General features: G+C 44.5%; 6 protein-coding genes across 7 annotated transcripts; 5 read left to right on the forward strand and 1 right to left on the reverse strand.

The window, feature by feature from the left end:
* Nucleotides 1-16,833: 16,833 nt before the first annotated feature.
* LOC126876323 (uncharacterized) lies at nucleotides 16,834-17,483 on the reverse strand. The gene is made up of 2 exons (XM_050639162.1): nucleotides 17,426-17,483; nucleotides 16,834-17,182 (listed from the first exon to the last, which is right to left on the reverse strand). The coding sequence occupies exons 1-2, from the start codon at nucleotides 17,467-17,469 to the stop codon at nucleotides 16,834-16,836; spliced, it is 393 nt and encodes a 130-aa protein (XP_050495119.1). The 5' UTR covers nucleotides 17,470-17,483.
* Nucleotides 17,484-18,885: 1,402 nt separating this feature from the next.
* LOC126876325 (uncharacterized) lies at nucleotides 18,886-20,494 on the forward strand. 2 transcript variants are annotated; one of them, XR_007694061.1, is made up of 2 exons: nucleotides 18,886-19,018; nucleotides 20,020-20,078. XR_007694061.1 is itself a non-coding variant. In XM_050639165.1 (2 exons), exons 1-2 carry the CDS (start codon nucleotides 19,465-19,467, stop codon nucleotides 20,389-20,391), a joined length of 378 nt encoding a protein of 125 aa, XP_050495122.1. In that variant the 5' UTR covers nucleotides 19,419-19,464; the 3' UTR covers nucleotides 20,392-20,494. The 2 variants fall into 2 exon arrangements, 1 of the variants encoding a protein (XP_050495122.1); XM_050639165.1 differs by lacking the exon at nucleotides 18,886-19,018 and adding an exon at nucleotides 19,419-19,470 and having other exon boundaries at nucleotides 20,020-20,494.
* A 20,211-nt stretch (nucleotides 20,495-40,705) lies between these two features.
* LOC126876299 (uncharacterized) lies at nucleotides 40,706-43,387 on the forward strand. The gene has a single exon (XM_050639137.1). The coding sequence runs from the start codon at nucleotides 40,706-40,708 to the stop codon at nucleotides 43,385-43,387; it is 2,682 nt and encodes an 893-aa protein (XP_050495094.1).
* An 87-nt stretch (nucleotides 43,388-43,474) lies between these two features.
* LOC126876300 (uncharacterized) lies at nucleotides 43,475-44,509 on the forward strand. The gene has a single exon (XM_050639139.1). It carries the CDS (start codon nucleotides 43,475-43,477, stop codon nucleotides 44,507-44,509), a length of 1,035 nt encoding a protein of 344 aa, XP_050495096.1.
* A 12,977-nt stretch (nucleotides 44,510-57,486) lies between these two features.
* LOC126876301 (uncharacterized) lies at nucleotides 57,487-61,899 on the forward strand. Its single transcript, XM_050639140.1, has 2 exons — nucleotides 57,487-58,609; nucleotides 59,147-61,899. The coding sequence occupies exons 1-2, from the start codon at nucleotides 57,487-57,489 to the stop codon at nucleotides 61,897-61,899; spliced, it is 3,876 nt and encodes a 1,291-aa protein (XP_050495097.1).
* Nucleotides 61,900-61,986: 87 nt separating this feature from the next.
* LOC126876302 (uncharacterized) lies at nucleotides 61,987-63,021 on the forward strand. Its single transcript, XM_050639141.1, has one exon. It carries the CDS (start codon nucleotides 61,987-61,989, stop codon nucleotides 63,019-63,021), a length of 1,035 nt encoding a protein of 344 aa, XP_050495098.1.
* The last annotated feature ends 9,068 nt before the right edge of the window (nucleotides 63,022-72,089 follow it).

Here is a 72,089-nt window from a genome sequence, read left to right on the forward strand (position 1 = left end):
GAAATTAATTATGGTGGAGGAATCAACGAAGAAAAGTTATTTTGCTAATTATTATACGAATGAATATTCAAAATGTCGCTCAACGACTACTAAACTATTTAATTAACACTAACCTCACCACCCCTAGTCAAATGACTGGTTTAAATATCTAATTTAAAATTGTACATTTATCGTTTTATCTTTTGTTCATTTAGCTTTACGTGAATTTTTATATTCTCCGATTAATTGATTTCTCAACTTTTAAAACCAGTTATTTGACCGGGCCTGGTGAGATTAGTGTCAAAAGCCAGCCTGAAATTTTCTTTAATTTCTGATCTTCGGTTGATTTTCAGTATTTTGCCTTCACTTTTCACCAAAAATTAGATGTGACAAACGAAATGCAATGTAAGACCTGCTAACGTTTAGGTCATGTTGCTTCTAATTGCAACGGACTGTCGCAGCGTTAAATTCAAAGATGAATTACGATCCAGATGCAAGTATTTATCCAGATTTCTGTATCGAAGAAAGTAAGGATAACACAAATCAACCTTGTTGCGTTTCGTGTAAAAATTCTGATCATCCTGTTCATATCAAGATTACTCTCAACGCTTATTGTTAGTGCTAAAAAAGCGATGACAAAAGAGAATTTGGAATATTAACGAAGAGCGAAACAAATAAACAACAACAAGTAACAAGAAACAAGTAACTCAAAAATTACTTGCAGTAAAATTCCATCGAATAGTAAACTAGATAATTGTCCTAACCTCTGTATTCCCTTATTTCATCGCGATATATCTGATGGCTAAATATGAAAAGAGATTCCGTGAGTCGAAACGCGCCATAACTGACGCGACGATATTAGCGTATATAGCGATATTAGCGGTAGCGTTCGACTTTGCTGTCGTATTTCACCTTGTCATTATGAACAAACAGCACACTGAGGAACGTGTAATGAAAGATATTCACGCGTTGCGGGAAATGCATAAGCGATAATGAGCTTTGTAGAAATAATCAATTAATTAATATTCACTAAATACTAACACGCACGTGCACTTTCTGGGAACGCTTCACTATCCGCCGTAGATATTGCAGGTTCGGGCGGCCATGCGAGCAAGATTCGTTTCTTTAATTATAGCGGAGTTATTATAACACTCGCGATGACGTTATTTTGTGAAGCGGTAATACGCGTAATAAATTTACTATTAAGACGCGCACGTGTGTAGAACTGACACCATTTACGTGATGGGTAACGTTAGGACGCATGCGCTAGCGGGTCGCGACGAACATATGTGGTGGTTCGCCTCGTCGATGCGGCATCGTTTAAGAGTATGTACGGTCGGCTCGGTGTAAGTTCCTATTATGAAGGAATAAAGTCGGGTCGACATGATCTCCAGGGCTGAGCTGAAAGGGTTCATACAAGCCTTGGCGGGTGCAGCGCAGATGTTAAATGTTTCAGTCAAAAAATTTCAGTTGGATAAAGATAAGGATGAGGGGATTAGGGAGATAGGAAATTTGATTAAAGGCATCCTGTCTTCCTTGGAACAATGTGGAGAGCAGAAGGCTAGAAGGAGAAAGAGAAGAAGAGAGCCTATTGAGATAGAAAGAAGGGTAGAGAGGACAGAAAGAATGAAAGAAGCGATGATGACTAAAGGCGGATAGCCTAAAAGGAAAGTGGTATCGCCGGCTGAAACAATGAGAGTAGTGGAACTTAAGAGGCCCCGAAGAGGAGAGGCCACATACGCCGAGGCGTGTGGGAGGAAAATCAGGAAGGTAAGGAGTGAACAGGATTATAGTGAGGATTCTGAAGGTTGGATGAGGATAGAAAGAAGGAAAAGGGAGAGGAGGGCTCCCTTAGATCAAGCTATCCCTATGGTGCGTCCGGGTAACAACCGGCAGGTTGTTATCGAAGAGAGAGGCGTACCAAGGAATAGGAGATGGAAGGAAGCCATTCTAGATAAAGTTGAAGAAGGCTGTGAATGGCTTCAAGTTTATAGGAAAATAATGGCAGCTAGGAGCACCTTGGAAGGAGCTATGGGGGTGCGTAAAACGAGAGCCGGCCATATATTCATTGAATTCGACAGGTCGGTGGCGGTGAACGAGGTGGCGGTCAAGTTAAGAGCCGCTCTGAGTGACAATACGGAGGTGGCTGCTCTCGCCAACAGAGCAACCTTACAGACCAGGAATATCGATCCCTTTACCAGCAAGGAGAAGGTCGACGCTTCCGATTACGCCATAGGAGCGGTACTTCAACAGCGCGTCAACGATACTTGGCAGCCCCTAGGTTTCATGACGAAATCGCTATCCCCCGCGCAACGAAAGTAGAACGCATACGATCGAGAATTACTCGCGATGTACACCGCGGTGAAACGATTCAGGCACGCTGTCGAAGGGAGAGATTTCGCGATTTATACTGATCACAAACCCCTACGCGTACGTATACGCGTATATAAACGTATACGCGTTTGATCAAAATCCCGACAAGTGTTCGCCGAGACAGTTTGGACACTTAGACTACGTAGGACAATTTACGACCGATATCCGACACATTAAAGGGGTAGACAATAACGTAGCCGATACTCTACCACGAATAGAAGCGATCGGGAAATCCGTCCATCATCAAACGTTAGCCGCAGCGCAAGAAGACGATACCGAGCTACGCGAAATCACTGAGTCCGGCTCTAGCGCGCTGCAATTGACAAAAATACGATTTCCCGATCAGGATGTCGGAATTTATTGCGATCTCACGAACGAAACCTCGCGACCGTACGTACCGGAACCGTTAAGTCGCGCCGTATTTCAGTCGTTACATAGACTTTCCCATCCGGGAATACGCGCTACGCAAAAATTGGTGACAACACGTTTCGTCTGGCCGTCCATTAATAAAGATTGTCGAACTTGGACGCGACAGTGTATACCATGTCAACGTTGCAAAGTCACCAGGCACGTATCATAGCATGTCGGAACGTTCAAAACGTTAGAAGGCCGGTTCCAACACATACACTAGACATTATCGTCATGCCATATTCACAAGGTTATCGATATTGTCCAAAGTGTATCGATCGTTTCTCGCGTTGGCCCGAAGCCACTCCCATCGTCGATATGGAAGCGCCAACCGTTGCTTCGGCTCTCCTTTCCACTTGGATAGCTCGGATGGTAGAGCGCCTACACAGACAATTGAAAGCGGCGATAAAGTGTCTCGACACGAGCAACTGGATCGACATTTTACCCATTATATTATTAAGCATTCGAACCGCGATAAAAGAGGACTTAAACACAACGGCAGCCGAAATGATTTACGGCACCGGCATACGATTGCCGGCGAAATTTTTCATAGCAACCGAGCAGCAGGCCAACTCGGAGTACGCGAACCGGCTTAAAGAAGGGATGGGGAAGGTCAGGCCGCATCCGGTCACGCATCATGGCGAAAAGAAAATTTTCGTTTTCTTAGAATTAGAAACCGTATGTTTTCTTATGTCATGACGCGATAGGGGGCCCTTTCCAGCCGCCGTATGACGGAACGTTTGAAGTCATAAAAAGAGGCGAAAAAATTACACCGCCGAAATTAATAATCGCGACGTAACGGTTTCCACAGACCGTCTAAAACCGGCGTTTGTAGTATAAGGAAAAATCGCCGTATCTCTTGACATACTAATTCCGGTAGATCAGGCGAACGCGAACGACGAAAACAGCGCAAGCAGCGATCGAATCGCGGAAGAAAACTCCAGGAATAGGTATGTTGCGCGGTCCGGACGTAGGGTCCGCTTTACCGATCAGTTCCCGGCAGGTTTCGGTTAGACGTCGTAAATTGTCGGATCGAGTGTATCGATAATTAAAAAAAAGAAGAAAATAACGATGACAAATAGAAACTCTGTAAATATTTCAAAAGTTTAACTTAATAAAAACGTTATCACTGGTAGGGGGTGATGTAGCGGCACATGAGTCAGAACACAATTTAAATGATGTTGTTGTTTTGCCTCGGAGTATCAAGACCGTTAGGTTCCAAGTAATGTAAGAACAAATAATATCCGGGCAAAACAATGTCGCCGCTTCGTGCAACCGTCAAACGTAGAAGAATTCGATTTTCCGGTTCTCTCCCGATCAGCATAAATAAACGGACGCAACCGAAAAGAATTTAATTATCTAGAGTTATCAACCAGTTATCTATCGAATATTTATTAGCGATCTTACTTTGCGACTTATACACTGTACGGGCGTCTTAGCGATTATGGTTTGCATACATATTTATTCAATTATTTTAAATATATTCGACAATTTCAACAACGAGCAATCTCGTCTAATACATTTCACGATCAAACATTGTCTACAAAAGTCATCTACAACAATATTTCTGAAGTGCGATCGACAATACACATAAAAGAAATGCCAAAAGCAAGAAGGAATCGTAGAGGTAGAGGCTATACCAGCAGGAAACGTGCAAAACGTTGACTAAACGTTTCCCGAAATTAGAAGAGAAGAAGAAAAAATTAGAAAAAATTAGGAATACCTTAAAATTAGGAAACCACAGAACAAACAGAAATTAGTTTTATCCATCGAACTCACCTATACCCGAACGCGATCTAGGGCTGCATTGCCAATAGTTTAGGAAAGCGATAATTATTCTCGTTTTATAAACTACATAGAGAGTTAAGACCAGAATTTTGATAATAAATATATAAGTAAATAAAATCGAATAAATTACCAGTTACGAGACATTGAAATTATTTATTTATTCCTAGAAAACTTTAATCCTTCCCGCGCAAGTACTCTCCTACCCACAGCAGCTAAGCTGAAACGTGGAGTTTATTTACCAGTCGTATTAATACAATAGTTAATGCTACTCCTACAGTCATATCAACGAATTAGAATATCAAGAATATGACAGTTTGAAAATTAAAAATAGCGTTGCACTTTAGAAAGGCGCGACAAGTTTTCAATCTATTCCATTCAGTCGTTAGCCTTGGTTCGAAAATAACGAACGAGAGTCGAACTAATTGAAATAGTTTAACGACTATTTCTTGTGGCAGCAACTACAGTTTTGATTCAAGCGTCAATTTGAGGAAGCTAGGGCCCGAAATCGAGAATAATAAGTAACGGTTACGAATACCGAAGATCAAAACCGGATCGTAACAGTAAATAATGATTAGGAAAGATAACGAATAAATGGAACTTGTTAATAATAATAATAATAACAAGAATAAGTTTCCTTAAATATCATAAAATGCATTTACCTTAAATTTCTGGCAACGAAAATTCTTGAATTTGATACAAAATGATAGCCAATAAAATGAATGAAACAAAAGCTTTGAAAAACAACTAATATTAACAGGAATGGGAATAAGGGAAGGATTGCATATACAAGGATGCGTAAGAGTGCACTTAGAAAAATCAAAATAATTGAAAATATAATTAGAACGCGGGAAGAAGATATCGCCCGAAAATTGTATATTATTTATGTAGTATCGGGAAGAAGGGCCCAAGAAACGTCGAGCTAACTACAGACAATGTCGCGAGAGCCGAGGCGCTGTCGGCTCCATCGATGTATTACCGGGTCCTTCAGGTAAATAGGTAAATAGTCGAAAGGACCTACGTGACCCTGGCTACGAGCGTCTGTAGAACACGTGTGCGGTGGGCCCAGCAATAGACAATAGAATGCGGCAACGGGCAGAGCGTTAGTCGAAAAGCAGCGTGCGAGTCGAAAAGCAGCGTGCGAGTCGAAAAGCAGCGTGCGAGTCGAAAAGCAGCGTGCGAGTCGAAAAGCAGAGGTTGCGAGTGGCGTTGCCGAGAGAGTGTGGATTGCGCTGTTTTCTGTGCGTTTGGCGTGAATAGTTCAGGTTGAACAACAATCGTCTTTTTCTGTCTGATTAACATCTCTATTGTCCACTCTTTGTAAACACATTATATCACGATATTACATTTATTTAGTAAAAATGTTATTTATTTCTATTACATATGTCTATGGAAGATTCAGAGGCCAATTAGCGTAAATCCTACTTTCTCTGAAAAGGACTTACGTAGCTCCAAAAATAATTTATTCTTAAAAATTTTAATTAATAAATCAATTAACTCGCTACTTTCATGCATATATAGTAGATTACGGTATTAACCACGAAATTACTAAGCACAATTATTCCGAGCATAAGCACAAACAATGAGAATCATTTCGAAGTCGTGACAAGTCTAAGCATTATCGTTTGTTATGTAAAAAATAATTGCACACTGCTTAACTGAATTAAGCAAAAAAAGATGAAAATACACGTATTTCCAGGAAATTGCCCTTTTTCTGCTAGTGAATTCCAATATTTATCTAATGAGCAAAATTTATTCGATTGCGATAATGGCGAACGAGACGAAAATTTAAAAAAGAAAACTGTCACAAGAAAACTCTGCTGGATGATTTTCCATTTTATAAGATTAACGGTTCATCGATCAATGTTTTCCAAAACTCATTGTACAGGAGTACTTTTATGTTTTTTCTTTGTTATAATCATTTTTAAACTTCATGATTCATGGCATACTTAAACTTTGGAGTTGAAAGCTATATTTTACAAAAGGATTAAATAGAGAATTACTTCCTTTACAGATTTACAAAAAATTTTGTACGATGATCCGGACTATGCCAATATTTCCGTTTGGCACTGTATTAACATAAGCGAACAGCCTAACTTCCAGTCGGCTTGACAAAAATCGAACGACTAGCGCAAACAACTAGCGATCGCTTATTTTTCATAGCTCGGAATATAGTTATGGACATTAAGACGAAATTGTTACCGGAGAAAATACAAAAGTTATGTAGTTCAATACGACAAGATTTCTACAGGTTTTCTACATGTTATGTATATAGAAACGAAAAATGTAATAAAAATGAAAAGCCACCTAAAATAAGAAGGTTAAATATATTTGTGTTCACTTACCTTTATATGAAGAATAGTTTCCTGTCCGGTTACTGCATTACCCTATCTATTATTGAACAAATTTTTAGGTTACAATTATTTACACAAAGCTACTACGCGTGCGAATGTCTTTTTATTTTATCAACCTTTATGTATAAAAACTCTATCCACGTTAAATCAATCCCTTTTTATAGAAACTTAATATAGAAAGTTAATTTTCTAGATAGAAAAATTAAAACTTTCGGTAAATTCATGTACAACGCGCACTCTACTGCGTACCGGATACGAATGACGAGTGAACGTTATCGAATTCTACGGCGACCGTTTAGATAGTGACGAGGACGGATTAATATTGCTCAGTAATTGGTTAAGCTTTGAGCCTATGGGCGATATCTGTACGCGATTACTGCGCAAGTACCATTTCATGACATGCTCCACCTCTCCCCCTCCTTCGCCCGCCGCTCACTCAGCCCCACAAGAAGTAAAAATAGGCCACCGATCTGTCCTGTTTTGCGACCAAATTTTCAGGACGGAAAAAGAAAGAAAAGACAATATCGTGTAAAAGTACGGTTTTTAAACGGCTTAAATTAAATTACAAACTGTAATGTTAAAAATGTAAACCCAACACAAAATATGGTATGGCTACGTCGTACCGTCGCGTAACGGCACTTTTACCAGAACCACTTTCAAACAGTTCTGCCCGAGCAGCCGAGCTAAACGGGCGTGTGCAACAGTGCTCCGGAGAAAGTGCGGCAAGTGGGGAAGAGAAAACTACGAACGGCTACGCCTATAGCCAAACGGCGGAAACCCGTGTCCTATATCAAGAAGCCTTAAAATAGCAGCCTGGAACTCTAACGGCCTACAACAAAGGGCCCTAGAAACTAAAACATTCCTGTCCAGCAGTAACACCGATATACTACTCGTCTCAGAAACACACCTCACAATAAAAAGCTACATAAAAATACCGCACTACACCATATACGACACCAAGCATCCCTCAGGGAAAGTACACGGAGGGACGGCAGTAGTAATAAAAAACGACATTAAACATCACCTACACAGCAAGGTCAGTAAGGAACATATACAAGCAACCACCGTTACCGTACAGACTAACAGCAACCAACTGCAGTTGTCAGCAGTATACGTACCGCCGCGACACAAAATCATAACGCAAATGTGGGAAGACTACTTCCGACACTTAGGTGACAAGTATATTGCAGCGGGAGACTATAACTCAAAGCACACGCTATGGGGATCAAGAATCACCACACCTCGAGGCAGAACCCTGGAAAAATACATCAGAAATAATAACCTCAATATATTATCCACAGGAAGACCGACATACTGGCCGACAGACCTGAGCAAAATACCTGACCTGCTAGACTTTGCAGTTACAAAGGGACTAAACGCAAATAAACTAAGCATAGCATCCAGCCTCGAGCTTAGCTCCGAACATACGCCCATAATAATTTCATACAGAAACAAACCAATACTTTACAGCAGCACAGAGAAGCTATGCAATAAAACCACCAAATGGCAAATATTCAAAGAAATAATAGAGAGCAAAATCAGCTGCAACATCCCACTGAAAACACCTGAACACATCGATCAAGCAGTAACAACACTCACAGAAACTATCCAAGAAGCAGCAAGGGCAACCACTATACCTGAAACAACCAACAGACAAACAAAAACAGTTCCACTAGACATCCTCGAAAAAATTAGAGAAAAAAGAAAAGCGAAAGCAAAATGGCAAAAACACAGAACAAAAGAAAACAAAAAACACCTAAACAAACTCACAAAATAAATAAAGAACAAAATAAAAGAGCACAACAACAACGAGTTCACAAAGTTCATCGAGTCACTATCTGCTCACGAAAACAACAATTACTCCCTATGGAAAGTCACCAAAAAATAAAGAAGACAACAAAAATGGTACCAACAATCAGAAGAGCAGACAACACATGGGCAAGAAGCAACGAAGAGCAAGCTGAAGAATTTTCCAACCACCTAGGCAACACATTCACCCCACACATCATCAACAATAGCAACCACAATAGTCATATGGACGCGGATGCGCTAACTACTAGTACACCAACTGACAATCACCATACCCAAAGCAACAGCACAAGAAATCAGAAACATAATTGAGAAAACAAAAAACAATAAAGCACCAGGAATCGACCTAATTAACGGCAAAATCTTGAAAAACCTTCCGCCAAAAGCGATAAGACAAACCACAATAATAGTAAACGCAATACTAAGAATACAATACTTTCCAAAAGCTTGGAAACTGGCAAAAATCATAATGATACCCAAACCAGGCAAGGACCCACACGAAACCATGTCCTACAGACCAATCTCACTACTTCCGGTGTTCTCTAAGATAGTAGAGAAAATAATCTACGACCGGATAAAACCAATAATAGAGAAGAACCATCTAATACCGGATCACCAATTCGGATTCAGAAACAAACACTCCATAATAAAACAAACGCAAAGACTCGTCAATGAAATCCTACAGGCGCTGGAAACAAAACAATACTGCACGGCACTCTTTATGGACATCGAAAAAGCATTCGATAAAATAAACCACACTAGCCTACTACAATCAATCAGGAAACAGTTCTCGGGGCAGATATATCAACTAATCAAATCATACCTAAGCAGCAGAAGCTTCATAGTAAAAATCAAAAAGACACACTCGGAAGCTAAAGAAATCAAGGCAGGAGTTCCGCAAGGAAGCGTATACACGGCCAACATACCAACAACTAACAATAGCAAAATACTGACATTCGCGGATGACACAGCTGTACTAGTCAGGCACACTAACCCTGCAACAGCAGTTACATTACTACAAGAACACATCACAAAAATAGAAAAGTGGCTTCAAGCGAAACAAATCAAAGCAAACCCCGATAAATGCAAACATATTACATTCACACTGCGAAAACAGAAACCACCAAACATTGAACTAAACGGCACACACAGAATACAAACAAGGCAAGTCAAATACCTAGGACTCCACTTACATACACGACTCACATGGAAACAGCATATTACAGCAACAATAGACAAAATACAGATGGCAAGGAGACAAATGTACTGGCTAACAAGTCGAAAATCCAAACTAAGCATAGAAAACAAACTAAAAATATATAAAATGGTCATAAAACCAATCTGGACGTACGGAATAACACTATGGGGAACAGCAGCAATGAGCCATATAATCAAAATAGAGGCATCGCAATCTAAAATACTCAGAACAATAGTAAACGCGCCATGGTACGTTAGAAACGAGGACATTCGGAAAGACCTGGGAATATCAACGGTCAAGGAGGAGATCAACAAAAGTGCAAGAAGGTACGGAGAAAGAATAGCAACGCACCTAAACCGGCTGGCAGCGGAAACGGTCGACACATCAAGCATAAAAAGAAGATTAAAAAGGAAACACCCAACCGATCTCGCAGAGGACATAACCCAACAAACACGATGGTAGTACCCCGCTGGGGGTAGCCACCCACATGTTATATTAGTATACAGCTACAACATTTTACCAAATGTCCTACTGGACAAATTGTAAAATCCAAATAAATAAATAAAAAAGAAACTTCCAAATAGAAATTCGTTGTTTATTGTGAATACACATATGTAATTTATATTTTTCTTAGGCAATAAACATTATATATATGTAAATTCTATAGAATTTAGAATATCAACCGACGGTTTGACTTTCACTGTGTTTACTGGGAGTCGGTCGAACGATATGAATAGAGGAGGACGGGGACTTGGGATAGAAAATAAAACAGGACTTGGAGAAGCGAAGATTGAACAAAGAAAAAAGCAAGTTAAGAGCCAGAAGGAGAAAGAGAAGACTTAGACAATCGATTGTTGAGTTTTCACAAATCGATCGCCTGATTTCCGAAAATATTACAACATTCCATATATATGTCGGAGATGAAAGAACACCGGAGCCTTTGGAATTTTGGATAATCCCGCAACATTGTAACCTAGAGTCTACTATAGCTGTAATTGAACAATTGTAGTTATTCAATCCGATTGTAATTGTTCGAGAGTTGTGATAATGAGCTTGGGCTCGAGGCGACAGTCAGTCGCCGAACGTAGCCGCGGTCACGGGATGAACGCTTTGTCTAACAAAGGCATGGAATAATTCTGTAGCTCTCCTTAAAAAGGAAATAGTTGTAACACTCGTCAGTAAACATTCCAACGGTCTCTGTCCCGTAGCTCGCCACACGCAGACCCTATTCTTCGAGTAAGATGATTGCCAGATGTCGATGCGTCTCCGCAGTACATGTTCAGCTAGCTCGAGGGCCCGTTATAAATCTTAAGATTTAATCAACTAAAGTCCTTCAAACAGGCAAACAGTCTTTGTCCCAACTACGGGAAAATAGGGGAGACCTATTTTTCAACGAGCGGCGTCTCCCACTAGCAACTTTCCCTCGAGGATGGCTAACATATTTTTCTAACCACCGATATGGAGATTGACCAATTAGCAGCAACGCCAATTTCCCTTACTTTCTGAACGAAGGCTTTTCTCGACGAATCCGATGATCTCGTGTCCTTAGACACACCCCATTATAGTTTTCCTCTGTGGCATCATCGGGACGGGAAGGTCATTCCCGTTCGCGATCTCATCGATGAAAAAGAGTAACCCCTTACGACCGGTGAATATTACGCGTCCGACTTAGATTTTGTGAGTACGTTCATCTATCATCCCGTCGACCGCGGATTCGTTATTGAACCTAGGATGATTGTCATTAGTTTCTCGAGTATCTAATTACCACGGTTACTTGTCCGGTTCTATGATAATTGTATTTGCACTAGCCAATGTCTTCTCTATTGCATAATGACGACGTGTAATCCAAACGAAGATTCGTTTCACGCCCCTAACCCTAATTGTAATGTAAACCCGACATATATATATGTCGGAGATGAAACGAAAACCAGAGCCTTCCCTTTGCAATTTTGGGAAAATCTTCTAATGCTTTAGCCTAGATTTTATCATAGCTGTAATTAAGCAATTGTTGTCATTTGTAATTGTTCGATATTTGTGATAGCGAAAGTGGGTTCGAGGTAACAACTGGTCGCCGAACGTAGCCACGGTCACGGGATAAACGTTTTGCCTGACGAAGGTGTGGATCGGTTGTATTGTTCTCCCTAGAAATCACATAGAATTGTACTTTAAAGATGTCGATATAATGGGACACACGTATTAGGAATCAATCTCCAAACAGAAACTGCCTAGTAACGGCGTTTGGATCTTTCTCGATGTTTCGAAAGAGTATACAACAAACTTTTGACAGAAATTGCCTAGCAACAACGATTGGAACCTTCTCGATGTCTCCAGCGAGCATATAACAAACAAATGCATTCGTATAGCGAAAAAGATTTTCATCAGATATACATTCGTGTGATCGCCTTGGAAAGTGATACATCGAGCAATTTACCGAGTGTCTCAGCAATCGTATTTTTGTGTTTAAAAATTATTCTACGCATAGAAAAGAGTTGTCCCGTTGACCGTGGATTCGTTTGAACCCAGGAACATTGTTAATAGTGTTAATTAAATTCATTATTCGTAAAACCTATAAATTGTTAATCTCAATATTCGTTAAATTTATTATTAGTAAAACATATTATTCGTTACTCTTATTATTCGTTAAACTTATTATTCTTTAATCTAATCGTTAGTTAAACTTATCGTTTGTTAATCTTATCATTCATTAAACTCAATATTCATAATATTTTGTAAAATCTTGTATATTCGCGTAAATATAATCTCTGTTGTGTAAAACGATGACCAATTCAATCGAAGAATCGTTGTTACGCCGGGCGACTCTCTGCCTGGCCCAGGTCACACACCGCGGGTCAGACGGACACCAGATGTCCGCTCTACCGTACGGCGTACCCTCAATAGCCTTAAGCACCCGTCATACACTCGAGTCACTTGCCTGCTAAGGTCCTTCGGACCCAACAAATGTCTTTTCTAAATCAGTTTCCAAAGACTATTGTTTACTACGGCTTGACACGGGAAAGTTAGCTTTTCTCACGTACGATGCTTCCTACCAGCAACTTTCTATCGAGGGCGGTTAAGGCCCTTCCTAGTCCTCCAACCTTCGTTTGTCCAATCCGAGGCAATGTATACTGGCCTCACCTCCTGACCTAAAATGTCATGAACAAATCCGATGATCCCGTGCGCTAGACACACCCATCACTAGCTTTCCTCCGACACAGCATCGTCACTCAACTTCGCTTCTTCTACATCGTTGGAAAAGTCAACTACTAAGTAGTAACGCTAATGCCTATCGGGGCAGTCTAAGCATAACACGAGAGTCGGTCTCGGTATTGTCGAGCATACATTTCCTCTGCTAAATATCTTATAGTGCTACGTCCACTAATACATTAAATCCAATTATAAGAGCCCTGCTCTAACGTACATATCTATCTTATCTTCGTGCGATAAGTGATTATCTCTCTATCTATGCTCATCAGTGTAATCTAAGTGTTGGAAATATATAATTAATTATTCTGTGAATCATAGTGTTATACAAACTCAATCACCCCTATTATCTCAACGGAAATCAGGGGATCGATCAAGTCGTGGTGTCGATTGTTATAATCGTAACGGGAATTTACGACTCCCGTTGACGTCTCTCCTAGCGACTACGTCTCCCCGCGATTGGTCGAACAAACAATCGTTACGCTCCTTAAATTCTAATTTTAACCCGATTAAATTTCGGGTTTACATTAGAATTACAGTTAGGAGCGTGACACGAATCTTCATTTGGATTACACATTGTCGTTATGCAATAGAGAAGACATTGACTGGTGCAAATGTGATTACCATAGAACCGGACATGTAACCGTGGTAATTAGATACTCGAGAGACTAATGACAATGATCCTAGGTTCAATAACGAATCCGCGGACAACGGGACGGTAGTCGTACGCACTCGCAAAAATCTAAGTCGGATTCTGCGTTAATATTCGCTGACCGTAAGGAGTTAATCCTTTTTGTCGATGAGACCGCAAGAGAGAATGACTTCCCGCCCCGGTGATACCCCATAGGAAAACAAAGACGGGGTGTGTCTAAGGACACGAGATCATCGGATTCGTCGGGGACATCCTACGTTCGGAATGTAAGAGAAATTGACATTGCTGCTAATTGGCCAATCTCCATATCGGTAGTTAGAAAAGGATGCTAGCTGCCCTTGAGGGAGGGTTGCTAGTGGGAGACGTCGTTCGTGGAAAAATAGGTCTCTCCTGTCTTCCCGTAACTGGGACAAAGACTGTGTATCTGTTGAAGAATTTTAGGTAACTAGATATTAGTGTTTATGACGGTCCTCGGGCTAGCCGATCACGTACTGTGGAGACGCGTCGACATCTGGTAAACATCCTGCCCGGAGAATAGGATCTGCGTGTGGCAAGCTACGGGACAGAAACCGTTGGAATGTTTACTGCCAAGTGCCGCTACGAATCTTTCTTTTAAGGAGAGCTATAGGATTACTCAATGCCTTTGTTAAATGGAGAGTTCGTCCCGTTGACCGCGGCCACGTTCGCCGACTAATTGTCGAATTGAGCCCAAGCTCATTGTCACAAGACTTAAACAAATACAATTGGTTAGAATGACGGCAAATCGTTTAGTTACAACTGTAGATTTTAATTACAATGTTTCTATGGATTTTCCCGAGGTTTCAGAGGGAAGGCACCGGTGTCATCTTATCTCCGACAAGTATAATTTTATAACGTATTACGTTAGATAGAATAACGTAATAACGTATTACGTTATATAGTATAACGTTATAACGATTTACATTATATAGAGTAACGTTATAACACATGACGTTCAGCAGAATAACGTTACGACGTATTACGATATATAGAATAACGTAATAACGTATTACGTTATATGGTATAACGTTATAACGTATTACGTTATATGGTATAACATTATACCGTATTACGTTATATACTGTAACGTTATAACGTATGACGTTACATAGAATAACGTTATAACGTATTACGTTACATGGTATAACGTTATAACGTATTACGTTATATAGTAAAACGTTATACCGTATTACGTTATATAGTGTAACGTTATAACGGATGACGTTACATAGAATAACGTTCTAACGTTTTACATTGTATAGTATAACGTTATAACGTATTACGTAATATACTATAACGTTATATGCTTTAACTTTATGACGTATTACGTTTTATAGTATAAAGTTATAACGTATTACGTTATATAGTAAAACTTTATAACGTATTACGTTTTATAGTATAAAGTTATAACGTATTACGTTATATGGTATAACGTTATACCGTATTACGTTATATAGTGTAACGTTATAACGGATGACGTTACATAGAATAACGTTATAAGGTATTACGTTACATGGTATAACGTTATAACGTATTAAGTTATATAGTATAACGTTATAACGTATTACGTTATATGGTATAACGTTATACCGTATTACGTTATATAGTGTAACGTTATAACGGATGACGTTACATAGAATAACGTTATAACGTATTACGTTATATGGTATAACGTTATAACGTATTGCGTTTTATAGTATAACGTTATAACATATTACGTTATATGGTATAACGTTATACCGTATTACGTTATATAGTGTAACGTTATAACGGATGACGTTACATAGAATAACGTTCTAACGTTTTACATTGTATAGTATAACGTTATAACGTATTACGTAATATACTACAACGTTATATGCTTTAACTTTATGACGTATTACGTTTTATAGTATAAAGTTATAACGTATTACGTTATATAGTAAAACTTTATAACGTATTACGTTTTATAGTATAAAGTTATAACGTATTACGTTATATGATATAACGTTATAACGTATTACATTATATAGTGTAACGTTATAACGTATGGCGTTACATAGTATAACGTTATAACGTATTACGTTATATAGTATAACGTACTAGCGTATTACATTATATAGCGTGACGTTATAACGTATGACGTTACATAGAATAACGCTATAACGTACTACGTTATATGGCATAACGTTATAACGTATTACGTTATATAGTATAACGTTATATGGTATAACGTTATAACATATTACGTTTTATAGTGTAAAGTTATAACCCATTACGTTATATACTATAACGTTATAACGTATTACGTTATATGGTATAACGTTATAACGTATTACGTTTTAAAGTTTAAAGGTATAACGTATTACATTATATAGTATAACGTTATATGGAATAACGTTATAACATATTACGTTTTATAGTGTAAAGTTGTAACGTATTACGTTATACAGTATAACGTTATACCGTACTACGTTATATAGCATAACGTTATAATGTATTACTTTATATAGTATAACTTTATAACGTATGACGTTACTTAGAATAACGTTATAACGTATTACGTCATATGGTATAACGTTATAACGTATTGTATTTTATAGAATAACGTTATAACGTATTACATTATATGGTATAACGTTATAACGTATTACGTTATATAGTATAACGTGATAACGTATTCCGTTATATAGTATAACGTTATAACGTGTTACGTTAGGTAGTATAACGTTATAACGTATTACGGTATATAGAATAACGTAATGACGTATTACGTTATATAGTATAACGTTATAACGTATTCCGTTATATAGTATAACGTTATAACGAATTACGTTAGGTAGTGTAGCATTATAACGTATTACGTTATATAGTATAACTTTATAACGTATTACGTTTTATAGTATAAAGCTATAACGTATTACGTTATATAGTATAACGTAATAACGTATTACGTTATATAGCATAACTTTATGACGTATTACGTTAGATAGAATAACGTAATAACGTATTATGTTTTATGGTATGACGTTATAACGTATTACGTTATATGGTATAACGTTATAACGTATTACGTTTTATAGAATAACGTTATAACGTATTACGTTGGGTAGTTTGGACGAAAAACTTACATCCGGCGGAAGCGGTGCCGCACCGGAAACGATCTCTCTCACGCTGCTGAAATCGTAATTTGGCACCATTGGATGCTTCGCAAGACCAACTAAAACTGGAGGGACCAATGGTATATGCGTAATTCTGTATTTTTCTACGGAACTGAGTAACGTTTCTAACTCGAAATTTCCCATTATGTACACAGCTGCACCGCAACTTATTGCCGTATTCATCATTCCGAACGCATAACCGTGAAATAATGGCAAGAAAACTAGTATTCGGTCTCCACGTCGAATATCCATTGATCCTGGGGCACTTCGATTATGAACAAAATGCAATTGAATCGAATATTTATAATTTCAACTAGAATGATAAGAGTTAAGATGCACAACAATAGAGAAAATATTATATAGTTGACTTGAATAAGGAATGGTTTGTTAATCATATAAAACGAATAATATATATTTAAATTTGGCATAAATAAAAAATAAATTTCGAAATATATGTGTGGTCTGAGATCAACCGGATACATTGTGTATATTAATTTAATATATTTACCTTAGAGTTTGGATGAAAAGTAACAAATTTCGATGAGACAACATTACTCTAAGACTATTGAGGGAGGATATGCAGACATCTGGGTGCCATCCTATCCGTGGTGTGTGGCCTGGTCTCTGATGTGAATTGACGTTACACTCCCGAGGGAGCAGGAGGGTGGGGAGTGGAGAGTGGTAGAGGCGAGGAAGAAGAGACGGAAGAACAAAAATCAGAGGAAGACAGCCGTCGCCGTTGGAGGAGAGACAGCGAGGAAAGGGGCGAACGTGGCACCGCCGACGAGGATACGCCAGCAGCAATCCCAGCCCAGGACGACAGGCGCGGCGAAAGCGAGCGCCGCCGCAACAAGCAGAGGACCGTCGCAGGCACCCAAGGCGGTCACGCTCCCTCGCGCACCGCGAACATCCGCGGTGACTCTGACGCTGAACGAGGGAGCATGGATGTCGTACGCCGACGTCCTCGAGGCAGCCGGAGGTCCCGCTCTCGGAGCTCGGCGTGGAGCAGGTGGGGATGAAGAAGGCGATGACGGGCGCCATCATCATCAGATTCCCTGGAGACAGGAACAGGGAAAAGGCGACGCTGCTGGCGACGCTGCTGGCGACGCGTCTGGCCGAGGCGCTAGACGCAACTGCGGTGAGAGTCGCCACGCCTACCTGGATGGCGGAGCTTCGAGATACCGGGATAGACATCTCGGTCAAGAAGGAGGAGCTGCGGAAAGCACTGGCCTCGGCGGCAGGATGCGGCTGCGCGGAGGTTCAGGTCGGCGAGAACGGCGGCAGAGGTGGCCTAGGGTCTGCCTGGATCAAGTGCCCGGTGGCAGGAGCCCGGAAAGTATCCCAGGCAGGGAAAATAGCCCTGGGCTGGTCAACCGCGAGGATTCGAGCCATCCCGAAGCGGCCCCTGCAGTGCTTCAGGTGCTGGAGGTGGGGCACGTACGCGCAACATGCGTGTCCAGCAAGGATCGAGGGCACCTGTGTTACAGGTGCGGCGGAAGCGGACACCGCGCCAGAGGCTGTCCCGCCTCTGCTCCCAAGTGCTCCCTGTGCGAGTCGCTCGGGACGCCCGCCAATCACAGGATGGGCGGTGCGGAATGTCCCCCCCCCCCCCCCCCGAAAGTCAAGAGGAGGAGATCAATCCGCGAGCCAGCAGCTGCGGAAAGGACACCAGGGAGAACCGCCAAAGCAGCAGCGGCAGATGGTCGGGAGGAGGCCATAGAGGTGACCGAGTAGTTCAAGCGCCTCCTCCAATGCAATCTCTGTAGGTCGAGAAGGGCGCAAGATCTGCTCTTCCAGACCATACGGGAGTGGAGTAATGGTGGTAGCGGTATACGACTCCCCCAACATCGACCTGGCTGCGTACAGGGGCTTCCTGGAACGGGTCGGCGAGTGCGTCGGGAGATGCCTCCCCCGCAAGGTACTCGTCCTCTGGGACTTCAATGCCCACTCTATGCAATGGGAAAATCCCAGGACCAACTCTCGGGGACGGACGCTTACCGATTGGGCAGCGGGTCTCGGGCTCCTGCTGGCAAACAGGGGCTCGGCGAGCACCTGCGTGGCGTGGAGAGGATTGTATTCGCCGTAGAGTTTATACTAGCGGGTAAGAATTGTTATTGAGTATTACTGGATGTGATGTAGCACTCGCATTGCGCGACAACGTGAGATACAAGAAATACGCGATTTTCTTTAATATCGAGACGCGCACGTGGATAGATTTGACGCCATTATTGTAATGGTAGTGGCAGGACGTACGCGTGGTGCCGAACGATGCGCAGGCGAGGTGGTTTGTCGCGTCGATGTGTGGCGTCGCCACCTTACGGGCAGCACACTAGGGTATGTACGGCCGGCTCGACTTAAGTTCCTATTACGAAGAAATAAAGTCGGGTCGACCAGAGTTCTAGTTATATATCGTTTATTTTATTTATTTTATTTATTTCGCCACTCGAGTCAAACTTCCTTGGTGAATAAATAAGAATAAATAAGTATGACGGGTGCTGCGTACGTGGAGGCTTTATTTGAGTTACGCGGCGTCGTGTGGGTTGGGGAATGCAGGTATATGCGTTTCTTATTTATATTATTTATTTACTTTACTCGTTTATTTATTTATTTATTTATTTAACTATTGGTTGATTATTTATGTATTATTTGTTTTGATATTATTTATTTATTTACTTATTTATTATTAATATTGATTATTAGTTATGTTGGTTTATTTATTATTTAGTTATTTAGTTATTATTCATTTATTTATTTATTTAGTTAGCTGGTTGTTTATTTATTTATTACTATATTATCTATTTATACATGCGGTGATCTGCGTATGTATCATCAGGCCTCTTATTGAAGCGCAGGCGTTAGCTTGATATATTTAGTTTATTTTAGCGTTATATAAATTTAGCTTGATAGATTTAGTTTATTGTAGCTGTGTAGAAATTTCTAAGATAATATTTAATTATGAGGATATAACTATGTTTTGCTCTTAGATACTTATTTATTTATTTATTCGTTATATATTTTTTATTTCTATTATACTGGCTTTTTGTTGACGACTTGGCGAGTTCTTTCGGTTATGATTGGATACATTCGAACGGTTTTGGCTAGGAGGTGGAACCCCAGGCACCCCCTTGTACAGTAACAGCGACTGGCGCAAAGGCGAATAGCAAGAGGTTGGCGGTTAGTATTGAAAACCCAAGGATAGTGTCGGACATCAGAATAAGTGACAACGTCACCATATCGGTTGCACCGAAGACTAGGGGAGACGAGGAAGGTGATCCCTTTAAGCCTAGTAGGAAAATTCAGAGGAGTCCCACGATTGGTGGTAGGCCCGATATTGAAGTAGCAGAAGAATCGGTGGTGTACCGAAACTGGATTGAAATTAGCTCAAGACAAGACGGAGGTGATTCTACTTACCGGAAATCGTATCACAAGGTCAATGACGTCAATATGGGCAAGTACCTGTTGATGACTAAATAGAAGGTTAGGTATCTTGGGGTGCAATAGGACAATAATAGAAAATTCTCATTACATCTAGGAAAGGTGTGTGTCATGGTTGATACCCTAATAGGAGCGATTAGGATGTCGTGTAAAATTAAGGTAAAAATAAGGAACTTGTTAATTTCCGAAAAGGAGATTGTTCTTTTTATTTTTTACTCAATTTATACAATTTTTTCGGTTCGCGATGATACACTTTCGATACTTGGATTAGTTAAGAATTTTTTTATTAGACTGACTGAATGATTTTGAAGGGAGCATTTATATTCTTCCAATCGTTGGAGTGGGAGAAGGTTTTGTTTATACTTAGTGTAAAATTCGGAGAACGGCTGAAGTGATCGAATGCCACTCAGGCGGCTGAGAACGGGTGCTGACCGGACGGTCACACGCGATAAAGCGTTCGGAATTTCGGTTTGTTATATACAGTTGCTCGAATTTCGTCTGTGACATTCCCCCCTTCTTAGATTGAACTTGATCCCTCAAGTTTTCTTCAGAAGACTTTTGTGGAATCGGACTTGACGTGGCTTGAAAATTACAGCTGATTCCTCCTCTTCATCTGAGTGGTATGTGTTGGTTGGAATATAGATGTTGGGTGTTGAGCCCAGGGTGAGTGGTACTGGTGGGGCTGTCGCATTGTGGCTGTTGATTACAGTTTCATTTCGGCAGCAAAATAAATTGATACATTATTTGTTCGGTATACATTTCCTGATGCATTTGAATACCCCTATTTTGTTTAATCCATATATACCTAGTATGCCTAATGCTATGTACCCTAATATCTGGAGCGTGGTTAGTCCCCAATACTGTATATTTTTAATTCTGTGTTCGAAATTAAGAGTTTCTATCTCGTCGCCTATTTTATCGATCGTTGTTTTATAGCCTTGTAAATTATCTATTATTTTCGGTGCTCGCTGGAGTTTATCTAATAGATGAGTGAAACTATCGTTTGTTTTGAGCGCTAGGGTTTTTGTTTTGATTTCGTATATGACTTCGTTTTTTGTTTCGCCTATACGCATGTGTTCGTCTTTGTACAATAAATCGCAAGAAGTGTTAGCTCTTATGATGGAAGGCTTGTCAAGTTTTTGTAAGGTATGTTTCGTTTGGCAAATTGTGTCTATTTCTATCGGATTTGCTGGTATCGCAATGTAACAGTTGCTAGTTTTGAGCGGTATAAAGCTAATGTCTTCAATCTTAAGTACAGTTATTTGACAATGTTCAATGTGTGGTTTGAAATTTATTATTTCGCTGCGACAATCGGTTCTTGAATTTCTGTCATGGATTGGTAGTGTTTGTTTGCATATAGTGGTTCCGGCTCGATTCTTACAAAGTTTGTTGAAATACTCGATATCAGCGTTTATAAATGAAAGACCTGAAGTTAAATACATCTGATGTTCGACTACTGGAGCCAAAAATACTCCATTTCTTTTACTCGGCATAGGATATACTTGTAATATGTTCCATTCTGTGTTAGAGACTAAAGGTACTATGATTTTGAAAAATATTTTGTCATCTATTGTGAAGATTTTAAGATCACCGATGTCGAGTATGAATTGAAAATGTTCGGTTTTGGCAGAAATCGCGGTGTTGTACATCTGGCTACCTATTGCCTTGGCGTAATTTTCTATGAATTCATTGGGGTCAAGTATTTGTGGACTAATTATTCCTTGTTTGCCTAATATCATGACGTTAACTATTTCATCTAATTGGAAGTGTAAAGTTTGCATCGCGGTGCCGACTTTCATGATTATCTTAAGCATAGATCTATCGATATTTGCCTGCTGTTGTAATTTTAATATATCACTATATGATCTCTCTAAGTGGTTTAGGTTTTCTGAGTTTACAATTTTTCTAATAAGTGCTGTTTAATTAGCTATTATGGTCTTGATTTTATTATTATCATCGAATAGTTTGTCCATATTTTTGTTTATGAGCGTAAGATCATCATCGTCGAGAGTCCCGAACAGACTTTTCGATACGGAACCTATGATGTTAAGCAGATCTCGTGTGCTCCGGGTATGTGTTAACGCTTTCAAGTGTTTTGCGAGTTGTTTTAGGTTATTGATGCGATTTTGTAATCCGCCTAACTCTTCGACGTATTGTTTGCTGATTGCACGTGAGTCTATTGTTAATTTATATGATTCTATTGCGCTTATCTGTTCGTATATGTCGCTAGTGTCTAATCCTACTATTACATTGGCAGTGTCGCTGTATAAATATCCTTTTCCTATGTTTTCTACGAATACAGAGTTTCCTTCTAATGGTGTAATATTTATTTGCGCGGATACTATTCCGGCAAAGAGGAGCGTCGACCTGGAAAGTAAGGTTTTAAACGATTACCGTGTATCTTTTTGTCTTGAATCAGATAGTATGGAGTACATACCTTATCAATCGTGTACGGTCCTAACCATTCCACATCAAGTTTATGCCTTTTATGATCGTTATGTATTAAAACGGAGTCTCCTTCTTTGAAAACTGATTGAGGTTTTATAATTTTACGTTTTTGATCGCGCTGATATCGCTGTTTACTTTTGATCAATGTTTCGCGAGCGTGTCGGAGTCTAGAGTCCCATTCCTTTTTGCGGAACGTGACTTCGTCTGCGTATGTGCGTTGGGGATTCTTGGATATTGTGGAGGGAAGATTGGCTTGGTGTCCGAATGTGAGTTCGAATGGCGTGTAACCAGTAGAGTCGTGTATCATTGTGTTATATGCAAGGCATACAAAGTTAAGTTGATCGTCCCATTCTTCATCCGAATTTCGCTGCATCGATTTTAACATGTCTGTTATTACTGCGTGTGTCCGTTCTAACGATCCGTTATTTTGTGGGTGGAAGGATGTCGTTTTGATATGTTTGATTTTGAACGCGTCTTCGTACTGTTGCATTAAACTAGATATAAAATTCTGTCCGCGGTCAGTTAATATCTTTTTTGGAGCGGAAAAGATGTAAATGTAATGATTCAAGAGTGCGTTCCAAATTGTTTCCGTTTGCTGAGTTTTTAGTGGTACGAGTATTAAGTATTTTGTCAATTCGTCATGTATGGATAGAATGTACTGATTGCCTTTTTTCGTCTTTTTCAGTGGGCCTAATAAGTCCATAGCAATTTTATCGTTTGGTTCGAGGGGTGTGTCGGTGATACAAGGTTCTTCGCGCGGTCTGATACGTGTAGTTTTAGATGTTTGGCAGGTGTCGCATGATTCTATATGTTGTTGTATGCGTTTCATCAAATCTGGTACTCTGTGCCGTTCACGAATGCGGTCGTATGTCTTTTGTATATCGGGGTGTCCTACTAAATCGTGATTTTCTTTCAATAATTCGTCTATTTCTTCGTCGCTATATGTTTGAATTGGTTCCCATGCAAAATTTAATTCTTTTACAGTGTCGTTCAGGAATAATAAAATTTGTTTGATCGCGTTCTTTTCGGTCTCTGTGAAACTGTCGTCGCCTATACCTATCTTTTCGTTTATATGAATAATTTCGTTTAATTTAGTTAACCATTCGATTCTGTCGTAATTTCCTAGCTCTGTTTTGGATAATTGATAGAAAGATTTACGGTTCGGAGTCATTTTGAGAATTTTGGGTAACGCGTCGGTAGATTTTTCCCAATCGTGATATTTTTTATCGAGTTCTATGTTCAAATTTTCGAGTCGTCTGGTCAGAACATGTATTCTAGATAGTGCGTCGGCTGCAGTATTATCTTTTCCTTTCGTGTATTCTATGTCGTATTCGTATTCTTCTAGTTTTAGTCGCCATCTCGTCAAGCGTGATGAGGGGTCTTTGCAATTCTGTAACCATTTTAGTGCTTGGTGATCGGTTCGGATGAGGAATTTCTGTCCTAACAGATATTGTCGGAGGCGTTTCACGGCCCATACTATTACTAAAAGTTCTTTTTCTGTAGTGGAATAATTTCGTTCCGGTGGGTTTAGAGTTCGCGAGATATAACAACATGTATGTCCGTCCTGTGATAAGATTGCACCTATACCTTCGTTACTGGCGTCAGTCGTTAATGTGAATGGTTTCGCAAAGTCTGGGAATTTTAGTACGGGTGATGAACAGAGTTTGTCTTTTAATGTCTGGAATGCTTCCTGGGTTTTATCTGTCCAATGAAATGATGTCTCCTTTCTTGTAAGTTCGGTCAATGGTTTCGCGATCTTAGAAAAGTTTCTTATGAACTTACGGTAATAACCTGCTAGTCCTAAGAACGATTTGATGTCTGTGGGATTACGTGGCTGTTTGAAATTGCTAACGGCTTCTAATTTTTTGGGATTTGGCTTTACACCTTCGGCGGTTACTATATGTCCAAGATATTCTAATTCTGGTTTGAGAAATTCGCATTTGTCCGGCTGTATTTTGAGTCCGAGTTCGCGTAGGCGTTGCAATACTATCGCGAGGTTGCTATTGTGCTCTTCAATCGACTGTCCGAATATTATAATGTCGTTTAAATATACGAAGCAATGTTTATTTATGAGTCCTCTTAGCGCGGTATCCATCATGCGTTGAAATGTTGCAGGTGTATTCTTTAAACCGAATGGCATCCTATTGTAATGATAGTGTCCTTGTGGTGTGGAGAATGCTGCGTACTTTTTAGAGTCTATGTCCATTGGGATTTGGTGGAATCCGGAGGATAAATCGAGGGCTGAGAAGAATTTTGCGTTGCCTAGTTGGGATAGTATGTCGTCTATGTCAGGTAATGGATATGCGTCCTGGTCAGTTAGTTCGTTTATTTTTCTGAAGTCTATTGCAATTCGCCATTTCTGTTTCCCTGAGGCGTCTGCCTTTTTTGGTACTACCCAGACTGGTAAATTGTAAGGAGAATCAGATGGTTCTATAATGTTCTTTTGTAGCATTTCGTCCATTTGTCGTTTGATTTCTTCTTTATGGCATTCAGGCGGTCGGTAAGATTTTGTGTTAATGATTTTATTTTCTTTTAACGTTATTGTGTGTTTAGCAAGGTTAGTGCATGGTAATAAGTCGGTCTCTAGATTGAATACGTCGAGGTAGAACAGCAATATCTTTTCGATTGGTTCACGGAGGGTTTTCTCTATATGCGAAAGTCTAACTATATCTTTAAACGTGGAGACTTGATCGTACGTATTTGAATTTTCGATAAAATTAGTCATTTTGGCTGGGCACTCACCACAATTGATAAAGCATATCGTTGTCGGTTTTCCTTCCAGGTAGACTGTTTTTGACACTGCTTGTTTTGGAGGTACGTCGTTTTCCTGTTGCAATAATGATTCGAGAGTTCAAATTTGAATTTAGATAGGGCTGGCAAACCGAATATGCCGTCTTCTATAATTGGAAAGTTGTCTTCTACCACAAAAAATTCTAGAGTTTTGCCAAATAGTTTTATCAAAGCGTGTTCGTTGGTTTCAAATTTAGAGTGTCCCATCGAGAATTTCCGTTCTTTTGTTATTCTTGGTCGTAATACGCATCTTCGCTTGAGTATATTAATTCCTGCTCCGCTGTCAATGAGGAATTTATGTCGCTGTCCGTCGGATCGTAAAAGTACTGTGGGTAGTCTTCCCGTTGTGGCGTTAATTCGTAGGTCTGGTCTGTTGGTTTCTCTATTTCTTCCTTGTGTGTCTCGAGATTGTGGACTGCTGGTGGTCTCGGAAATTGGCTGGGTGTTCGAAAATTTTTACATTGACTGGAGACATGTCCGATCTGGTTGCATTTGAAGCATTTTAATTGTGTCCTTTGGGCAAGTGGTATTTGTTCGGTTTGTCGGAAGCTTCTTGGCATTGGATTGGGTGTTGGAGTTGGTTTTTTAGTGATCGGATTAGGATTATTGGTTGTTAGTCGTTGCTGCTCAGGGAGTCGTAATCGTTCTATTGGTTTTGGTCGTCGATTTCGATCTTCCCCGAAGAATCGCTCGATGTCGGTGGCTTTCTTTTCGGCTTCAAGGATATTGTATGGTGGATTGGCGAGTAGTAATTGTCCTATTTCGCCTTTCAGGCCTCGGATAAAATCGATCACGGAGTCTTTTAAAATCCTGTCGTTCATAGCTCGTCTAGTAATTTCGTCACGGTATTCGTTCGTTATACTGTATTGTAACTTATTGAGTGCTCTGCGGAACCTGATGATATAACTTTGCACACTTTCGTCGTGACGCTGTCTCGTTTCGCGTAGCTGGTCTTGATGTTCTCTAACAGAGTCTTGGGTGGCTACGTTTCGTCTTAGGGCATCGTACAGGTGTCCGTATTCGTATATCGGTATATTGCAGATGGCCATTGCGGCTTTACCCGCGATTTTCCCGATTTTGATCGTTTTTAATAATAGCGTGGGTTCGCTACACATGGCTCGTAATTCGCGTACTTCGCGTATGAATTCTTCGACTCCGATATTGTCTTCACCGTTTAATTGCGGAATACATACTATCGCGTCTTTGGTCCGTAAGCTCGGAGAGGCGAATTGCGGTGGACGGTCTTCGTAAGAGGGATGGTTGCCTTCTTCTGTTCGAATTGGAACGCATGGTGGGGAAGTTCTATCTCTCGCGGCAACAGATTCGTCCATAGTAATAAGGGAGCCTAGTTCTGTAGTAGCGTCGCGTCCTATTTTTATTTTAGAGATATTTTTGCCTAATAGTTCTATTTCCGCTGCACGCTTCTTATTTTCACTGTCGGCCGTCCGTTGTGTCTCTTCTACACGTTGCGCAAGAATTTCAATTTGTTTTTGTATCACGTCGAGTATGGCACGAATCGAATTGTCCGTACCTCCGTTTGTAGAAACGGTTTCAATAGTTTCGACTTTGTCTTTTCGTGATGTGGGCATGATTCTAATTGAGCTTATTGAGTCTGAACTACTGTTGCTATTTGGACTCGAAGCGCTTGAGAAACTGGGTTTTCTCACACGGTATCGTGAAAATGAATCCAGATTTTCAGCTTACCGTAGTAGCTATGACCGTTGAGGAGTCTCAGGGATGTTTCCTCTCTGGTTGGTTCTAGATTCCGAATCTTATTCGTAGGGTTGCTCTGCGCTGACCGTAGTCCTCTCGTCTAGTTTCATCGTAGTGGAACGTTGAAAGTTGCTGCAGGCCTTCGTAGTAGCAAAGATTCGCACTGGGTCCGTTGATCCTTCGATCTTCAATGATGCGCGTACGCCGAAATCGTAATTTCGTTTGCACTGAAGTGAATAGATCCTGGCACGGATCGCCAAAAATGTCGTGTAAAATTAAGGTAAAAATAAGGAACTTGTTAATTTCCGAAAAGGAGATTAAGTTCTTTTTATTTTTTACTCAATTTATACAATTTTTTCGGTTCGCGATGATACACTTTCGATACTTGGATTAGTTAAGAATTTTTTTATTAGACTGACTGAATGATTTTGAAGGGAGCATTTATATTCTTCCAATCGTTGGAGTGGGAGAAGGTTTTGTTTATACTTAGTGTAAAATTCGGAGAACGGCTGAAGTGATCGAATGCCACTCAGGCGGCTGAGAACGGGTGCTGACCGGACGGTCACACGCGATAAAGCGTTCGGAATTTCGGTTTGTTATATACAGTTGCTCGAATTTCGTCTGTGACAAGGACATCGTTGCCGAACGTCAATGGGCCCACCGACTCAGTTAGGAAACTATTACGGAGTGCGGGAGTCGGTGGTGCTTTATGCCACACCGATATGTGTCAAAGCCCTAGCAATACGGAAAAACAATAACATTCCGAAGATGTCGATAGTGATCGAATAAAAGATGAAGGGAAGAGTAGCTCTATTGCAGAGAAGATAATTGGACCAGAAAGCTGATTGACGACGCCTGCATTTTTAATAGAGAACGATTAGGAAAGAGACACACCCAAGATGCTGGGATTGTGATGTCGAAGGTGAAGATGCAGAGCATGCGTTGTTCAATTGCCCCAGATGGGACAATGGAAGTACATTGTTGGATAATTACGTAGGCGAAATACTGGCAACCAATAACGTAATCGACGTGGTCGTCAATAGCGAGGAGAACTGGGCTAGATTCCAAGGGCTTTGCCGAAAGAAAATGATAGCTCAATCAGATAGACAAGATAAGGAGAGGAACATGGAGAGAAGAAGGAGAGGATTAACTAGAAGAAGATCATAATAAGATGAGAGGTACACTCAGTAAGAAGACCAACCCTGAAGTAATGCCGAGAGGTGGTTCCAGGGTTGGTTCTTGTACCGACAGAGGAGAGAGACAGAGGAGGGGTTTTTTGGTGGGTAGAGGTGCTATCATCTTGCCAAGTCCCGCATAATCCAGGCGCGCGCTAACGTACCTAGTTATGCGTAACTGCATTCTCCTCTCCTCTCAAAACAAAAAAATGTGCAAAATAGGAAGGAGTATGGATATGAATTTTTAAATTACCATCTGTCAATAAATATCCACAATTAGTAAATTTAGGTTTAAGATTATATTATATTTGGGTTAATATATAAATGCGAATGATCTTTTACTATGAAATGCATAAAATAAAAGTAGATATCAATTGGTGCCACCAGATGACTTGTTATTTTGCGTGTTAAGTAAATATACCACAAAATTTCAGTTGATATAATAACCGTCACTTGTTGATAAAATATCGTTGATGTTTGGATAAGGTATGTATTTCTGTTTGTTTTAAAATAAAAACAACAGGTTGTAATAGACGTACGATTATAAATTGTAACGTATCGCTATTAAAAATCATTTTTGTTCTTCTGGAAGATTAGGGAAGAATACTATTCTGTGTTTGTATTCAAGTAATGACAACGAGAGAGTGAGTGAAGCGTAAAGCATTAGAAAGCGTAGGCGAGAATTTATCTTCAGGTAACATTAGTGATGTATGCCTGAAAAAGGCAAACGCGTGTAGAATCTGTGGTTTCAGTTTAATGTTTATACCGATGCAGTTATCTCTTCCTGGCAGACGAATAGTGTTTTTCTAACGCCATATTACGTTTCACCTTCTCTGAGTAGAAATTCGTGATACTCGCAAGTTTAATATTTCAAGTCCTGGCATAATCATTCATTGATTCGGTGTAATTAATACTTGGTTAGGTACATGTCGAAATTTGTTTGATTCATTAAGAATTAAAGTAGCGAAAAAATGATTTTGACGGGAACTGTGTTCTTCTATACGAAAAAATGTCAATAAAGAGATATTTTAGTTTCCACTGAAATGAACAAATTATTGAAGGTTTTGAGGATTTCGAATTTTGCAGGAAAACAAGTAGTGCGCAGTTTTTCATGACAAGCGATTTACTCAGTAATTGGAAATAACCAATAGCATTTTTTGTTTAAAAAGAATGGAATTGAAACTAATCAATTATATTATCAAATATATTAGGTGCTATTTTAGTACACAGTACTGACTTAGAAGTTGTTGCTAGAAATGCGAAAAAAGGTTTACATTTCATGACATCGACATTGGAAAAGGTGGAAAATGTCTCAATTCGACATGTATATTTATCTTTTTGTTATGTTTACCGATTTTTCGGAAACGGCTTGATCAATCGGAATGACACTTTTTGCTCCTTGTAAGACATAATTTTCCGTTGGTTCAGATATAAAATATTTTTCCATTTCTTTTTTGTAAACTATTTTTTTTTTTTTACAAAAAGCCAATTTTTATGTATACAAATTCATCAGTTATTCTGGATTGGATCGAGCTATCGAGATGAAACCTTTTGCATCTTTTAAGAGTAGTCCATTGACTGGACCCATTTGCAAAATGTCTCCATTTTGTTCATTAAGTATTATTATTGCAAAGAATTCGTTATTTATCAATTTCATTTACGTCTACTCAGTGATTGTTCTGCAATTGTTGGACTGATAACGAGATGATTCTAAAACAACAGCCTGGGCAAGTAGTTTGAAATCGTGTTTTTCAATTTAGGCTTCAATTCGTGTTTCCATTGCAGGAAACAATGGTTGGTTGTTATTGTTGCTGTCGTATAAACGAAATTTCTTGACATAGCTGCGTACATCGTAGTTTGTCCCTGATATTTCGGAGATGTACAGCTAGAATAAAATTCTTTTACTTGTTTATATTAATTTCTACTGTCCATAAATAGCCATACATTATGTCCAATATTTGTTGTAGATGGCTTTTGGATTTTAAAGCTTTATTGTCTCTCGCGCATATTAGTAGGTCATCTGCGAATGTTATTGCTTCATTATTTTTATCGCTATTTGCGCTACAATTTACATCGCGATAAATTAGGCAGACCTTAAACAGTAGACAGGCGACGTTGGCTTCGGGGTTTTCAGTTATAGGGTAACACTGCTAGCGTGCGGATTTGGACCAGTTCAAATTGTATTCTTACTTATAATTACACTTCTGTATGAAAATATATTATCTACCTTACAATTTATCCACGACTTTCTCTGTTTATACATCAAATAACCTCAACAAAAAAAAAAAAATAGTTGTAGTGGCACTCGACAGTAAACATTCCAACAGTTGCTGTTCGTGGATCACGACATGCAGACCCTCTTCATCTCCACAGTACATGTTCAGCTAGCCTGAGGACCCGTTATAAATCTCAAGATTTAGTTAACTAAGGTCCTTCAAACAGACAAACAGTCTTTGTCCCAACTACGAAAAGATAGGGGAAATCTATGTTTCTCACGAACGACGTTTCCTGCTAGCAACTTTCTCTCAACGTCACTTTCCCTCACTTTCCGGACGAAGGCATCTCTCCGCGAATCCGATGATCTCATGTTCTGCGACACACCCCATCATAGATTTCCTCTGCAGCATCATCACGACGGAAAGTTATTCTCTCGTGAGGTCACATCAGCGAGTTACATAGCGTCTTTACGCTCGGTGAATATTCTACTTTTTAACAAATAGTTAGTTTAGTAATACTTGTACCGTAGACAAGCAAGTTGAGTAGAACTTGGACTTTGAAAAAAAAGGGCATTTTGTTATCCCGCTGACCGCGGATTCGTTATTGAACCTAGGATCATTGTCATTGGCTTCTCGAGTATCTAATTACCACGGTTACTTGTCAAATGCTGTAATAATCCTATTTGCAGTAGTAAATATTGCATAACAAAAATGTCTAATCCAAATGAAGATTCGTTTCACGCCCCTAACCCTAGTCATAATGTGAACCCGACATATATATAACATTTATTGCCCGAGAAAATACATATTACACGTATATATTCTTAATAAAGAAAGAATTTCAGTTGGAATGTGGTTTTGGCAAAAGTACCGTTACGCGACGGTATGACGTAGCCATACAATATTTTGTGTCGGATTTACATTTTTAACATTTCAGTTAATGATTGAATTTAAGTCGCTACAAAAGTGGTACTTTTCTACAATATTGTTTTTCCTTTCTTCAGGAGAAGAATGCGAGAACGAGTGTACTCAATGTGGTATGAGCGTTTGCTGAAGTAACTAGTTTTGTTATTCGATATTACTGTACAAAAAATATCTAAAACCTATAAATGGTATATAATGGTTAAATATGTATTGAGTATGATCTCAGACACTTACATTTGAACCAATTTGGCTTTTCTGTTTAAATCAAATCGGGCAACCGTACATCAGGATCAGCTTTATTAGAAGTTTGCAGCAGAATATTTTTACTTTATTATTTAGTTGTTTGCAGTAGATTCGTGTGTTTGTTCGATTTGAAATCCGAATGTATATCTAAATAGCAAACGACTTTTTTGTGAGGAATGGATATGTTGCTATTGTATCGTAGATATCGTGTAGGCGGAATTGCTTTTTGCATCTGATATTTTGGAAATGTACGGCCCGAATAGAATTGTTTTGAATTCGCTTATATTAATTTGTGATTTCCAAATTATTTTTATTACGTGGTGTGGAAGCTCTCTTTTTCGAGCTTAAGGAAAGAAATTCAGCCAGAATGTGTTGAATGCCCTCTCTAAATCTATGAACACCGCTTCGACGCAATCACTCTCGTCTCTTGCCCAAGAGATATATGATGAATTTTGTAATTGCATGTATCGTTGAATGTTTAAATTTGAAGCCAAATTGGGTGCCCGGAATTAGGTTATTTTCAATGTATATAGTGTTATTTATCATAGATTCGGATACTTTATAAATGTTGAGTAAGAGTCTAATTCATCGGTATAGCTGACAGAATCACTGTTGCTTTTCCTTCTTTTTTTAATGCTACTGCCTTTCTTGTTTTCCAGAATGGAGAAATAATTGGCATTTAGGCAATTGTTAAATATTATGCTGCAGGAGTAGATGTGTGAAAGGTGCGTAAATATAGTTAGGTAGGTTCTTTTAAATCAATGTTACCAAATTCGATAATTTTTTTTATTGTTCATTTTTGAAGGTTAGATCTAACTTATTTTAATTTGTGGAAATGTCAGATAGAATTAAATCTGGATTGTCAATGTTACGACCGTTCGCGGAGAGACGCGGTCGCGAGGAAAACGCGTCAGCGAGAGGCGTAAATTCTCGCTACGATTCGGTGAATCGACGCCGCGAAGTAGTCGTTCCCCTGTTTCGGTTAGGATAACAGAGGTGGTTGAATGAATATGACACAGTAGTAAGTTATATTTCACCGTTTATTCCACAACTTATAACGAGGATAGTTACGCTGATGCGTATGTACGAGATGAGTGACTGATCTACGGGTGTGTATACCGGGTGGAAGGATGTTGACCGTTCGAAGGATGTAAAATCAGTACTCTTGGTAGACGATGCTGTCTCGGAGGAAAGCTAAGGATCGGGTGTGTCTAGCGCACGGGACCATCGGATTTGTTCGTGACGATTTGTGTTAGGAGAGTGAGGGAATAGGCTTCGTTTTTAATTGGTTAGACGCAGGGTCTTAACCGCCCTCGAGAGAAAGTGGTTAGTGGGAGGAAAGTTGCAGCGTACGTGACAAATACTACCTTTCCCTTTTTCGCCGTGGTAGACAATAGTCTCTAGAAATTCCTCCGAACCAGATGTTTGTTTCGTTTGAAGGACCTTTTCTAGGAAATCTGTGAAATTTATGGAAGGTCCTTGAAACTATGGAGGATACGCTGCGAGTATCCGAAGACATCTGGTTGCCATATTGCCTTCGGTGTGTGGCCTCGGCTAGGTAGAGTGTTACGCGACGTAACAGTCAACTTAGTTATGCTGATATATTCTTATGTGGCTATTTTGTGTGTGGACTGTTTCAATGCGTGCTCTTAGTATAGACGATTAATTTATGACTTCCCAAATTAGCCTTTTTAGGCCCTTTATTTGGAGATACTCAAGGTTTCGTCTATGTAACGCGGAGCGTGCCCATGCGGCCCAGCAGTCACGTACCCCCAAGTAGACTCTGACCGTTTTTCCCATTCGGTATATGCTGAATGTTTCAGTTGGAATTCAGTCGTCTTTGCCAATATCCTAAGCTTTCTCCTTATACTTTATAACCATCCAGACAATAAATGTTATTTCTCTATGTTAGTATGTTTAGTATCTCATGGTTATCGATAATGATTATATTATTGTCTTCGTCGAATTGTGTGACGGTACATGTCGGCTTTCATGAATTCCTATTTGTATCCGTTCTGGTTGTGTCAGAGTATATCACTTATGTTGTGGTTTTTTGGGCGGAAGACGCAGTTAATCGATGGTGAAAGTTCTTTGGGTTTTTATTTGGATATGTTTTCCATTCTACATTTCCAGTAGTTTCTTATGAAGTTGTGGAAAGCTTTTCTAATTTCGTATTCACTCTCTTTGTTCCTCTGTTATTCTGCTCTTCTTTTTCTTCTCCAGCAACGCTAGTAATTTTTCACCGTTGCGTTTGATCTTTTATTTTAATGTACTAATTCTTTGTAGGATGATTGGTTCCCCGTGTTACTATCCTTTTTCTTGTTTTTATCTTTTGTGCTTTAGATGATTTCTATAGACATGATTTCTATAGGTAATCCGGGTACGGAATTCGATCTTTTCATGTTTTCGCTTGATTTCAATAGTACTTTTATGCACTGTACTAGTTCCACTTCGTTTAATTCTTCTGTTATCCGTTTATTCATTGGTGTTAATTCTATGCGAAAAAACATTTGCGTAATAAAAACTAGGACTTTGTTTGAATATAACAGAATTCTTTTGTCAAAATCCAGGAAAAGATACTTACTTTTGCTACGTTTATGACTCCTTTCATATACTTGCACGGTGTGGTATTTTTCGAAGCAATTGCGTGTATGCAGGGCCGGTTTAACCAAACGAGTGGCATAATAGTACATCGATTCTCTTCTTCTACCTTTGATTTTCCGATTACAACATACCACACGATCTTTACTTCCTTCTGTGTCATCTCGCCGAATGACATGTAAAAGGCCGTTTAGTCTTTCTGCTGTTCCAGAAGTTGATGAAGTATTCTTGAGGTCGGCGTCACGAAAATGCCCAATTAATTGACCCATCAAGCGACGTACGAATTGCAAATGCGTTATTTTGTTTTTATTCTTTTTCTTCTGGTTTGCGTTATATAATAAGTAAGAATTTATTGTTGATATTTCCAATCCGCAAAAAAGTAATTTTCGCCACCATTTTTGGGACTTTCGTATAAAACGGTATGTAGCTGTTTACTGGTCTGCTTTACACCGCCCATATATTCGTGGCGGGACTCGACGACGGAACTCTTTTCGATGGCTTCGCGATACAAAGCGCCATATCATAAAAGTGTAAGGCCGACATGCTTCCTACATCCTTCCGTCGAATATTTGGAAGAAGACATACGTGGCAACGGTCGCGAACGCGTAACGAACGCGTGCGTAGTGCGGATATCGAGGGGCAAGAAAAGAAATAGTCGTTCGTATTCGAGTTCCTTTCCCGACGTTCCGCGCAGCGAAATTGAAAGGGACGATCTGAAAAAAGCAGAGTAAACTGGAGTAGCTTTGACCTGTATACCAGGTCCAAAAGGTAATTTAAACGTTTCGGTATAGTTACATGTTTAATTAAGGAACGGTTAACCGGAAAATCTTTGTAATTGAAAAGCATTGAATTCCGAGTAAAGTTGGCGAGCAGATTTCAGCTCGTTGATGGGTCTTAAACGAGGTCGAAAATTCCACTAACGGCTATCTTGGAACACTCGATGAAAAGGATCCGTGGAGTAATGATTTTCCACAAACTTTATTCGGCGTGTCCCTCGTACACGATGACGTAAAGCGACCAACCATCGTGATTAACTCAAATACGGCGGAAGAAGAGAAAGAAAAAGAAAAGTATCGTGGAGAAAAGGTAATACCATCGTAACCGTCGTAAATCGTTGGCAGTTGTCGCGTGTCGATGGTACGTTGATCGGGTCGGTTGTACGCGGAAGCTCTTTATCGACGGACTCGAAAAAACTTTCACATCCGGCGATCGCTAAGCAATTAAAGTTTAGCGGAAAATCCATTTCTCTGGCGAAGAAAAGAGTGCGAGCTAGCGGCGCGTGGATAATATTAACTGATTTATATCCCGGGATTTAATAACCCGGCGACGTTGGGCCGGAGTACAGAGGCTCTCAATTACAGTCGGAACAGCGTCGTTAATACAAAAGGAGGCTGTTACGGTCGATAGATGGCGGCCCTTATCGTTGTCTCTCTGCCACCAGCAGGTTTCAGCGACGCTGCCTCGATATATCGATACAACCCCCCATTGGGTGAAACGACAGCGGGCTGGCTGCTGTTTTTTCGCTACGGTCGGACCCGCGCTCCCTGTCGCGAAATGCTTTTGCGTCACGATGGTTTCGCGTCGGTTGTTTGCGCGCCGTTTCGTTACATTCCTGTGACTATAACGCTTGGTTACGAGTCGAAAAACGTTTCGTTTCCCGCTGATCTTTGCACGAGTACGAATTTTTCTATTTTTCGACAGTGGATTTTTTTTACAAGTTTCTATACGCGAACATTCGTTGATTTATGCATCGTCGTATACGTATTGTCGTTGCGTGGACGCTGGTTTGCTGAACAGCGCGACGTTTTTTCCATCGCGGGAATCGCACAGACGCGTAAAGCGAAGGCCACCTTGGTATTAGGTATTCTCTTTGAGAAACGTGCAAGCAGAATAGGAGAAAAACAGCACGAGACGCGTTGCAAGGCGCGCGTTGATATACTTGTACGTATAGCCAGAAGCGGAAGGAGATTTCGCGGAGACTCGAGTTTCCAAGACTGACCGTGGCACTCGTCGCGTATATTTCGCAGGATCGTTTTATTTTAGAAAAACCGGTCTCGCCGTTCTCTCCAGTCGGCGCCCGTAACTTTTCGTAAACTCTGTTGCCAAATTGCTGGCGAAGAGATGGAAACACGGGCGGCTGGATAGCGCGGTCCACGGGTAAATTTTGTAAGAAAGAAATTTATTAACAGGAGTCGGCCAGATTTCTTCCGCGCACCGATTCTGCGTCGCCAGTGCGAATTTCCGCGAAATTTTTCACGCGTGTGTATAAAAGGACGACACAGGATGAAACCGGGCCGCGTATTTCGCGTAACGTTATTTGCTCGCCGTAGGGTACTTGCAAACAAACGCGTATTTGCCCGTTCATTACATTCGTTTGGCAACAACGTTGCCGTTGCCGTTCTTTCCACCCCCCCCCCCCCCCCCACCTCATCATCAGCGCATGGTTTTTCACGTGTTTATCACTGGCGATTTACGTTCCGCGTTGATTAATTTTTCAGCAGAAATTCAGCGACCGTTCCAAGGCAGGCCGCTCGAATATTCGCTGGTTTAGCTCGGGCGGACGCCGAAGATTCGTTTCTGCCGAGCTGCAACGGCAAACAGGTCGTTAAGCCTTTAAGTTCAGGCCTCGAGTGTACAGAGCAAACTCACGGCTGTTCGCTCGCCGCGCGTTCCAATGGCAACGACGATCGGCAACGCAGCGATTAGGCATCGCGACAACGCGCGCCGAAACTTGGATCGGCCAGACCAACCACTGCGAAAGAAATTCTCTTTCCGTAGGATTCTCGAGAGGGGTCGGATTTCGATCGCAATCGCTATCCCAAATTGCGCGTCACTGGTTTACAAACGGTTCGAACGTAACAGCAGCTAGCTGTAAAATCGACGACTTGAAATCCGCTGGGGCGTCGAGGGGCATGCCTCGACGTCCCCAAAGGCTAATTAGTTTATTTTCGCACGACGGTGGGGCGATGCCCCGGTTAGCGAAACTCCCTTTCCGAATCGTTGATCAGTGTACGTAATATTATACGACGGGTTATTTACCGAGGTTACGACGCTCGCTCGATCGCAGTAGCTTCGGCGCACGCGAGCATCGCGACGCTCGGGGCTCGGGGCTCGTGGCTCGCGTGCCGCTCAAATTAATCAACAGTCAACCTTTTGATCTTTCTTCTCGCGTCCCGATGCATTCGCCGATATTAAAATCGGAAAATTTCCATTTCCATCCGCTTTCCGCGGCTCCACCAACTTTATTAATGTCTCGTGTTACAAACCGTTCGTCCGATTTGCTCTACCATCGAATCCCTCTTTCATCTATCTCTTCGAATTCGACGCTGAATTTGTATTTTCATGCGGATTACGCGGTCCAGGGAATTTTGGTCGTTCCGGTTTTTACTTATTAATTGGAATTTAGGAATGTTACGACGCCTAAAGCATCTGCTCGCCAGCCCGCGCGACCGGACAACAACCGACCTGCGTAACGGCACTTCGACCCTCAATAAACCTAAGGACCCACCATAACTTTCATTTCCCTGCATTGTTTCGCCATATGTCTTCAATCCGATTGTCTTGAAGAATTGCAAGCCAAAATATGCTCGAAACACAGTCGGTTTTAGAGGTGTCCTTGGGTTTATTAGTCGCCTTTAAAACACGGAGAAAGCGGGTATGCACCCATTAGGAAAACCCGAATAGCCCTGTAATAAAACAGGCTTGGTTTTCTCATACACACAGTCATTTACGCACCACGATGGTAGAAGACTCCCTACTCATCCCTTCGAGCAGTAGTGCAGCATGACCAATCGACACCGCGGTTCGTTACCCTCACTTTTCCTAACGAAAGTGGGACCAACGAATCCGCGTTCTTTATGCACAGGGGCACACCCACACCGAACTTTCTTCCGTATTAAACAAAAGAGCGACAAACGGTCTACCAGCTAACGCCTAACGCGACAGTCTCCCAACTAACGCCTAACGCGACGGTCTCCCAACTAACGCCTAACGCGACGGTCTACCAACTAACGCCTAACGCGGCAGTCTGCACATAGCGCGAGAGTCGCATTCTTCACGCAAATCTTTTGTAACTAAGTGCTTGGAAATATATACTTTATAATACTGTGAATCCCAGTGTTATACCAACTCAATCACCCCTCATTATCTCAAAGGAAATCAGGGGATCGATCAATTCGTGGTGTCGATTGTTATAATCGTAACGGGGATTTACGACCCCCGTTGACGACTCTCCTCGCGAGTACGTCTCCCCGCGATTGGTCGAATTTACATGGTCCTTCGAGCCGGATCTCGTGCCACCAAAAAGTGCACTGAACAGTGACTATACAGTGTCGCGTGAGATCCAAGTTCCAACCACTTAGTCAACTGAGCAAGGGAACCGCCATCGGAGAGAAGCACCTCCGTCGCGCAGCATCTACACGAGCCCACGCCGCATCGTAACGATTAGCAACAGAATCCCAGATCAACGTCCATTTGATCAAGGTAAGGGCGTTCATTATCAAAATCAAACATGGCCCAAGCTGAATCAATCAGCACGTTACGGCGGAGACGAGGCGTCCTAGCCCGTCGACTTGCAACCATAAGGCGCGAACTCGATGAGTACGAAGCGTCTGGGAAGGCAAACAGAATCTTCCTAGCATCTTGCCGCAGCTCGTTCGATGAGCTTTGGAGGAGGATACTCGAGGTTCAAGAAGAGTTAGGTGTGGTAGATGAGGGGGAAGATGCGCGGGTAGATTCGTTATCGCAAGAGCATCGGGAGCTTGACATGCGGTTCCGAGAGCTCTTTGAGCAAATATCAGCAACAACCCCGTCGACTACAACAAGAGGTGAGACGTGCCGGAAACCAGAGCCGACCACCGTTCCAGAGGTCCGCGTGCCCCAATTCGACGGTGCCCTCGAGAATTGGACCTATTTCTACGACACGTTCACATCCATAGTGGACCTTAACGAAGGTTTGACGAATGTCCAAAAGTTCCAGCATCTACGCTCATCTATAACTGGACGGGCCGCACAGAGTATCCAGTCATTAGAACTCACAGAGGCCAACTATTCCATCGCGCTTGATACACTGAAGGACAAGTTCAATTGCCCCCTCCAAATCTGCATGCGCCATTGGAATCTGATGCGTAATTATCCGGAAATCAAAAGGGAAACTCCAGAGGCCCTAGAGGATTTGTTGGAAACCATCAGCGTAAATCTAAAGGCGCTCGAACATCTAAAGGAGCCCGTCACTTCAAACATAGCGATGATCGAATTGATCGCGTCGAAGTTGCCCGCGTCCAGCCTGCGTAAATGGCAACGCACACATTCCCCCGCCAAAAGGTGCCATCCTATCAGCATCTGATAGACTTTCTCAAAACACGGGCGAACGGGACTCAATTCCTCTCTAAAGAGAAGGAATCAAAAGGGTCAACACACAAACACCGCAGTCAGCGAACAACCATACCGCATGGGCGAACCCTTGCTACAACCAGCAGAACGGTGGTGTGTCCGACCTGCAACGGACATCACGAGATCAGACACTGCAAAATATTCAAGGCCAAATCAGCGACCAAACGTTTTCAAATCGTGAAGAAGGCATCGTTGTGCATAAATTGCCTAGGCACAGGACATTCGCCGACACAGTGTACATCGGGTTCGTGTCGTATCTGCGGTCACCGACACCATACGTATCTACACCGCGAAAAAACCCAGGTAGATTCATGGTCGTCGAGCGGTCGATCTTCGAGCGGTCGATCGTCGAGCGGTCGATCGTCGAGCGGTCGGTCGGCAAGCGGTTGGTCGCCGAGCAGTCGGTCGTCGGACAGTCGCGCATCGAGCGGTCGGTCGTCGGGCAGTCGCGCACCGAGCGGTCGATCGTCGGGCAGTCGTTCATCACACAAGCGAGCCTCCACCGAACAATCCCCATCGGGATCATCGAAGTCGCGGTCGTCCCACAAATCGAGGCGAACATCCGATACTTCACGGAAGCATACATCTTCGGTTCCAAGAGGTACGAAAGAGCATTCCTCGTACGAGTCACGCTCAGCCCGGATCCGGAACACCACCCCAACCTCTTCATCCAAGTCCCAACCGGGGCAAAACTGACTGTCCGAGACTACGACAGCAAGGGGGATCGGACTAACAAACACATCTCCCCACACCCCTCTGCATCATGATCTGTTGGCCACAGCACAGATCAAGGTTTTGAACAAACAGGCACAACCAATCCGAGCCCGAGCCTTACTCGACACTGGGTCGAGCATGAACTTCATGACCGACAGGCTCGCGAACTCCCTCGGTATAAGGCAAAGGAGATGTGCGATCCAGATCGGAGCCCTCGACAATTTGAGCACCACGGCAAAACGTTACACCACGGCCACCATCACGTCGACGGACGGCGAGTACAAGAAGACATTGAGATTTCTTGTTATCCCGGCCATATCGATCCTCGTACCAAGCGAGCCCATCGATCCCTCGAGTCTGGGATTACCCAGAAATATTCATCTAGCCGATCCACAATTCCATTGCCCAGCCCCGATCGATGTTTTACTTAGTACCGGATCAACATTCGCGTCGCTGTGCATCGGGCAGGTCAATCTGGCACAACCAGGCGAACCTGAACTACGTCTACAAAAAACACGCTTCGGCTGGGTAATCGGGGGGAGTCCCACGTCCCAAACCGCGATAAATACGTTCCACGCAACCACAACGGCTCTGCAAGAGGACCTCGCACGGTTTTGGGAGATCGACGAGGGACAGGCCACTACTCATCTTTCGGAATCGGAACGACTATGTGAAGAACATTTCCGAAACCATGTCCGACGAACCAAGGAAGGCAGATACATCGTTGCATTACCGTTCAACGAAAAGCTTTCCTCACTAGGGTCATCGAAGGCCACTGCAATGAGCAGGCTCGCCTCTCTTCATCGCCGATTCCAACGCGACAAACAATATGAAACCGCGTATAGTGCTGTGATTCAAGAATATTTAGACTTGGGTCACATGACAAAGATCAACACGGATCACGCCACCGACCACGGATATTATTTACCACATCACGGCGTGACCAAGGAATCGAGCGACACCACCAAGCTACGGGTTGTGTTCGACGGCTCAGCTTCAAGTACCACGGGAGTGTCTCTAAACGACGCCCTTCATACGGGTCCGAAATTACAAGAAGACCTGAGGAACATCCTATTGAGATTCCGGTCATTTCAATATGTCCTTACCGGCGACATCGAGAAGATGTACCGCCAATTCCTCCTACGTCCAGAAGATCGTCCCTACCAAAAGATTCTGTGGCGTGCCGACAACGGAGAGATCGAAACTTACCGACTCAACACCGTAACGTTCGGTCTATCCGCAGCCCCGTATCTGGCCATCCGATGTCTCAAACAGTTGGCAGAGGACGAGGGACCTCGATTTCCGAGAGCAGCGCAGATCCTACGGCGAGACTTCTATGTCGACGATGCGTTGACCGGAGCCGATACGAAGGACGAAGCCCTATCAATCAGGAATGATCTCACGAGATTACTTAAGCTAGCCGGTCTAAATATCCGCAAATGGGCCTCAAACGATCGGGATCTGCTGAGAGGGCTACCTGAGGAAGACACCAAGCAGAAATTACATCTCGGTGAGTCATCCACGTTAAAAACACTCGGCGTCTTTTGGGATTCAGCCGACGATACCATACTATATTCGGTCAAGACGAACAGTGACACTTCCCGAATCACAAAGCGATCAATCAGCTCAGTCATCGCACAAATATATGATCCACTAGGATTGCTCGCGCCGGTAATCGTTCGAGCAAAAATGATTTTGCAACAAGTCTGGACATTGAAGGTAGATTGGGACGAATCCCTTCCGTCAGACGTACACACAGCATGGATCAAATACCACACCCAATTGCCGTTGTTAAATGCGGTAAGGTTCCCTCGGAAGACCATCCTAGAATCCGCAACGAAAATTGAGCTCCACGGATTCTGTGACGCTAGCGAAAGGGCATATGGGGCGTGCGTCTACGTGCGGACGACTGACCGAAAGAACAATATTTGGACTCGACTCCTCACGGCGCGGTCGAAGGTAGCGCCGCTCAAATCGCTCTCCATACCACGTCTCGAATTAAGTGGGGCACTTATTTTGACGTCCTTGATTTCGTCAATACAACAGGCCCTGACGACCAAGATATCGCGGATAGTCTACTGGACTGACTCCACCATCGTACTCCATTGGATCAGGTCTTCGCCGCACACCTTGAAAACATTTGTGGCGAATCGAGTCGCTGAGATACAGACCAAGACCAATATCTCCGACTGGCGTCATGTGCCTACCGACGATAATCCAGCGGATCTCATCTCCCGAGGCCAGACGCCCAAGGAATTCCTATGTCCGTCCATTTGGAAAAACGGGCCAAGGTGGCTCCTGCAAAGCGAAAGCTATTGGCCGGTTTGGAGCCCGATACCGGTAGTCGACCTCCCGGAGCAAAAGAAGACGATCTGTCTGAGGACGAGTGTTAACGACAACACTCTCCTCCATCGCTACTCGTCTTGGCCAAGACTAATAAGAATCGTCGCCCGGTGTCTTCTATGGAGACATAAGCAACACCGAACTGCCCATCTCACCACAGACGAACTGACCGCAGCGCACAACAGGCTAATAAAAATCTTACAATCCCAGCATTTCGCGCCTGAAATTCGGATCCTCCAAAAAAATCGATGCGAGGACGTTGGAGGGAAACTACAGCCATTAAACCCCTTCCTCGACGAAGATGGGCTACTCCGGGTAGGAGGGCGACTAACCAACTCCGCCATACCCTTCAGCCAAAAACACCCGATCATCCTACCGAAATCCCCGGTGACAGAGCTAATTATAGAACAAGAGCACCGGAACAATCATCACACAGGGACCCAAGCTACCCTATACGCGATGAGACTGCGCTATTGACCGATCGACGGCCGTAGCCAGGTATGGCGCACTCTCAGAAGGTGCGTCCGCTGCTGCAGAGCCAACCCTCCACCAGTGGAATACTTGATGGGTGATTTGCCAGAGGCGCGTATTACCGAATCGCGGCCGTTCAGGAACGTCGGAATCGACTACTGCGGCCCATTCTACATCAAGGAGAGGAGGGACCGCAACCGACGTAAAATCAAGACGTACGCCGCCATATTCGTTTGTCTGGCGACAAAGGCGGTCCACATAGAGTTAGTCAGCGACCTAACCACCGACGCCTTCTTGGCCGCGCTACGCCGTTTCATCTCGCGGCGAGGATACTGCGCAACGATCCTCACCGACAACGGCACCAATTTCGTCGGGGCTAATCGGCAGCTGCAAGAACTCCGGACCCTATTGCAGTCCGACGACCACCAGGATAGGGTACAGAATTTTCTCGCCGACCGACAAATACAATGGCGTTTTAATCCTCCGAACTCACCACATTTTGGCGGCTTATGGGAAGCCGCAGTTAAATCGTTCAAACGCCATCTCATCCGCGTGGTCGGCACGGAGCTCCTGACCTTTGAACACCTCAACACCCTTGTGATCGAAATTGAGGCCATTCTCAATTCACGCCCACTGACTCCCATCTCATCCGATCCGAAAGATCCCCCTGTCCTCACTCCCGGTCATTTTCTAATCGGTGATACCCTAACCAGTTTACGGGAGCGTGATTTCAGGACAGTTCCATCAGGACGGCTATCCAGTTGGCAGCGCATTCACCAGATTAAGCAGCACTTCTGGAGCCGATGGTATCGAGAATACCTAAACGAGTTAACCCGCCGCAGCAAATGGGACAAGGGCAAACACAACATTCATGAAGGCACCGTAGTAATCCTCAGGGAGGACAACGTGCCCTCTATGCAGTGGCCTTTGGGCCGCGTAATCAAGGTCCATCCAGGAGCCGACGGAATCATCCGGACCGCTACCGTGCAGACGGCAACAAGCATCCTGGACCGCGGCGTCAAAAGACTGGTCCCCTTACCCATCCACCCAGATCCAGACGAGGCCGAACGCCCACACGGAGCGAAGGAGGTCACCAACGACACACCAGACTCCACAGCCAGAATTTGATCGGTGCCCTCTCAACGGGGGGAGGATGTTACGACGCCTAAAACATCTGCTCGCCAGCCCGCGCGACCGGACAACAACCGACCTGCGTAACGGCACTTCGACCCTCAATAAACCTAAGGACCCACCATAACTTTCATTTCCCTGCATTGTTTCGCCATATGTCTTCAATCCGATTGTCTTGAAGAATTGCAAGCCAAAATATGCTCGAAACACAGTCGGTTTTAGAGGTGTCCTTGGGTTTATTAGTCGCCTTTAAAACGCGGAGAAAGCGGGTATGCACCCATTAGGAAAACCCGAATAGCCCTGTAATAAAACAGGCTAGGTTTTCTCATACACACAGTCATTTACGCACCACGATGGTAGAAGACTCCCTACTCATCCCTTCGAGCAGTAGTGCAGCATGACCAATCGACACCGCGGTTCGTTACCCTCACTTTTCCTAACGAAAGTGGGACCAACGAATCCGCGTTCTTTATGCACAGGGGCACACCCACACCGAACTTTCTTCCGTATTAAACAAAAGAGCGACAAACGGTCTACCAGCTAACGCCTAACGCGACAGTCTCCCAACTAACGCCTAACGCGACGGTCTCCCAACTAACGCCTAACGCGACGGTCTACCAACTAACGCCTAACGCGGCAGTCTGCACATAGCGCGAGAGTCGCATTCTTCACGCAAATCTTTTGTAACTAAGTGCTTGGAAATATATACTTTATAATACTGTGAATCCCAGTGTTATACCAACTCAATCACCCCTCATTTTCTCAAAGGAAATCAGGGGATCGATCAATTCGTGGTGTCGATTGTTATAATCGTAACGGGGATTTACGACCCCCGTTGACGACTCTCCTCGCGAGTACGTCTCCCCGCGATTGGTCGAATTTACAAGGAATTTCAAAGTTATCGTAGACATCTAGAGACGGGTTGTTCGGAGGTCTCAAAGTTTCCAAAGAGAACGAAATTCGGTCAATCTAACTGCTCGGGTTACGTCGTTTGAATTAAAAAAAAAAATCTGCACGTTCGATTTCCAGATAAATAAAATTTTTTGAATGCGATTCGCAGCGCGAAATTCGAGCAGCGGCTATTCGATACGACAATTGCACGATATAGAAGGGGTTTCTATCGCGCGCAATGCTTGCGTAGAATCTCGACGATAGGTACGCGGTATTTGTCGACTAACTATAAATATCGAACAGTTCGACTGGCTGCGCGAAGTAGCGAGTTTCCACGCGCGAGCAATAACGTTTACAATATATTTCACGTAACGGCAAATAGCGCTAATTGTACGCCAGCGTTTTGCCACAGCGATCGTGCGATAGTCAGTGGTACGTACGGCTCGTTCGTATTCACATTCGTGAAACTTAAATTCGGATCGCGCGAATGGCGAATCGAAACAGATTGAATGCCAGATTTCGGGGGGGAAAACGATCGATCGGAGGGTATTCTGACTAATTCTCGGACTAATTCTCCGACTGATTCTCGAACGATGCCGCTCGAACGTGGACGAACCGCGTTAATGGACGATCTAATTTGCAGTTATCTGTTAATCGGTTTAAAACGCTCTATATTTAACCGGGCATTCCATTATACTTGGCTGTTTCATTCGCTAATTTATCATTTCATCTCGGCTCAGCCGGCTCATCGTCGTTCCATCAGTCGCGTCGATCGAGCGAGCGGAATTTAAATTACCCGTATAATCCTCGAGCGGTATCGCGGCTCGTTAAAATTACACCGACAGATTTATTTGCCGCGCGTTTGGCGGATGGCATGCCGATCGACCCAGCGCGCTCGCATAATTCCAAATTCGAACATCTTGTCGCGTTTTCCACGTTACGTTGAGTCGTCGAGTACGTTACGTCGTGAAATTTGAAATGCGTGGAACGCGCGTATCGCGCGTCCACGTAAGATTTGTGTTTGCCAATCGTAGCCGAACTCGACAGCAAACGCGGCGCTTCGGCGAGAGAAGAAGGGAAAAGAGGATAAAAGGAGAAGAGCGGAAAGAAGAAAATGAAAAAGAAGGGGAGCAAAACGGTGGACGGTTGGGAAATAACAGGCGGCAGAAGCGTGGTCGGCGTCGATCGTCGAGGGTAAAGCGCGAACGGGCTGTCATATTCGCAACAAAGGGCGAAAGTCAAAGTGGATCTCGGTGCGGGGCGGCGCAGCTAAGCGTTCGGGTCTGAAAGCACGTTCCAGCCTTTTGATCGCCAGGCTATTTTCTTCCGTGCGGCCTCTTTCATCGTTCCACGCTACGGATTTTCAGCTGAATTTACGCCTGACATCAGCGGTTTCCTCGTTGGTTACTAGTTGGAGTCGTCTGATAGACGAGTAGGTGCGAGGGAGCGACCGGCAATTAACTTAGCAGTCGATTCTAGCCAGTTTCGAAGTTTCGTAACCCGGCACGTTGGATCCGGTCAATCTGTTAGATCCGTGGCAGCCGAGCCGTGGGGCAGACAGGAACGAAAGGCACGTCGACGGGGCTCTCCAGTAATTTCACCGATACGTTCGACCGTCGCGCGATTAAAATCCTCTCGGAGCCCGCCATACAGTTTCTGCTAGTGGCACGAGTGGCCAACTTTACGAGGGGATAACGCTACGTGATACGAAATCGCACGGCCGAAGCTTGCCGTATCCATTCCTTTTCTATTCCGCCCGTTCTGCCTTCTGCTCCCGATCTCCCGCTAATTCGCCTTGTTTCATCGGCCGTCTCCAGCGTGGATCGAGGGACATCGGTCCTTAAACTTTTCCCCACGCTGGACAAGGTTTTCTCCTTGATAAGTACCGATTCGTTTCTACTTCGTTCCGATGTTAGCGAAACGGCTCGTTCGTTCCAATAGCAATATTATTGAGCAGTAAAATTCTTCTGCGTGTAAAAGCGGATAAAACAATTTCCCCTAGTATTTGTTTGCAACTAACAGTTTTTAGCATTTCGTTAATAAATATTTCTTGGCAACAGCATCGTATGAAATATATTAGGTTGTCCGAAAAATGTCTTTTTTCGCAAACGTCGTTTTTACAATAAAGCACCTCCGTACAAACGTGAAACCAAGTCTGTGAAATGTCTCGGTGTTTATCTCAATAGAACAAAATGGATCGTACGTAATGCGACAAAACGATATAAAGCAAATAACATTGTGCGTCTATTATTTCCTCATAAACAGAAAGAAACTTTTCGGATATCAATCAAACAACTCGTATAGCGTATCTCTTTGAAGAAAACTTGCAAAGGATCGGTTTAACGTCTTAGGTACGATTGAATTTTGTGCGGGGACGTTCCTTCGTAGGGCAGGGTTTGACGCGAACTACGCGTAAACGATACTGCACCGCAATATGTGGCGGATAATGCTGTTCTCTACGCAAGCACATTGGATAATTAAATGTTAATTTTTCTTAAAGGTACGATACATATACGTGAACTTTAATAATTTACTTTAATTATTAATAATACAATTGAGTGTGATATATTTTAAAGCAGGGCAAAGCACATACACCCACGTCACAATTTTCACATTCAAGCGAGCTAGTGCTTTTCAAATTGTTTTTCGTTTTCTATTTTCTAGCGACATTTTTAGGTTAAAAATTGTAAAATATTGTAAGGATGCGGATCGGAATATTAAAAAGAGCATCTAATAATGATATATTTATTTTAACGGAAAGCAATAATTGATATCTGACACTTGTGTATCAAAAATAGACTATATATTTTGCCTGTATGTATTGATAACACTGTTATAAAATATTGCGAGGACAAGAAAAGCGTGAAAAAAGACAAACGAAAACGTGCGTTTAGCTTAAACGGTGACCGAGTACCTCTCCAAGGTCGGTGCTGCTGATATTTAAAGGGGTCCTCTCTAAGGTCGGTGCAGCTGATATATAAAGGGGGTTCTCTCCAAGGTCGGTGCTGCTGATATTTAAAGGGGTCCTCTCTAAGGTCGGTGCAGCTGATATATAAAGGGGGTCCTCTCCAAGGTCGGTGCTGCTGGTATATAAAGGGGGGTCCGATTCCCGGCGGAGCCAGCACCATCCGACATAGACACGTAAACTAGGCAGATCAGTATAGTCGAACATTAACATTCGAAATTTTTTCCAAATCTAGTATACCATGGAGATTTTACAAAAGACAAACGATCGGTTCCGAGAAGGAGTTCCCGTCCGGGTGGTTCGAGTCGAGTCACTTACCACCATGTGGGTTCGTTTGGCTGGATGGCCGAAGATAACCCAAACACTCAATTTGAAGATGATGGAACATCCCGTGGAGTACTTGCCGAAGGCGAAAAGTTTAAGAACAGGCATGCTAGTCGCCGTGCTAGTAGATTTTAAGGAATCTAGCGCTTGGGAAAGAGCCATCCTTTTACAAAGGACCATGACTGGCTACATCGTCTTTCTAATCGATTGGGGGTTAGAGAGCGAGCAATGTCTCGATTCAATACGGCTGCTGCCCCGTAATTTGGCAAAAATGGCACCGTGGGCTAGAAAAATCGTTCTGCCAGGTGTACGAGAACAACCGATCCAAGGGAAGAGACATCGAGTGGCCCAATTCACCATGTTGAGACGGACAGGGAGCCTAGTCAACATCGATCCTTCTCCAGGAGAAGCAATAACTGCAAGGTTGCTGCTGGACCGAGAGCCGGGAGAATCCGCAAGAGATATGGCAGCATACTGGCTGGAGTTGGGATACCTCGATCCCGAATAATCGCTACTATTGCCAGACACTTTTTTTCTAAGTATAATAATTCTTGTATGTATGGTTTTGTATGTATGGTTGTATGTACAGTTTTATGTGGATATTTGTATTTTTTTTTATATATATTACTACTGAATTGTATATTCTTAGTCAAGTTTGGTTTTGTATGTCTGGTTTTGTATGTATGGTTTCGTATGTATGATTGTATGTACAGTTTTATGTGGATATTTGTATTTTTCTATATATATTAGTACTGAATTGTATATTCTTAGTCAAGACTGTAGGTGAATAAAAACTAATGAAAGCATAAAAACTTGTTAACTCTCTCTTATCCTTCCTCCTCATTCACACAAGTCCTACAATACTAAATTTAATGTTCAGCTGTACGAATTGCAAGGTACATAATAAAAAAAATAGAATAAAAAGTAAAATAAAATAAAAAAAGGAATAAAAGAAATAAAATAAAATAAAATAAAAAAAAGTTAAATTTAAGATATCTTTTAAACTAATCATTTTGCAAATCAAGTACTTGTATACTCCTCTGTAGAGAATCAAAAACTACGGACCGGATCGTCCATCCAGAAAACGAGAAACCCGAGGAAAAGGAATTGCCCGTGTTGGTGTTAGGTCGCGTCCTCGTCGCTTCGCTTATCGTTGGACACACGCTGATCGAACAACGACGCCTTTTCACGGATCCCTCGTGTTTTTCCTCCCTTTTGGTTTCGTGACCCACGGAGAAAGACGCCGAGCAACGCGAATCTCGACGCGTGGCATAACGTTGTTTCGTCGGCCCGGCCTTTGACGCTGGTCGCGGAAGCGAATCGATACCTCGTCGATCGACGCGTGGTGGCGATACGCGTTGCTCTCGTCCCCCTGAGACGCGCAATTAAGAACGACGATCGAAGAACGACGGAGTATCGACGGACGAGGGGGCGGATGAATTCGTTGGATATCGTGGAGCCGGCGATTATCGCTGCCCGATTAATAACTGCGACCCTCTTCTCCGGATTTCGTAGGTTACGACGTTTAGTCGCGATATTAACGTACCTCCAAAGATTACAGGCGTAAGCCTGCTTCGATCGCTTTATCGCGAATCTTCTTACGATCTCCATCGACCGCACCCCTGCGATATTTAATCGCACGGGGGACGAGGATCGTACGAGTGCTCCTCTTTCCCTTACTTCATGACCGATCTCCCTTGAGCGATACTCGACGTCGTTGGAGTCAAGTACCTTCGGCTTTGTATCAAAGTCGGCCTTCGCGTCGGTCCGTGTCGCGGCATTTTCCATTCTGAAGGGATTCTTCGTTTCACATCGTCACGTCCTACGAAGCGTTATATGGTCGTAAGAACGACGAAACCAAGATCCAACCTTTTTATACTTATTCGTATCTAGATCTCGAGTCGGTTATTAATCGTCCGGCGGCACACAGCGCTGTTATCTCCGAATCGAGAGAGCAACGTCGAAAGAAACGGCGCAGCCGGCCGTTCTCACTTTACTCGCTCGCTCCAAGAATCCCGTGGCTCTCTTTTTCGTCCGCGGTCACCCTTTGTCCGTGAATTGGCATTAAGCCGCACCCCGATCTGTGCGCAGATCGTTTTCCACTGCGAACACTGTAAAGGGCAATTGTACGTCGAGTCGTACGCGGAAGCCTTTATCCCGCGGGTTACATTATCGCAGCCCGTGGTTTCCGTATACTCGCCCTATAGCGAGCCGCGTTAATTCCAATTTATTCGCCCTTTCGAAACGTTGCTCGAAACTTGATCCGTCTTACGTTCGCCAGTCCGTATCCTCGATACGAGAGATCGATCGACGTATTCCACGTATTCGTCTCTTTTAAGCCGCCAAAGTAGCCCCGCCAAAGTAGCGCCAAAGCCCCGATCCCTTATCATTTAATGTATATCCTATGTTTTATCGTTCTTGCATTGTTTTGTTCCTCGACGTTGCACTAATCGGAGCAGGTGCAAAGTGTTGGATAATCGATTCGAGACAATGGGATCTCGAGCGACAGGCGTCGTAAACCCAAGGACAACCATGCCCGGACAGTGTTACGGTTACGAGCGCGAAGTCTTTTAATCGTCTTTCGCTCGTAATATGGGATCGTACGCGCGTATTACGCCGATCCCGACACCGATCTCGATCGATCGCGAGATCGCCAAATTAACGCTTAAAGCGACCTTCCAATCGCTACGTTCGGATCGCGTCGTCGGCGCAGATACCGCAGTCGAGGTTGACTCCTCCTCCTTCGCTCGGCTCGTCGTTTCTTGCTGGATCGCGAGAGAAAAGGGCTGATATCCTCTGAAACGCGCGACGCGAAATCGAGTTGGACCTCGTCGCGTTCTACGTATATCGACGATCCGTCAGAGAAGAACATCGGGAATCCTCGATCGCACTCTCTCGAGCCGTCAAGCCACTCACACCCGCTTTTCGCTCGACGCGCTACCCAGAGAAAAAAACGAAAATAGAGGTAACCGATCGAGCGCGTTTGCGCTTACGCCAACGAGGAGAACGAACGAATAAATTAACGTTTCGAAGACAACTGGACGAAGACAATGGAACGAAGAGAGTCATCGGGATGTTTGAAACGCTGCGAGGATCTCTGAACTATTTCGCTTCTAACGAGTGAAAGGAAAGGAGAAGAAGCTTGCGCGCTAACTAGACGAGAGAAACAATTGGAACTTTCACGCTAAATAGGAAACGATTTTGCCTAGAATCGCAAACGAACATCGTTTCGATCCTTTAACGGGGGTTGTATCGATCGCGCGACCTGACACCTGCGATTTCAATGGCGAGAAACGAGAAGAGTTGGCGCAACTGCTCCACGAAATTTTCATAATTCTCGTTTCCAGCGTCTAGATACGCGCGACGGTGCACAACGAAGCGTGCAGGAAGAGAGCCGACAGACGGAATCGCGCCCCCCTTCCGTTTCGAAATACAGCGGGGGCGGTAGAAACGTAACAGCGAGGCAGAAACTGTCGACGAACTCGCGAAAGATCGCATCTGAGTTTTTCGACGAGCGACGCCTCTCTCTCTCTCTTTCTTTCTCTTCGCTTGGATTTTACGATGCGCCCGCGCCCTCTTCTCTCTGTCTGTCGAGAGAAGCGAGGGCAGAGAGACCGCGCTAAGTCACCTGTAATTTCCGGCCGAGAAGTAGCGGGTGGCGCCGTCCATCTTCCGCGAACGGCTTCTTAAGTCTTCTTGACCGTGGCGAGATTTTTCGGACCGCTGGTTGCTTATTTACGATGACGATCGAACTCGTTAACGCTCCGAGCACACCGTACACGCCACTCGAATTCCAAATGGCCGCTCTCCGCGGAGCAAGTTAAGCTTCATCGAGCCCGATTGAACTTTGTAGTCGCTCGTGCTCGTCTTTCGTAGCCTGTCTCTCGCATTGGGTAAATACCGCCCTTGCGATCTCTTTCCTTCTCCCGTGTACGCGGCTACGCGATAAATTTGATATTTCGTAGTAGAGCAGCGCCGATCGCGAACAGTAGCGAAGCTTTATCGCTTGCGAATGAACATCGTCTAATATTTCGGCGTAATACGGTGGCAAGATTTTTCGGCTTATGCGTTCGTAGCGGCGCTAATATTCGACGGAAGAAGGAGATGAGACGGATCTAGCACTTGCCGACAAAGGAGATGACCATCGCAATCGACTCCCCGAAAGATACGCAGATGGGAGAAGGCCGAACCCAGTTCTTTACGTTCTTTCGTCTTTAAACGAAAGTTGTCTGAAAGTGATTAGGTTTCTCGTCGTTTAAAGATTCGAGACCCCTCGCTAGAAAAACGAATTGAACGCGAATGACACCGTTCGAAAGATTCGTCTTTACGAGGCAAGAAACGCCTGGCGTCGGTTTACAAAGATATCGAACTGGGTCAATTATCGTCGGTGTGTCCAGAGGAGCGAAGGTATTTACCGGGCGAGCTGGGTCGATCGCTCGGTTCAATAAAATTGTCGTTAAGGGAGAGATAGCAAGGTGTAGGCGAGTCGGTGACGTGGCACATAGCCAGTCGGTGTGTTACTACGAAATTACGAAGCAATTTCGCAGGAAATATATTGGGAAATGATTTCGACGCCGACATCGAAAGTATCTATTACACGACTAACGTTACCGTTACACGAGACCAAGCTTGTACGGATTATAACGAAGAGGTTGATGTCGCGTTGAGCCTGTATCGTCGGACACCTGCCACGAGCAGATTGACGTAAGCAGGCCAACGTCGATTATAGGAGATTTTATTATCGGCGGTCACACAGATTTTCCTACGAATCGTCGGTCTCGTATTTGCGATTTCGTAGGTATCCTGCCGAGGAGGACAGCCAATTTAAGGACAAGCATATTGGCTTCGAATCGAGGCGAGAATTCGTTCGGCCCGAATTTGCTTCGAATTTGCTTCGAATTTGCTTCGAATTCGCTTCGACGATGATTTTCTATCAAATTATTCGTGTCGTTCGTATTCGAGTTCCTTTCCCGACGTTCCGCGCAGCGAAATTGAAAGGGACGATCTGAAAAAAGCAGAGTAAACTGGAGTAGCTTTGACCTGTATACCAGGTCCAAAAAGTAATTTAAACGTTTCGGTATAGTTACATGTTTAATTAAGGAACGGTTAACCGGAAAATCTTTGTAATTGAAAAGCATTGAATTCCGAGTAAAGTTGGCGAGCAGATTTCAGCTCGTTGATGGGTCTTAAACGAGGTCGAAAATTCCACTAACGGCTATCTTGGAACACTCGATGAAAAGGATCCGTGGAGTAATGATTTTCCACAAACTTTATTCGGCGTGTCCCTCGTACACGATGACGTAAAGCGACCAACCATAGTGATCAACTCAAATACGGCGGAAGAAGAGAAAGAAAAAGAAAAGTATCGTGAAGAAAAGGTAATACCATCGTAACCGTCGTAAATCGTTGGCAGTTGTCGCGTGTCGATGGTACGTTGATCGGGTCGGTTGTACGCGAAAGCTCTTTATCGACGAACTCGATAAAACTTTCACATCCGGCGATCGCTAAGCAATTTAAGTTTAGCGGAAAATCCATTTCTCTGGCGAAGAAAAGAGTGCGAGCTAGCGGCGCGTGGATAATATTAACTAATTTATATCCCGGGATTTAATAACCTGGCGACGTTGGGCCGGAGTACAGAGGCTCTCAATTACAGTCGGAACAGCGTCGTTAATACAAAAGGAGGCTCTTACGGTCGATAGATGGCGGCCCTTATCGTTGGCTCTCTGCCATCAGCAGGTTTCAGCGACGCTGCCTCGACATATCGATACAATCCCCCATTGGGTGAAACGACAGCGGGCTGGCTGCTGGTTTTTCGCTACGGTCGGACCCGCGCTCCCTGTCGCGAAATGCTTTTGCGTCACGATGGTTTCGCGTCGGTTGTTTGCGCGCCGTTTCGTTACATTCCTATGACTATAATGCTTGGTTACGAGTCGAAAATCGTTTCGTTTCCCGCTGATCTTTGCACGAGTACGAATTTTTCTATTTTTCGACAGTGGATTTTTTTTACAAGTTTCTATACGCGAACATTCGTTGATTTATGCAACGTCGTATACGTATTGTCGTTGCTTGCACGCTGGTTTGCTGAACAGCGTGACGTTTTTTCCATCGCTGGAATCGCACAGACGCGTAAAGCGAAGGCCACCTTGGTATTAGGTATTCTCTTTGAGAAACGTGCAAGCAGAATAGGAGAAAAACGGCACGAGACGCGTTGCAAGGCGCGCGTTGATATACTTGTACGTATAGCCAGAAGCGGAAGGAGTTTTCGCGGAGACTCGAGTTTCCAAGACTGACCGTGGCACTCGTCGCGTCTATTTCGCAGGATCGTTTTATTTTAGAAAAACCGGTCTCGCCGTTCTCTCCAGTCGGCGCCCGTAACTTTTCGCAAACTCTGTTGCCAAATTCCTGGCGAAGAGATGGAAACACGGGCGGCAGGATAGCGCGGTCCACGGGTAAATTTTGTAAGAAATAAATTTATTAACAGGAGTCGGCCAGATTTCTTCCGCGCACCGATTCCGCGTCGCCAGTGCGAATTTCCGCGAAATTTTTCACGCGTGTGTATAAAAGGACGACACAGGATGAAACCGGGCCGCGTGTTTCGCGTAACGTTATTTGCTCGCCGTAGGGTACTTGCAAACAAACGCGTATTTGCCCGTTCATTACATTCGTTTGGCAACAACGTTGCCGTTGCCGTTCTTCCCCCCCCCCCCCCCCCCATCATCAGCGCATGGTTTTTCACGTGTTTATCACTGGCGATCTACGTTCCGCGTTGATTAATTTTTCAGCAGAAATTCAGCGACCGTTCCGAGGCAGGCCGCTCGAATATTCGCTGGTTTAGCTCGGGCGAACGCCGAAGATTCGTTTCTGCCGAGCTGCAACGGCAAACAGGTCGTTAAGCCTTTAAGTTCAGGCCTTGAGTGTACAGAGCAAACTCACGGCTGTTCGCTCGCCGCGCGTTCCAATGGCAACGACGATCGGCAACGCAGCGATTGGGCATCGCGACAACGCGCGCCGAAACTTGGATCGGCCAGACCAACCACTGCGAAAGAAATTCTCTTTCCGTAGGATTCTCGAGAGGGGTCGGATTTCGATCGCAATCGCTATCCCAAATTGCGCGTCACTGGTTTACAAACGGTTCGAACGTAACAGCAGCTAGCTGTAAAATCGACGACTTGAAATCCGCTGGGGCGTCGAGGGGCATGCCTCGACGTCCCCAAAGGCTAATTAGTTTATTTTCGCACGACGGCGGGGCGATGCCCCGGTTAGCGAAACTCCCTTTCCGAATCGTTGATCAGTGTACGTAATATTATACGACGGGTTATTTACCGAGGTTACGACGCTCGCTCGATCGCAGTAGCTTCGGCGCACGCGAGCATCGCGACGCTCGGGGCTCGGGGCTCGTGGCTCGCGTGCCGCTCAAATTAATCAACAGTCAACCTTTTGATCTTTCTTCTCGCGTCCCGATGCATTCGCCGATATTAAAATCGGAAAATTTCCATTTCCATCCGCTTTCCGCGGCTCCACCAACTTTATTAATGTCTCGTGTTACAAACCGTTCGTCCGATTTGCTCTACCATCGAATCCCTCTTTCATCTATCTCTTCGAATTCGACGCTGAATTTGTATTTTCATGCGGATTACGCGGTCCAGGGAATTTTGGTCGTTCCGGTTTTTACTTATTAATTGGAATTTAGGAATGTTACGACGCCTAAAGCATCTGCTCGCCAGCCCGCGCGACCGGACAACAACCGACCTGCGTAACGGCACTTCGACCCTCAATAAACCTAAGGACCCACCATAACTTTCATTTCCCTGCATTGTTTCGCCATATGTCTTCAATCCGATTGTCTTGAAGAATTGCAAGCCAAAATATGCTCGAAACACAGTCGGTTTTAGAGGTGTCCTTGGGTTCATTAGTCGCCTTTAAAACACGGAGAAAGCGGGTATGCACCCATTAGGAAAACCCGAATAGCCCTGTAATAAAACAGGCTAGGTTTTCTCATACACACAGTCATTTACGCACCACGATGGTAGAAGACTCCCTACTCATCCCTTCGAGCAGTAGTGCAGCATGACCAATCGACACCGCGGTTCGTTACCCTCACTTTTCCTAACGAAAGTGGGACCAACGAATCCGCGTTCTTTATGCACAGGGGCACACCCACACCGAACTTTCTTCCGTATTAAACAAAAGAGCGACAAACGGTCTACCAGCTAACGCCTAACGCGACAGTCTCCCAACTAACGCCTAACGCGACGGTCTCCCAACTAACGCCTAACGCGACGGTCTACCAACTAACGCCTAACGCGGCAGTCTGCACATAGCGCGAGAGTCGCATTCTTCACGCAAATCTTTTGTAACTAAGTGCTTGGAAATATATACTTTATAATACTGTGAATCCCAGTGTTATACCAACTCAATCACCCCTCATTATCTCAAAGGAAATCAGGGGGTCGATCAATTCGTGGTGTCGATTGTTATAATCGTAACGGGGATTTACGACCCCCGTTGACGACTCTCCTCGCGAGTACGTCTCCCCGCGATTGGTCGAATTTACATGGTCCTTCGAGCCGGATCTCGTGCCACCAAAAAGTGCACTGACCAGTGACTATACAGTGTCGCGTGAGATCCAAGTTCCAACCACTTAGTCAACTGAGCAAGGGAACCGCCATCGGAGAGAAGCACCTCCGTCGCGCAGCATCTACACGAGCCCACGCCGCATCGTAACGATTAGCAACAGAATCCCAGATCAACGTCCATTTGATCAAGGTAAGGGCGTTCATTATCAAAATCAAACATGGCCCAAGCTGAATCAATCAGCACGTTACGGCGGAGACGAGGCGTCCTAGCCCGTCGACTTGCAACCATAAGGCGCGAACTCGATGAGTACGAAGCGTCTGGGAAGGCAAACAGAATCTTCCTAGCATCTTGCCGCAGCTCGTTCGATGAGCTTTGGAGGAGGATACTCGAGGTTCAAGAAGAGTTAGGTGTGGTAGATGAGGGGGAAGATGCGCGGGTAGATTCGTTATCGCAAGAGCATCGGGAGCTTGACATGCGGTTCCGAGAGCTCTTTGAGCAAATATCAGCAACAACCCCGTCGACTACAACAAGAGGTGAGACGTGCCGGAAACCAGAGCCGACCACCGTTCCAGAGGTCCGCGTGCCCCAATTCGACGGTGCCCTCGAGAATTGGACCTATTTCTACGACACGTTCACATCCATAGTGGACCTTAACGAAGGTTTGACGAATGTCCAAAAGTTCCAGCATCTACGCTCATCTATAACTGGACGGGCCGCACAGAGTATCCAGTCATTAGAACTCACAGAGGCCAACTATTCCATCGCGCTTGATACACTGAAGGACAAGTTCAATTGCCCCCTCCAAATCTGCATGCGCCATTGGAATCTGATGCGTAATTATCCGGAAATCAAAAGGGAAACTCCAGAGGCCCTAGAGGATTTGTTGGAAACCATCAGCGTAAATCTAAAGGCGCTCGAACATCTAAAGGAGCCCGTCACTTCAAACATAGCGATGATCGAATTGATCGCGTCGAAGTTGCCCGCGTCCAGCCTGCGTAAATGGCAACGCACACTGCCCCGCCAAAAGGTGCCATCCTATCAGCATCTGATAGACTTTCTCAAAACACGGGCGAACGGGACTCAATTCCTCTCTAAAGAGAAGGAATCAAAAGGGTCAACACACAAACACCGCAGTCAGCGAACAACCATACCGCATGGGCGAACCCTTGCTACAACCAGCAGAACGGTGGTGTGTCCGACCTGCAACGGACATCACGAGATCAGACACTGCAAAATATTCAAGGCCAAATCAGCGACCAAACGTTTTCAAATCGTGAAGAAGGCATCGTTGTGCATAAATTGCCTAGGCACAGGACATTCGCCGACACAGTGTACATCGGGTTCGTGTCGTATCTGCGGTCACCGACACCATACGTATCTACACCGCGAAAAAACCCAGGTAGATTCATGGTCGTCGAGCGGTCGATCTTCGAGCGGTCGATCGTCGAGCGGTCGATCGTCGAGCGGTCGGTCGGCAAGCGGTTGGTCGCCGAGCAGTCGGTCGTCGGACAGTCGCGCATCGAGCGGTCGGTCGTCGGGCAGTCGCGCACCGAGCGGTCGATCGTCGGGCAGTCGTTCATCACACAAGCGAGCCTCCACCGAACAATCCCCATCGGGATCATCGAAGTCGCGGTCGTCCCACAAATCGAGGCGAACATCCGATACTTCACGGAAGCATACATCTTCGGTTCCAAGAGGTACGAAAGAGCATTCCTCGTACGAGTCACGCTCAGCCCGGATCCGGAACACCACCCCAACCTCTTCATCCAAGTCCCAACCGGGGCAAAACTGACTGTCCGAGACTACGACAGCAAGGGGGATCGGACTAACAAACACATCTCCCCACACCCCTCTGCATCATGATCTGTTGGCCACAGCACAGATCAAGGTTTTGAACAAACAGGCACAACCAATCCGAGCCCGAGCCTTACTCGACACTGGGTCGAGCATGAACTTCATGACCGACAGGCTCGCGAACTCCCTCGGTATAAGGCAAAGGAGATGTGCGATCCAGATCGGAGCCCTCGACAATTTGAGCACCACGGCAAAACGTTACACCACGGCCACCATCACGTCGACGGACGGCGAGTACAAGAAGACATTGAGATTTCTTGTTATCCCGGCCATATCGATCCTCGTACCAAGCGAGCCCATCGATCCCTCGAGTCTGGGATTACCCAGAAATATTCATCTAGCCGATCCACAATTCCATTGCCCAGCCCCGATCGATGTTTTACTTAGTACCGGATCAACATTCGCGTCGCTGTGCATCGGGCAGGTCAATCTGGCACAACCAGGCGAACCTGAACTACGTCTACAAAAAACACGCTTCGGCTGGGTAATCGGGGGGAGTCCCACGTCCCAAACCGCGATAAATACGTTCCACGCAACCACAACGGCTCTGCAAGAGGACCTCGCACGGTTTTGGGAGATCGACGAGGGACAGGCCACTACTCATCTTTCGGAATCGGAACGACTATGTGAAGAACATTTCCGAAACCATGTCCGACGAACCAAGGAAGGCAGATACATCGTTGCATTACCGTTCAACGAAAAGCTTTCCTCACTAGGGTCATCGAAGGCCACTGCAATGAGCAGGCTCGCCTCTCTTCATCGCCGATTCCAACGCGACAAACAATATGAAACCGCGTATAGTGCTGTGATTCAAGAATATTTAGACTTGGGTCACATGACAAAGATCAACACGGATCACGCCACCGACCACGGATATTATTTACCACATCACGGCGTGACCAAGGAATCGAGCGACACCACCAAGCTACGGGTTGTGTTCGACGGCTCAGCTTCAAGTACCACGGGAGTGTCTCTAAACGACGCCCTTCATACGGGTCCGAAATTACAAGAAGACCTGAGGAACATCCTATTGAGATTCCGGTCATTTCAATATGTCCTTACCGGCGACATCGAGAAGATGTACCGCCAATTCCTCCTACGTCCAGAAGATCGTCCCTACCAAAAGATTCTGTGGCGTGCCGACAACGGAGAGATCGAAACTTACCGACTCAACACCGTAACGTTCGGTCTATCCGCAGCCCCGTATCTGGCCATCCGATGTCTCAAACAGTTGGCAGAGGACGAGGGACCTCGATTTCCGAGAGCAGCGCAGATCCTACGGCGAGACTTCTATGTCGACGATGCGTTGACCGGAGCCGATACGAAGGACGAAGCCCTATCAATCAGGAATGATCTCACGAGATTACTTAAGCTAGCCGGTCTAAATATCCGCAAATGGGCCTCAAACGATCGGGATCTGCTGAGAGGGCTACCTGAGGAAGACACCAAGCAGAAATTACATCTCGGTGAGTCATCCACGTTAAAAACACTCGGCGTCTTTTGGGATTCAGCCGACGATACCATACTATATTCGGTCAAGACGAACAGTGACACTTCCCGAATCACAAAGCGATCAATCAGCTCAGTCATCGCACAAATATATGATCCACTAGGATTGCTCGCGCCGGTAATCGTTCGAGCAAAAATGATTTTGCAACAAGTCTGGACATTGAAGGTAGATTGGGACGAATCCCTTCCGTCAGACGTACACACAGCATGGATCAAATACCACACCCAATTGCCGTTGTTAAATGCGGTAAGGTTCCCTCGGAAGACCATCCTAGAATCCGCAACGAAAATTGAGCTCCACGGATTCTGTGACGCTAGCGAAAGGGCATATGGGGCGTGCGTCTACGTGCGGACGACTGACCGAAAGAACAATATTTGGACTCGACTCCTCACGGCGCGGTCGAAGGTAGCGCCGCTCAAATCGCTCTCCATACCACGTCTCGAATTAAGTGGGGCACTTATTTTGACGTCCTTGATTTCGTCAATACAACAGGCCCTGACGACCAAGATATCGCGGATAGTCTACTGGACTGACTCCACCATCGTACTCCATTGGATCAGGTCTTCGCCGCACACCTTGAAAACATTTGTGGCGAATCGAGTCGCTGAGATACAGACCAAGACCAATATCTCCGACTGGCGTCATGTGCCTACCGACGATAATCCAGCGGATCTCATCTCCCGAGGCCAGACGCCCAAGGAATTCCTATGTCCGTCCATTTGGAAAAACGGGCCAAGGTGGCTCCTGCAAAGCGAAAGCTATTGGCCGGTTTGGAGCCCGATACCGGTAGTCGACCTCCCGGAGCAAAAGAAGACGATCTGTCTGAGGACGAGTGTTAACGACAACACTCTCCTCCATCGCTACTCGTCTTGGCCAAGACTAATAAGAATCGTCGCCCGGTGTCTTCGATGGAGACATAAGCAACACCGAACTGCCCATCTCACCACAGACGAACTGACCGCAGCGCACAACAGGCTAATAAAAATCTTACAATCCCAGCATTTCGCGCCTGAAATTCGGATCCTCCAAAAAAATCGAAGCGAGGACGTTGGAGGGAAACTACAGCCATTAAACCCCTTCCTCGACGAAGATGGGCTACTCCGGGTAGGAGGGCGACTAACCAACTCCGCCATACCCTTCAGCCAAAAACACCCGATCATCCTACCGAAATCCCCGGTGACAGAGCTAATTATAGAACAAGAGCACCGGAACAATCATCACACAGGGACCCAAGCTACCCTATACGCGATGAGACTGCGCTATTGACCGATCGACGGCCGTAGCCAGGTATGGCGCACTCTCAGAAGGTGCGTCCGCTGCTGCAGAGCCAACCCTCCACCAGTGGAATACTTGATGGGTGATTTGCCAGAGGCGCGTATTACCGAATCGCGGCCGTTCAGGAACGTCGGAATCGACTACTGCGGCCCATTCTACATCAAGGAGAGGAGGGACCGCAACCGACGTAAAATCAAGACGTACGCCGCCATATTCGTTTGTCTGGCGACAAAGGCGGTCCACATAGAGTTAGTCAGCGACCTAACCACCGACGCCTTCTTGGCCGCGCTACGCCGTTTCATCTCGCGGCGAGGATACTGCGCAACGATCCTCACCGACAACGGCACCAATTTCGTCGGGGCTAATCGGGAGCTGCAAGAACTCCGGACCCTATTGCAGTCCGACGACCACCAGGATAGGGTACAGAATTTTCTCGCCGACCGACAAATACAATGGCGTTTTAATCCTCCGAACTCACCACATTTTGGCGGCTTATGGGAAGCCGCAGTTAAATCGTTCAAACGCCATCTCATCCGCGTGGTCGGCACGGAGCTCCTGACCTTTGAACACCTCAACACCCTTGTGATCGAAATTGAGGCCATTCTCAATTCACGCCCACTGACTCCCATCTCATCCGATCCGAAAGATCCCCCTGTCCTCACTCCCGGTCATTTTCTAATCGGTGATACCCTAACCAGTTTACGGGAGCGTGATTTCAGGACAGTTCCATCAGGACGGCTATCCAGTTGGCAGCGCATTCACCAGATTAAGCAGCACTTCTGGAGCCGATGGTATCGAGAATACCTAAACGAGTTAACCCGCCGCAGCAAATGGGACAAGGGCAAACACAACATTCATGAAGGCACCGTAGTAATCCTCAGGGAGGACAACGTGCCCTCTATGCAGTGGCCTTTGGGCCGCGTAATCAAGGTCCATCCAGGAGCCGACGGAATCATCCGGACCGCTACCGTGCAGACGGCAACAAGCATCCTGGACCGCGGCGTCAAAAGACTGGTCCCCTTACCCATCCACCCAGATCCAGACGAGGCCGAACGCCCACACGGAGCGAAGGAGGTCACCAACGACACACCAGACTCCACAGCCAGAATTTGATCGGTGCCCTCTCAACGGGGGGAGGATGTTACGACGCCTAAAACATCTGCTCGCCAGCCCGCGCGACCGGACAACAACCGACCTGCGTAACGGCACTTCGACCCTCAATAAACCTAAGGACCCACCATAACTTTCATTTCCCTGCATTGTTTCGCCATATGTCTTCAATCCGATTGTCTTGAAGAATTGCAAGCCAAAATATGCTCGAAACACAGTCGGTTTTAGAGGTGTCCTTGGGTTTATTAGTCGCCTTTAAAACGCGGAGAAAGCGGGTATGCACCCATTAGGAAAACCCGAATAGCCCTGTAATAAAACAGGCTAGGTTTTCTCATACACACAGTCATTTACGCACCACGATGGTAGAAGACTCCCTACTCATCCCTTCGAGCAGTAATGCAGCATGACCAATCGACACCGCGGTTCGTTACCCTCACTTTTCCTAACGAAAGTGGGACCAACGAATCCGCGTTCTTTATGCACAGGGGCACACCCACACCGAACTTTCTTCCGTATTAAACAAAAGAGCGACAAACGGTCTACCAGCTAACGCCTAACGCGACAGTCTCCCAACTAACGCCTAACGCGACGGTCTCCCAACTAACGCCTAACGCGACGGTCTACCAACTAACGCCTAACGCGGCAGTCTGCACATAGCGCGAGAGTCGCATTCTTCACGCAAATCTTTTGTAACTAAGTGCTTGGAAATATATACTTTATAATACTGTGAATCCCAGTGTTATACCAACTCAATCACCCCTCATTTTCTCAAAGGAAATCAGGGGATCGATCAATTCGTGGTGTCGATTGTTATAATCGTAACGGGGATTTACGACCCCCGTTGACGACTCTCCTCGCGAGTACGTCTCCCCGCGATTGGTCGAATTTACAAGGAATTTCAAAGTTATCGTAGACATCTAGAGACGGGTTGTTCGGAGGTCTCAAAGTTTCCAAAGAGAACGAAATTCGGCCAATCTAACTGCTCGGGTTACGTCGTTTGAATTAAAAAAAAAATCTGCACGTTCGATTTCCAGATAAATAAAATTTTTTGAATGCGATTCGCAGCGCGAAATTCGAGCAGCGGCTATTCGATACGACAATTGCACGATATAGAAGGGGTTTCTATCGCGCGCAATGCTTGCGTAGAATCTCGACGATAGGTACGCGGTATTTGTCGACTAACTATAAATATCGAACAGTTCGACTGGCTGCGCGAAGTAGCGAGTTTCCACGCGCGAGCAATAACGTTTACAATATATTTCACGTAACGGCAAATAGCGCTAATTGTACGCCAGCGTTTTGCCACAGCGATCGTGCGATAGTCAGTGGTACGCACGGCTCGTTCGTATTCACAATCGTGAAACTTAAATTCGGATCGCGCGAATGGCGAATCGAAACAGATTGAATGCCAGATTTCGGGGGGGAAAACGATCGATCGGAGGGTATTCTGACTAATTCTCGGACTAATTCTCCGACTGATTCTCGAACGATGCCGCTCGAACGTGGACGAACCGCGTTAATGGACGATCTAATTTGCAGTTATCTGTTAATCGGTTTAAAACGCTCTATATTTAACCGGGCATTCCATTATACTTGGCTGTTTCATTCGCTAATTTATCATTTCATCTCGGCTCAGCCGGCTCATCGTCGTTCCATCAGTCGCGTCGATCGAGCGAGCGGAATTTAAATTACCCGTATAATCCTCGAGCGGTATCGCGGCTCGTTAAAATTACACCGACAGATTTATTTGCCGCGCGTTTGGCGGATGGCATGCCGATCGACCCAGCGCGCTCGCATAATTCCAAATTCGAACATCTTGTCGCGTTTTCCACGTTACGTTGAGTCGTCGAGTACGTTACGTCGTGAAATTTGAAATGCGTGGAACGCGCGTATCGCGCGTCCACGTAAGATTTGTGTTTGCCAATCGTAGCCGAACTCGACAGCAAACGCGGCGCTTCGGCGAGAGAAGAAGGGAAAAGAGGATAAAAGGAGAAGAGCGGAAAGAAGAAAATGAAAAAGAAGGGGAGCAAAACGGTGGACGGTTGGGAAATAACAGGCGGCAGAAGCGTGGTCGGCGTCGATCGTCGAGGGTAAAGCGCGAACGGGCTGTCATATTCGCAACAAAGGGCGAAAGTCAAAGTGGATCTCGGTGCGGGGCGGCGCAGCTAAGCGTTCGGGTCTGAAAGCACGTTCCAGCCTTTTGATCGCCAGGCTATTTTCTTCCGTGCGGCCTCTTTCATCGTTCCACGCTACGGATTTTCAGCTGAATTTACGCCTGACATCAGCGGTTTCCTCGTTGGTTACTAGTTGGAGTCGTCTGATAGACGAGTAGGTGCGAGGGAGCGACCGGCAATTAACTTAGCAGTCGATTCTAGCCAGTTTCGAAGTTTCGTAACCCGGCACGTTGGATCCGGTCAATCTGTTAGATCCGTGGCAGCCGAGCCGTGGGGCAGACAGGAACGAAAGGCACGTCGACGGGGCTCTCCAGTAATTTCACCGATACGTTCGACCGTCGCGCGATTAAAATCCTCTCGGAGCCCGCCATACAGTTTCTGCTAGTGGCACGAGTGGCCAACTTTACGAGGGGATAACGCTACGTGATACGAAATCGCACGGCCGAAGCTTGCCGTATCCATTCCTTTTCTATTCCGCCCGTTCTGCCTTCTGCTCCCGATCTCCCGCTAATTCGCCTTGTTTCATCGGCCGTCTCCAGCGTGGATCGAGGGACATCGGTCCTTAAACTTTTCCCCACGCTGGACAAGGTTTTCTCCTTGATAAGTACCGATTCGTTTCTACTTCGTTCCGATGTTAGCGAAACGGCTCGTTCGTTCCAATAGCAATATTATTGAGCAGTAAAATTCTTCTGCGTGTAAAAGCGGATAAAACAATTTCCCCTAGTATTTGTTTGCAAATAACAGTTTTTAGCATTTCGTTAATAAATATTTCTTGGCAACAGCATCGTATGAAATATATTAGGTTGTCCGAAAAATGTCTTTTTTCGCAAACGTCGTTTTTACAATAAAGCACCTCCGTACAAACGTGAAACCAAATCTGTGAAATGTCTCGGTGTTTATCTCAATAGAACAAAATGGATCGTACGTAATGCGACAAAACGATATAAAGCAAATAACATTGTGCGTCTATTATTTCCTCATAAACAGAAAGAAACTTTTCGGATATCAATCAAACAACTCGTATAGCGTATCTCTTTGAAGAAAACTTGCAAAGGATCGGTTTAACGTCTTAGGTACGATTGAATTTTGTGCGGGGACGTTCCTTCGTAGGGCAGGGTTTGACGCGAACTACGCGTAAACGATACTGCACCGCAATATGTGGCGGATAATGCTGTTCTCTACGCAAGCACATTGGATAATTAAATGTTAATTTTTCTTAAAGGTACGATACATATACGTGAACTTTAATAATTTACTTTAATTATTAATAATACAATTGAGTGTGATATATTTTAAAGCAGGGCAAAGCACATACACCCACGTCACAATTTTCACATTCAAGCGAGCTAGTGCTTTTCAAATTGTTTTTCGTTTTCTATTTTCTAGCGACATTTTTAGGTTAAAAATTGTAAAATATTGTAAGGATGCGGATCGGAATATTAAAAAGAGCATCTAATAATGATATATTTATTTTAACGGAAAGCAATAATTGATATCTGACACTTGTGTATCAAAAATAGACTATATATTTTGCCTGTATGTATTGATAACACTGTTATAAAATATTGCGAGGACAAGAAAAGCGTGAAAAAAGACAAACGAAAACGTGCGTTTAGCTTAAACGGTGACCGAGTACCTCTCCAAGGTCGGTGCTGCTGATATTTAAAGGGGTCCTCTCTAAGGTCGGTGCAGCTGATATATAAAGGGGGTTCTCTCCAAGGTCGGTGCTGCTGATATTTAAAGGGGTCCTCTCTAAGGTCGGTGCAGCTGATATATAAAGGGGGTCCTCTCCAAGGTCGGTGCTGCTGGTATATAAAGGGGGGTCCGATTCCCGGCGGAGCCAGCACCATCCGACATAGACACGTAAACTAGGCAGATCAGTATAGTCGAACATTAACATTCGAAATTTTTTCCAAATCTAGTATACCATGGAGATTTTACAAAAGACAAACGATCGGTTCCGAGAAGGAGTTCCCGTCCGGGTGGTTCGAGTCGAGTCACTTACCACCATGTGGGTTCGTTTGGCTGGATGGCCGAAGATAACCCAAACACTCAATTTGAAGATGATGGAACATCCCGTGGAGTACTTGCCGAAGGCGAAAAGTTTAAGAACAGGCATGCTAGTCGCCGTGCTAGTAGATTTTAAGGAATCTAGCGCTTGGGAAAGAGCCATCCTTTTACAAAGGACCATGACTGGCTACATCGTCTTTCTAATCGATTGGGGGTTAGAGAGCGAGCAATGTCTCGATTCAATACGGCTGCTGCCCCGTAATTTGGCAAAAATGGCACCGTGGGCTAGAAAAATCGTTCTGCCAGGTGTACGAGAACAACCGATCCAAGGGAAGAGACATCGAGTGGCCCAATTCACCATGTTGAGACGGACAGGGAGCCTAGTCAACATCGATCCTTCTCCAGGAGAAGCAATAACTGCAAGGTTGCTGCTGGACCGAGAGCCGGGAGAATCCGCAAGAGATATGGCAGCATACTGGCTGGAGTTGGGATACCTCGATCCCGAATAATCGCTACTATTGCCAGACACTTTTTTTCTAAGTATAATAATTCTTGTATGTATGGTTTTGTATGTATGGTTGTATGTACAGTTTTATGTGGATATTTGTATTTTTTTTATATATATTACTACTGAATTGTATATTCTTAGTCAAGTTTGGTTTTGTATGTCTGGTTTTGTATGTATGGTTTCGTATGTATGATTGTATGTACAGTTTTATGTGGATATTTGTATTTTTCTATATATATTAGTACTGAATTGTATATTCTTAGTCAAGACTGTAGGTGAATAAAAACTAATGAAAGCATAAAAACTTGTTAACTCTCTCTTATCCTTCCTCCTCATTCACACAAGTCCTACAATACTAAATTTAATGTTCAGCTGTACGAATTGCAAGGTACATAATAAAAAAAATAGAATAAAAAGTAAAATAAAATAAAAAAAGGAATAAAAGAAATAAAATAAAATAAAATAAAAAAAAGTTAAATTTAAGATATCTTTTAAACTAATCATTTTGCAAATCAAGTACTTGTATACTCCTCTGTAGAGAATCAAAAACTACGGACCGGATCGTCCATCCAGAAAACGAGAAACCCGAGGAAAAGGAATTGCCCGTGTTGGTGTTAGGTCGCGTCCTCGTCGCTTCGCTTATCGTTGGACACACGCTGATCGAACAACGACGCCTTTTCACGGATCCCTCGTGTTTTTCCTCCCTTTTGGTTTCGTGACCCACGGAGAAAGACGCCGAGCAACGCGAATCTCGACGCGTGGCATAACGTTGTTTCGTCGGCCCGGCCTTTGACGCTGGTCGCGGAAGCGAATCGATACCTCGTCGATCGACGCGTGGTGGCGATACGCGTTGCTCTCGTCCCCCTGAGACGCGCAATTAAGAACGACGATCGAAGAACGACGGAGTATCGACGGACGAGGGGGCGGATGAATTCGTTGGATATCGTGGAGCCGGCGATTATCGCTGCCCGATTAATAACTGCGACCCTCTTCTCCGGATTTCGTAGGTTACGACGTTTAGTCGCGATATTAACGTACCTCCAAAGATTACAGGCGTAAGCCTGCTTCGATCGCTTTATCGCGAATCTTCTTACGATCTCCATCGACCGCACCCCTGCGATATTTAATCGCACGGGGGACGAGGATCGTACGAGTGCTCCTCTTTCCCTTACTTCATGACCGATCTCCCTTGAGCGATACTCGACGTCGTTGGAGTCAAGTACCTTCGGCTTTGTATCAAAGTCGGCCTTCGCGTCGGTCCGTGTCGCGGCATTTTCCATTCTGAAGGGATTCTTCGTTTCACATCGTCACGTCCTACGAAGCGTTATATGGTCGTAAGAACGACGAAACCAAGATCCAACCTTTTTATACTTATTCGTATCTAGATCTCGAGTCGGTTATTAATCGTCCGGCGGCACACAGCGCTGTTATCTCCGAATCGAGAGAGCAACGTCGAAAGAAACGGCGCAGCCGGCCGTTCTCACTTTACTCGCTCGCTCCAAGAATCCCGTGGCTCTCTTTTTCGTCCGCGGTCACCCTTTGTCCGTGAATTGGCATTAAGCCGCACCCCGATCTGTGCGCAGATCGTTTTCCACTGCGAACACTGTAAAGGGCAATTGTACGTCGAGTCGTACGCGGAAGCCTTTATCCCGCGGGTTACATTATCGCAGCCCGTGGTTTCCGTATACTCGCCCTATAGCGAGCCGCGTTAATTCCAATTTATTCGCCCTTTCGAAACGTTGCTCGAAACTTGATCCGTCTTACGTTCGCCAGTCCGTATCCTCGATACGAGAGATCGATCGACGTATTCCACGTATTCGTCTCTTTTAAGCCGCCAAAGTAGCCCCGCCAAAGTAGCGCCAAAGCCCCGATCCCTTATCATTTAATGTATATCCTATGTTTTATCGTTCTTGCATTGTTTTGTTCCTCGACGTTGCACTAATCGGAGCAGGTGCAAAGTGTTGGATAATCGATTCGAGACAATGGGATCTCGAGCGACAGGCGTCGTAAACCCAAGGACAACCATGCCCGGACAGTGTTACGGTTACGAGCGCGAAGTCTTTTAATCGTCTTTCGCTCGTAATATGGGATCGTACGCGCGTATTACGCCGATCCCGACACCGATCTCGATCGATCGCGAGATCGCCAAATTAACGCTTAAAGCGACCTTCCAATCGCTACGTTCGGATCGCGTCGTCGGCGCAGATACCGCAGTCGAGGTTGACTCCTCCTCCTTCGCTCGGCTCGTCGTTTCTTGCTGGATCGCGAGAGAAAAGGGCTGATATCCTCTGAAACGCGCGACGCGAAATCGAGTTGGACCTCGTCGCGTTCTACGTATATCGACGATCCGTCAGAGAAGAACATCGGGAATCCTCGATCGCACTCTCTCGAGCCGTCAAGCCACTCACACCCGCTTTTCGCTCGACGCGCTACCCAGAGAAAAAAACGAAAATAGAGGTAACCGATCGAGCGCGTTTGCGCTTACGCCAACGAGGAGAACGAACGAATAAATTAACGTTTCGAAGACAACTGGACGAAGACAATGGAACGAAGAGAGTCATCGGGATGTTTGAAACGCTGCGAGGATCTCTGAACTATTTCGCTTCTAACGAGTGAAAGGAAAGGAGAAGAAGCTTGCGCGCTAACTAGACGAGAGAAACAATTGGAACTTTCACGCTAAATAGGAAACGATTTTGCCTAGAATCGCAAACGAACATCGTTTCGATCCTTTAACGGGGGTTGTATCGATCGCGCGACCTGACACCTGCGATTTCAATGGCGAGAAACGAGAAGAGTTGGCGCAACTGCTCCACGAAATTTTCATAATTCTCGTTTCCAGCGTCTAGATACGCGCGACGGTGCACAACGAAGCGTGCAGGAAGAGAGCCGACAGACGGAATCGCGCCCCCCTTCCGTTTCGAAATACAGCGGGGGCGGTAGAAACGTAACAGCGAGGCAGAAACTGTCGACGAACTCGCGAAAGATCGCATCTGAGTTTTTCGACGAGCGACGCCTCTCTCTCTCTCTTTCTTTCTCTTCGCTTGGATTTTACGATGCGCCCGCGCCCGCTTCTCTCTGTCTATCGAGAGAAGCGAGGGCAGAGAGACCGCGCTAAGTCACCTGTAATTTCCGGCCGAGAAGTAGCGGGTGGCGCCGTCCATCTTCCGCGAACGGCTTCTTAAGTCTTCTTGACCGTGGCGAGACTTTTCGGACCGCTGGTTGCTTATTTACGATGACTATCGAACTCGTTAACGCTCCGAGCACACCGTACACGCCACTCGAATTCCAAATGGCCGCTCTCCGCGGAGCAAGTTAAGCTTCATCGAGCCCGATTGAACTTTGTAGTCGCTCGTGCTCGTCTTTCGTAGCCTGTCTCTCGCATTGGGTAAATACCGCCCTTGCGATCTCTTTCCTTCTCCCGTGTACGCGGCTACGCGATAAATTTGATATTTCGTAGTAGAGCAGCGCCGATCGCGAACAGTAGCGAAGCTTTATCGCTTGCGAATGAACATCGTCTAATATTTCGGCGTAATACGGTGGCAAGATTTTTCGGCTTATGCGTTCGTAGTGGCGCTAATATTCGACGGAAGAAGGAGATGAGACGGATCTAGCACTTGCCAGCTTATTCGACCAATTCGAATCGTATCCGACAAAGGAGATGACCATCGCAATCGACTCCCCGAAAGATACGCAGATGGGAGAAGGCCGAACCCAGTTCTTTACGTTCTTTCGTCTTTAAACGAAAGTTGTCTGAAAGTGATTAGGTTTCTCGTCGTTTAAAGATTCGAGACCCCTCGCTAGAAAAACGAATTGAACGCGAATGACACCGTTCGAAAGATTCGTCTTTACGAGGCAAGAAACGCCTGGCGTCGGTTTACAAAGATATCGAACTGGGTCAATTATCGTCGGTGTGTCCAGAGGAGCGAAGGTATTTACCGGGCGAGCTGGGTCGATCGCTCGGTTCAATAAAATTGTCGTTAAGGGAGAGATAGCAAGGTGTAGGCGAGTCGGTGACGTGGCACATAGCCAGTCGGTGTGTTACTACGAAATTACGAAGCAATTTCGCAGGAAATATATTGGGAAATGATTTCGACGCCGACATCGAAAGTATCTATTACACGACTAACGTTACCGTTACACGAGACCAAGCTTGTACGGATTATAACGAAGAGGTTGATGTCGCGTTGAGCCTGTATCGTCGGACACCTGCCACGAGCAGATTGACGTAAGCAGGCCAACGTCGATTATAGGAGATTTTATTATCGGCGGTCACACAGATTTTCCTACGAATCGTCGGTCTCGTATTTGCGATTTCGTAGGTATCCTGCCGAGGAGGACAGCCAATTTAAGGACAAGCATATTGGCTTCGAATCGAGGCG

This window comes from Bombus huntii, unplaced genomic scaffold (genome assembly GCF_024542735.1).
Source record: "Bombus huntii isolate Logan2020A unplaced genomic scaffold, iyBomHunt1.1 ctg00000069.1, whole genome shotgun sequence".
NCBI classification, from domain to species: Eukaryota; Metazoa; Arthropoda; class Insecta; order Hymenoptera; family Apidae; genus Bombus; species Bombus huntii.

Bases quoted from the DNA above. Each gene is read 5' to 3' on its own strand.
- LOC126876323 (XM_050639162.1), bottom strand. From the start codon at position 17,469: ATGTTGTCTCATCGAAATTTGTTACTTTTCATCCAAACTCTAAG. The intron at 17,183-17,425 runs GTAAATATATTA...TCATAATCGAAG, and splicing joins CTTTTCATCCAAACTCTAAG to TGCCCCAGGATCAATGGATA.
- LOC126876299 (XM_050639137.1), top strand. From the start codon at position 40,706: ATGAACTTCATGACCGACAGGCTCGCGAACTCCCTCGGTATAAGGCAA.
- LOC126876300 (XM_050639139.1), top strand. From the start codon at position 43,475: ATGGGTGATTTGCCAGAGGCGCGTATTACCGAATCGCGGCCGTTCAGG.
- LOC126876301 (XM_050639140.1), top strand. From the start codon at position 57,487: ATGGCCCAAGCTGAATCAATCAGCACGTTACGGCGGAGACGAGGCGTC. The intron at 58,610-59,146 runs GTTCGTGTCGTA...TGTTGGCCACAG, and splicing joins GCCGACACAGTGTACATCGG to CACAGATCAAGGTTTTGAAC.
- LOC126876302 (XM_050639141.1), top strand. From the start codon at position 61,987: ATGGGTGATTTGCCAGAGGCGCGTATTACCGAATCGCGGCCGTTCAGG.